The sequence below is a fragment of the Erythranthe guttata genome, chromosome 12 (assembly GCF_056151865.1).
Source record: "Erythranthe guttata isolate IM_541 chromosome 12, IM_541, whole genome shotgun sequence".
NCBI lineage: Eukaryota > Viridiplantae > Streptophyta > Magnoliopsida > Lamiales > Phrymaceae > Erythranthe > Erythranthe guttata.
The window spans coordinates 11223207-11295295 of NC_142544.1; the positions used below are offsets into that span (position 1 = coordinate 11223207).

At 35.4% G+C, this 72089-nt stretch overlaps 5 protein-coding genes across 16 annotated transcripts; 2 read left to right on the top strand and 3 right to left on the bottom strand.

Moving 5' to 3' along the window:
• Positions 1 to 3192: 3192 nt before the first annotated feature.
• LOC105955741 (transcription factor DIVARICATA) lies at positions 3193 to 4844 on the top strand. Its single transcript, XM_088826529.1, has 2 exons — positions 3193 to 3608; positions 4190 to 4844. The coding sequence occupies exons 1-2, from the start codon at positions 3199 to 3201 to the stop codon at positions 4626 to 4628; spliced, it is 849 nt and encodes a 282-aa protein (XP_088682655.1). The 5' UTR covers positions 3193 to 3198; the 3' UTR covers positions 4629 to 4844.
• An 18296-nt stretch (positions 4845 to 23140) lies between these two features.
• Positions 23141 to 30560, bottom strand: LOC105970478 (RING/U-box superfamily protein). Its single transcript, XM_012995304.2, has 12 exons — positions 29844 to 30560; positions 28938 to 29054; positions 28592 to 28784; positions 27960 to 28126; positions 27712 to 27886; positions 27284 to 27345; positions 26184 to 26265; positions 24968 to 25025; positions 24695 to 24795; positions 23947 to 24030; positions 23800 to 23870; positions 23141 to 23533 (listed from the first exon to the last, which is right to left on the bottom strand). Exons 1-12 carry the CDS (start codon positions 30200 to 30202, stop codon positions 23407 to 23409), a joined length of 1596 nt encoding a protein of 531 aa, XP_012850758.2. The 5' UTR covers positions 30203 to 30560; the 3' UTR covers positions 23141 to 23406.
• Positions 30561 to 35966: 5406 nt separating this feature from the next.
• On the top strand, positions 35967 to 42083 carry LOC105955737 (putative metal-nicotianamine transporter YSL7). The gene is made up of 7 exons (XM_088826501.1): positions 35967 to 36598; positions 36685 to 36848; positions 36935 to 37032; positions 37133 to 37267; positions 37561 to 37750; positions 37868 to 39021; positions 41988 to 42083. Exons 1-6 carry the CDS (start codon positions 36256 to 36258, stop codon positions 38957 to 38959), a joined length of 2022 nt encoding a protein of 673 aa, XP_088682627.1. The 5' UTR covers positions 35967 to 36255; the 3' UTR covers positions 38960 to 39021; positions 41988 to 42083.
• On the bottom strand, positions 39478 to 41309 carry LOC148766450 (uncharacterized). 11 transcript variants are annotated; one of them, XR_016034773.1, is made up of 6 exons: positions 41029 to 41309; positions 40285 to 40517; positions 40133 to 40194; positions 39979 to 40037; positions 39861 to 39883; positions 39478 to 39757 (listed from the first exon to the last, which is right to left on the bottom strand). XR_016034773.1 is itself a non-coding variant. In XM_088826503.1 (5 exons), exons 2-5 carry the CDS (start codon positions 40476 to 40478, stop codon positions 39705 to 39707), a joined length of 372 nt encoding a protein of 123 aa, XP_088682629.1. In that variant the 5' UTR covers positions 40479 to 40517; positions 41075 to 41309; the 3' UTR covers positions 39478 to 39704. The 11 variants fall into 11 exon arrangements, 2 of the variants coding, with proteins under 2 accessions (XP_088682629.1, XP_088682628.1); XR_016034774.1 differs by having other exon boundaries at positions 39478 to 39761; XR_016034768.1 differs by having other exon boundaries at positions 39861 to 39899.
• Positions 42084 to 45919: 3836 nt separating the features above from the next.
• UNG (uracil dna glycosylase) lies at positions 45920 to 52146 on the bottom strand. Of its 2 annotated transcripts, none has more exons than XM_088826578.1 (7): positions 51790 to 52146; positions 50926 to 51143; positions 50635 to 50793; positions 49939 to 49969; positions 48783 to 48918; positions 47321 to 47404; positions 45920 to 46481 (listed from the first exon to the last, which is right to left on the bottom strand). In XM_088826578.1, exons 1-7 carry the CDS (start codon positions 52019 to 52021, stop codon positions 46415 to 46417), a joined length of 927 nt encoding a protein of 308 aa, XP_088682704.1. In that variant the 5' UTR covers positions 52022 to 52146; the 3' UTR covers positions 45920 to 46414. The 2 variants fall into 2 exon arrangements, with proteins under 2 accessions (XP_088682704.1, XP_088682703.1); XM_088826577.1 differs by having other exon boundaries at positions 50926 to 51146; positions 51790 to 52101.
• Between the last annotated feature and the right edge of the window lie 19943 nt (positions 52147 to 72089).

Consider the following 72089-nt stretch of genomic DNA (forward strand, 5'->3'; position numbering starts at 1 on the left):
GCCAAACCTGATAACAGTTTGTTATCCTCAATAACTTTTTGAAAAAAAGTCCAAACCTCATAAATTATTTTCCTAGTTGTCAGCGAACCAACTGAAGAAATGTCCTCATCACCATTCTCCATCTCAAATAGTCCCATTGTCTCCAAATATGCAAGCAAAAATAAAACTGAACCAAACAAAGTTCAAAACATTGCAATAAAGTAGTATAGCGCTTAACCATTCATTGTTACTGATCGCAAATCACATTAAATAGACAAGATGCAAAAACTATTTCAAACTATATCGATGTATACCATAAACTTGTGCAAAGATCGAAACATTACATTAAAATCCTCAGAATTCCAGGTTTTCAACTTAATCCAACATCTTAAACTCAAGAAACATAAAGAATTACAAGTGTAAATAACCACAAAGTAAATAAAAAAATCCACAAAGCTACAACAGTAGCAGCAGTTCTAGCTTCTTCTTATGATCTCCATACATACACTTGTAATTTGGATATTCTTGTGTTTCCCCTCTACGATTCATTCCCCTCATATCAGGTGATGAGAATCTTGAATGCATGCAACGATAAAAAAATAAACTCTTGGAATAAAAATTAGTAAATAATAAAATTAAATGAGAGAGAGGGAGAGAGAGAGAGAGAGAGAGAGAGAGAGGGGGGGAGAGAGAGAGAGAGAGAGAGAGAGAGAGAGAGAGAGAGAGAGAGAGAGAGAGAGAGAGAGAGAGAGAGAGAGAGAGAGAGAGAGAGAGAGAGAGAGAGAGAGAGAGAGAGATGTCGTTTGTTGACGATGGTGGTGTTGGACGACAACGTGTGGCAAGCAACGATGGAGGCAGAGGAGGCTAGTAGAGTGAGTGAGCGGACTAGGCAAACGGCTAGCAAAGTGAGCGAGCGATGAGAAGAATAGGTGCTGCTGATGGCAAGCTGCAGCGGAGACGACGGAGGATGAGAAATGGCGATGGTATGGGATTAGGCTTGGCAATTTGGGAACTCCAATTTGTTTTTATTTGGACATATTAAAGAAATTCAAATGAAATGTCTGAGTTTTTAAATTTTGACATATTATTGTTAGGATTTAATTGGTCTTAATTGGATCTAATATTGATCCACTTTATATTTAGTTGAACTTTCAAAATATTCAATGTGGATCCGCATGGATCCAATTTTCAAAAGTATTCCGGATCCATATGGACAGAATCAAATCTGATTAGATCCATACAATTGGATCAAAAATGCTAGCCTAATTTATATGATCATATATCATGATTGAAAGTGTTTAACTTCTTCTTATGTTGATTTTTATTGGAGAAATTAGCAAATTCTAGTTATGATTGAAAATGTTTAATTATTGAATTTCGATAAATTTGTAGAGAATTTCCATAAATGTATAGTGGATTTAAATTTGGTAAACCTACTAGAATGTTTTAAAAAATTTTAAAAAAAATCATTTATTTTAATAAATAAACAAATAAAGAAATAAAAAGGAAATAAACACAATAAACAATTTATTATTAATTGAAATAAAAAAAGAAAATTTAAAATAAACATTAAGAAAAAAATGTTTTTATAAAAGAATCCAAAAATAATATAGGGCATATTTACAGTCTTTTAATTATTTTTCCATCATAATACAATAGGGGAATTTTGATATTCTACATTTAAAGGGATTACTCCTAATATATACTTTTGAAATTGGGTTTAAACCTATAATAGCAAATTCTGTCTTTCTCTATTGTAAATTGTAAATAAATCTGCAAGTAAAATGAAGTGTTTACAAAAATGAAATGTCTTTCTCAATGTTCTAAACATTTTCTTTGCTCTAAACACCACAAATACTTATTCTAATAAATTTAAAAATTTAAAGCCATAACTGCATATTGTTTTCACGTTCACTAATAAATATTTTCTTTCCCCCTCTCTCTCTCAAATGACTTTTCCTTTTGTGAAGTCCTCTAACTCAAAGTGACACATGTTAAACTCGACGCACCCTATTAAGAATTTTACATGAACATTTATGAAGTGTACCTCAAATTTGAAGCTTAGGCCTAATTACTAGATATGTGGTCTATCTGTTGATAAAGAACAAATGAGAGCATTTAATTTAATTGTAAGAATCTTCTCAAATGTAGAAATTATATTAATTGCATTGATTTGGAGAGGATAACTTGATTGATATATGTATTTTCCGTTGTTCAATTATAGATATTGAGTATAACATTTATATAGTCATGCTGAATAACTTTGCATGGCTTTTCTGTATTTGAGCATATTTTTCTTTAATTTAATCTTGCATGTTACATTTGTTGGCCATAAACTTATACAAAATTTTAACCCTATGCCAACAAATAATGAAAAATTAATGTTACTTTCCTTAATTTTTCAGTTAAGATCTATACGATATACAAATTATCGTAGTATCATTTATAGGATATAATTGGTTCATACTAGCTTGGGCTCATCACACACGACCAATCATGTGGAACGTGTAGTATAGATTTGACCGTGGACATAATTTTATCCAACATTATACACCAATTATTTGGAGAAATATATATTGACATGTCTTTGAATGTATTATATATATACATTTCTTGTAGAGATAAAAACTTAATGGTTTGTCGAACCCACTAATAAAGCCTGTTGAATGACCATCTCAACCAAAAACTTAAGCTATTAGTGAAATGAATCATTCAATTACGCAGGTGAATAACATTTGAAGCCTTGCACTTGAAATATTTGAAATGAGCGGCGGTGCTTTCGAACTTAAAACGTTTCATTTGTCCTGGATTTAATATCATCTTGAATGACCACCTCAACCAGAAGTTTAAACTATTAGTTAAATGTATCATTTAATATAAATATCTCTAATAATTGATTATATAAGATAATAATGAAATGTCATTTATACTATAACTTCCACTACGTAAAATGTTAATCTTGCATATGTCATAAGAAGTATAATTCCATAAAATGTAAAAATTAAGGGAAAAAATAAGTTATTGAGTTAGATTCACCATTTGTAATCCTGCCAAATCAAATATCTATGAGGATCATTCTAGATTTTAGTAATAAAAGATGGTATACCTCAGCAATTGACTTTATTTTTCCACTTTTATGAAGCATGTAAATTGGTCTTAAAAGCTGGTTTTCCTTGTTATAAATACGAGTCTGTATTGAATCGAAAAACAAAACACAAAATGGAATGGCCTGCAGATTTTCAGTATTCTCCTTTGGAGGAGTCACCACTGCATGGGATCGAAATCGACAAGGGTGCTGGGTGGACTTTTGAAGAGAACAAAATGTTTGAGAATGCTTTGGCTGAAATTGATCCTTCTTCTCCAGCTTTCTTTGAAAACGTCGGATCAAGGGTTCCTTGGAAAACCATTGAAGATATCAAAAACCATTACCAAGCATTGATAGAAGACGTTGGTCTGATTGAATCGGGCAAGTTTCCGATTCCAGATTACGAGCAAAATAATGTTTATCATCACCTCGAAGGCAAAAAATATGATCAAATAGAGTCCATTAATAAAGACGAGGGATCTCCATCTACAAAAAATGGCCAACAACGCCGAAGAGGCGTTCCATGGACTGAAGAAGAACATCAGTACGTATATATTTTTCCTCAATCATTCAAATTCTTTACTTTTTCTTTTAATCAAGATTTATGGAAAATTCCATTTAAATAAATATTTGATCGACACCAATTTATCTATAATTGCTTATTTAATTTGAGTCATATGATAGTACGGAAGTGTTGAGTCATTTATTAAAATTTTAACCCATTAAGATCGATAAAGCAAGCCTAGGTAGATGAGATGCATGTCCTTATAAAAAATTTATGCATAACTAAAATTATGCATAATCTTTAATTTATGATACTAGTAAAATTGAAACAATTAGAAATTAATAACATGAACACAATGCATATATTAGTCCATAGACCCATTTGTTAAAAAAAAAAACAACTTTTGCATTCTTTTTTAAATATTATATATTTTTTTCATTTATTTTTGGTAAAGAAATATAATAATTTGTTTAACTGCCTTTACTCTATTTGATTTCACCTTTCATTTTTTCTTCATGTAGTTAATTCACCTTCAAATCATAATTCTGATTTTGGTATAAAAAAATGTATTTTAGAATGTCTTCACAATAATGGAACACCGTTTTATCTTGCACGCATAGATTATTTCTCATGGGATTGAACAAGTATGGGAAAGGAGATTGGAGGAGCATCTCAAGGTATTATGTGATCACAAAAACCCCAACACAAGTTGCGAGTCATGCACAAAAGTACTTTAGACGACAGACGAGCTCCACTCCAGTTGACAGGCGTCGTCCTAGCATTCATGATATTCAGACTGTTAATCCCACCACCTTCACAACATTGCCCCTAAGCAATACTCTCACTAACGTCGTCGATGAACCAATCCCGTTCTCTTCTTGTGGCGTCATCCCAATGCTCCATCATAATTTGAATGGTGGTACTAATTTTGAGCTAAATTCTATCTTTTTACCATTGAACTCAACATTTCCATCGACTGATGACATCTTCAACCAGAGTTCCGGTTCTCATCATGCACCATACTTTATTTCGCCGACGAGGAACCAACAATGGGGTTAACTGGAAACATACTAAACTAAATTATGTCTGGATTTTGTTGGATCTTGATTAATTTTATTATTCTATATAAGTAAAGTAGTTTTGTGCTTCTATGTTGTATGTGAAAACTTTTACCTAATGTATGGTAAATTTATTTTTAAAAGTAAGTAACACATGCATCGCACGTGATTCTTACGATTTTTGTCAATGAATAAATTTAATGATTTAATTGCATTAGCTACACCTTGAAAATACGTAATTGTTAAATGGTCTTCATGAAATAAAAGTAAGAAATACGTACCACATATATTTAAAATTCAGGCGTGCATGCATCTCAAATTGCGCGTCTTACTTGTTACTTCTGCATTTATTTTAATTCTTATTTTTTGTTATAAAATTGAAAATTACCCCAAGCTTGTTATATTAGTTAGAGCCCAAGTGGCCATCTCCACTTGCACCTAAGAAGTCCTAATTTCTAAAAGCTTCTCTTTGCCCTAATTTCACCGTAATTGATTTCACCATCAAAATGGTTGGGGAAATTTAATCCCCAGGAGCACGCCATCGATGATTCAAACGCTTTAGTATTTTCAACGCATGTTTTGCTAATAAATGCGGGATTAATGATTGTGAAATAAAAACTAATCTAGAACATACAACGATATGCACATATGATCCTAAATTTCCTTTTCCCTAATACTTCGTTTGTGGAAGATTCCGAATTCACTTCATTCTGAAGTAGTTCAAACCATGAATGATGAACTAGTCTAGAACAGTAAAACCAACTTCAGACGCCCATAGTTTTGTTTTCAGGACTTGGATTAACGATACGTTTGGCCGCGATTGAACATCTCGAATGATGCAGACCAGAACCCGGAATGTAAAACCAAATAGAAACGATGATAGATGACTAGAAATCACTCAACAGGCGATATCAGACTAACTCAAAACTACTAGTTAATTAATCGCTCGACGTGACCAAGCAACTCACGTGTAAAGAGTACTCACTTAGTCTCAATGCAATAGACTTGCAAAAAGGAAATTAAACTTAAACACTCGTCCCGTTTTATGCATTGAAAGAAGGGTTTATATAGAAGTTTTGGAACATCATTGTAAAATATAGAAAATTGCAACTTGAAAAATTATCAACTTCCTATCTATACTATCTATAAAAGTGGGAATAATAAGGTAGGTTTCTTCCCTTTTATGTGAGGACCAAAATGCCCTTTTCAATGGAATATATTATATACATAGGATAAATGAGTAATAATTAATAATAATACAAGGGATTATTTGAGATAACCCCCTCATATACAATGTATCATTAGACTAAATCCTTTTTTTTTCCTCCTTTTTGAGATAAATCCAATTGTATTTTATTAAACAAATTATATTATTAATAACCTGTTATACCCTTTCTCAATTTTTTTAACCTAGTCAAACCCCGAAACACGTCCCTTCACTTATTCCTCTTCTCCCTTCCTTCTCTCCACAATCACGCACGCCCCACAACCTCGCTTCGTCTTCTTCCTTCCTTCTCTCCACAACCACGCCATAATCTTGCTCCACAACCTCGTCGTCTTACCGGATGACCACACCATCTCCGCCCTTCTCCTCCTCGGCAGCCGCCCCTCTCTTTTCCCACCACCATCGCCGCCCCTCGTTACATACTACCAGATCTGTCCATCTTGATAATCGTCTTCTCACTCGCTGACGAGATCCGCTTACCCACGAAGTTGATATGTTTTCCCAAAACGCAGAAAGATTTGTCTCATTCCCTCTATATTTTGTCGGCAAATAGATAAGTTCACCGCGGTTCTCTTTCTCGTCGGCGGTTGTTGATTATAAGGTATGCGAAAATACTTCGTCGCTTTAGGTTTTTTGATTTTTCATACCATGATTTCATATTTTTTTTATATAAATTCTTCTGATTTCAAACATGTTTTGGTTTTGAAATTTGATAATGTCTTATTTCAAACATGTTATGGTTTTGAAATTTGATAATTTTTAGTAAGAAATACAATACGAATTAATAAGGTGACAATACGAATTAATAAGGTGTAGCACTAAATATTGTCGAAAATTCCATAATTTCCAAAAATATTTTCAAATTTTGGATATTTTTTTTCTGAAAATTTAGAATTATAATTTATTTATTGTATTTTTTAGCTACAATTGGCTATTGTTTGGATGCTATTTTGCTGCTGTTTTTTGCTGCTGTTTTTGCTGCTGTTTTTTTGCTGCTGTTTTCTTTTGGCTTTGCTGCTGTTTGGCTCCTAATTTGCAGCTGATTTTGCTGCTGTTTTGCTGTTGTTTTCGTGTTGCTTTGCTGCTGTTTTAAGATGTTGGCTTGCTGCTATTTATTTGCTATCATTTTTTCTTTATATCCATAAATAAATTCTATATGATGGATAACAAAATAGAAGTGACAACTAGTTGAATTGTTGAATGAACTATTATATATATGAGATTTTCAATATACTTTTGAGGCTCCTTCATATTTTCGGTCACTATTTAAATATTATACTGTTGTTGTAATTCTTTAGTGGATTAACTTATTTCGTAGTGGATTATGTTAATATTTTAGTGGATTTCGATAATTTTTGTAGTGGGTTTTGGCGAGATTATAGTGGATTTTAAATTCTTGCTTTGGAGACCGAATTTTAGTGAATGAATTAAATTGACACGTTGTTATCTTATTTTTCTTGGGTTTAGGTTCTTGCACAAGCGGGTGATGGCAGCAAGTGAGACGATGTTGGGTGATGATAAGTTTGTAGTGTTTATCACCGGGTCACTCTAACCTAATGAAAACCACGAGCAACACTATCATAAATTCGGAAGCTTGTAGTGAATTTTGAAAAGTTTGTTGTTGATGCATAAGTGTTTTTCTACGATATTTTTTTAGTGGATTAACCATATATTACGTTAATTTTGTAGTGGATTACTTTAAACTATAAAGTGGATTTTGATAACTTTGTAGTAGATTTTGATAATTTTCTAATGGATTATGTTAATTCGTAGTGGATTATGTAAATTTATATTCAATTTCATACTGATTTCTACGTTAATCGAATAGTGGTTTTCGATGAATTTATAGTGGTTTTCAATGAGTATTTAGTGGATTTCAATCTATATATTACGTTAATTTTGTAGTGAATTACTTTAACCTATAAAGTGGATTTTGATAACTTTGTAGTGGATTTTGATAATTTTGTAATGAATTACGTTAATTCGTAGTGGATTATGTAAATTTATATTCGATTTCGATACGTTTGTAGTGCACTATATTTATTATGAAAGTTGATTACGATAATTTCATACTGATTTCTACGTTAATCAAATAGTGGTTTTCGCTGAATTTATAGTGGTTTTCAATGAGTATGTAGTGGATTTCAATCCATATATTACGTTAATTTTGTAGTGGATTACTTTAACCTATAAAGTGGATTTTGATAACTTTGTAGTGGATTTTGATAATTTTGTAATAGATTACGTTAATTCGTAGTGGATTATGTAACTTTTTATTCGATTTCGATACGTTTGTAGTGCATTATATTAATAATAAAGTTGATTACGATAATTTCATATTGATTTCTACGTTAATCGAATAGTTGTTCTCGATTAATTTATAGTGGTTTTCAATGAGTATGTAGTGGATTTCATTTTTTTGTTAAACTTGCGGTAAAAAAAAATCAATTAAAAAAAATGAAAATTGAAAAAGAAAAATATTTTTTAAATTCAAATTACAAAAAAATTGTAAAAGATGAATTTATAGTGGTTTTCAATAAGTATGTAGTGGATTTCAATTTTTTGTTAAACTTGCGGTAAAAACCCAATTAAAAAAATGAAAATTGAAAAAAAAGAATTATATTTTTTAAATGGAAATTACAAAAATATTGTATAAAGAATCAAAAGAAAAACCGAAACACGTGATTTGCATTGTGAAAGAGATTAGGGGGAGTTGGCGAGAGATTTAAGGGGAGTTACTTTAGGGGAGTTATTTTAGCAATAATAATTTAATTATATTTTTATGAATATAATAAGGGTAAATGAGGTATTAATCTTAATAAGGGGTTATCCCTAATAATAAATAAAAATATGGATTTATGCCTCTGAAAAAACTGTATGAGGGGGTTATCTCATATAACCCCATAATACAAAGCTATAGGTCATTTAATATATAACAACAGAATTTATAATTGAAGTTTACAAATTAAGAAATTTTACAGTTGTAACACCTTTTGATATCTATATGTAACCTAAAGAATCCAATAATTATTTAATTCTGTTCTTAAGTTTTATATTTTTCATGCTCTAAATTTCACTGAAAGAATAGTTGTAGAACAATAATATAATATCAAAAAGAAATTGTTTCAAATTCATGCAAAAACGAAGATTACTAATAAAATATTCTAGGGAATTTCAACTTAGCACAAATTGAAATTACAATAAAACTATTAATTTTTCATTAATCTAATCTACCCAAAATAACATGCCTTTATTACTTAATTTGTCCATGGATTAAAATAATTGCTATACGCTAGGTTTCGTTATATTTAATAAATCCAATTTAACTTATCTCTAATCATCTAAAAAAATTCCAATTTATAAGGCCATCAATTTAGTTCATGAGTTTTTTTTTTTTTTTTTTTGAGATAAAACATTGGACTATATTAATCTTCAGCTTCAAAGTTTACAATATTTTGAATCACCAAAGGGAGATTCGGCAAAAGATTTGGACCCTTAAGTGAAAGTCGAGCTACTTCATGTGCAACTTGATTCCCTTTTCTATTAATATGCCTAGCAGAGAACCCATCAAACCAGCCCTTAGCAACAAGAATATCTGCAATGATAGCCCCATGCATTGATCGATCTTCTGTGGCGCCATTAATCGATGATATTACAGTACTTGAGTCACCTTCAACAATAATTTTCCGCCAACCTTTCTCTCGTGCAAAGATCATCGCATAATATGCAGCCTTAGCTTCCGCCGACGTTGGATCAAGACTTTGCAACAGGAAATGTGACGACCAACCTACGCATTCTCCCGTATGAGACCTCGCCATTATTCCGATACCCACACTTCCAAGCGCAACGTTAACTGATGCATCAAAATTCAGCTTAATCACTTCCGGCTCAGGGCATCTCCATTTGGGAATCGGATTGGATCTAGTCACATTAAGGACTCTTGCAACAGGATTATTCAACATCTCAACGTAATGCCGAACGAAAGTAACAACTTCCATTGCTTCCACTACCACTACTTCATGAAGTTTTTTATTTCGAAACGACCATAACGCCCAACAAATCAAGATGCAATTGCGGAATTGACCGTCATCCGTCGACCTCCTCATATAAAGAATCCATTCCTTCACCGTTGTACCTACCCAATTATGCACCTTCATCGGGATGTTACTTAACGCCCAAACTTGTCTCGAGAAGGAGCAAAAAGCCAAGCAATGGGATAAATCTTCACCAACTGTAGTACACGTCGCACACAAGTCATCCGACATAATTTTTCGTTTCCTTAAGTTATCTTTTGTAGGAAGCAGGTTATTGCATGCACGCCATGCAAAAATCTTGATTTTAGTAGGGAGCTGCATTTCCCAAAGCCACTTCCAGCTACAACCATCGTTTCCGGAAGAGCTACTAGATGCTGGATTTCGGTTCGTCTCCTCTTCTCGATATGCAATATGGTATGCACTACGAACCGAAAATCGTCCATTTTTGTTATAATGCCAAACTAATACATCTTCATTTTCGTCCCTCCCAAGTGGAATAGACAAAATTTTCTTCCAGTCCTCTTCAACAAAGTGCTCTTTAAGGAGCTGAGTATTCCATTGATTCTCTAAAACCAAATCACAAACCCGCATGTTCAATGGGAGAACACCTCTATGTGTAATTGGTTTGAACGTGAATTCTCTCGGCAACCACTTGTCCCTCCAAACGGAAATAGATTTTCCGTTACCCACTCGCCATCGTAGACCAGAATCAATGATATATTTCGAGGCTAGAATACTTCTCCATGTATAGGACGGATTAGACCCAAGTTTGGCCTCAAGTACATTCGAATTTGGATAATACCGAGCCTTCAATATTCTGCTTATTAGGCTCGATGGTGTCTCTAATAATCTCCACAATTGTTTAGACAAAAGAGCCATGTTAAAAGCTTCGAGGTCTCGAAATCCCAAACCCCCGGACTGCTTGCTTTTACATAATTCTCTCCATTTTACCCAATGAAGGCCCCGCCCCTTTGTATCTTTCCACCAAAATTGGGCCATAAGTTGTTCGATCTCCTTATGAAAATACGAGGGGAGTTTAAAACACCCCATTGCATAAGAAGGAATCGTCAGAGCCACAGCTTTAAGCAGAATTTCTTTTCCCCCTTTGGACAACCACTTCTCTTTCCATCCTTTTAATCTTTGGCAAATATTGTCCCGAATATTTAAAAAAACTGACCTTTTGGATTTGCCGATAACTGACGGAAGACCCAAATAACGCTCATGACGATCCACAATAGTCATGGAGAGAACCGATTGAACCGCCTCAATGGATTCACTCTTCGTTTTTTTACTAAAGACGATACTTGATTTTTGATAGTTAATCATTTGGCCCGAAGCACTCTCATAATCAGAAAGAATATTTTTAATGCTCAAGGCAGAATGTGCGTTAGCATTACAAAAAATAATAGTATCATCTGCGAACATAAGATGCGATATTTTTGGTGCTCCATTGCACACCGATAACCCCACAATATTCTCCTTTGATTCCTCTTGATTAAGCAAAGAGCATAGAGCTTCAGCGCAAAAAAGAAATAAATACGGTGATAATGGGTCACCTTGACGAAGCCCTCTCTCCGGATTAACCAGTCCAAACGAGCCCCCATTAAGAATAAATGAATAAGAACCACGCTAAAGTAAGATTTAGTTCATGAGTTACTCCTGTTACAAACCACGCTAAAGTAAGATTTTCAAGGGCAAATATGCAATTTGACAAAGATAATATAAATAAACAACAATGGGTCTTTAAGGGCCCGTTTGATTACCTCTTATTGGCCTCTTAATGAGTGATTTCCGCTGATTCGGTCAGTATAATGCTATTTAGCGTGTTTGGAGGGGATATCTTAACTGAAAGATTTATTGCTTACCGATTCAGCCGCAATTCTCACGCTTATTCGGTCAGACCTAGTTATGAATATTTTTTTATTTATTTTACCCATAAATAACCTTGTAAATTCCTACCCTACCATCATAAAATATATATCTTTCTACGAGTCTTTCCATCACCACTGCTCACACATCATTGAAATCCATAGCAGACTCTGCAAGACAGTTCTTCAAATTCCCGAGTAAGTTTTCTTTTCCGGTTTTGACAAATTCTTAATCTTTGTTATAGTTTCATCTTCTTTTGTTGAATTTTCTATTATTCCATCTGCAATTTATAATTATACATAAATCAATATATAATTGAGCAGGGATGTGATGTTATGTTTGGTAATATAGAATCAAATCAATCGAATAACCGAGGAGATGGAAAAATAAATAGTAATAACATAACGATGAAAATTTATTGGTTTTTGTATCCCTCTAATTTGTTTTCTTTTTGCCTTTTTAAGCTAGATAATGATTGTATGTTTTAATTTTGTGATTAACGATTGTATCTTTCCGACGGGCGCTTACCAGGGAATTCCTTTTCTTGATTTAACCATTATAGTTTGTCTGTACATGACATGCTTCGTCAGAATGAGACTGCTAGGACAGAGGGGAGAGAGAGATAGGGAGGGCTTTTTTTAAACTTAAAATCATAAAGGTGTAAGCTTATATTGTTCTTGTAAATTGTTGTGGTCTAAACTGTAATATTACTGAAATATTCAATTGTTCTTATCAATTTCCTAATAGATTAGACACCATTAATTCCTTAATGAGCAGACACCATTCTTTCATGTGATGAGTTTGTACTTAGGACCCTTCATAATCAACTTTTTCTAAATTTACATATGAAGCAATATGGCAGAGCAAATATAACTTTTAAGAATAATTACCACCAAATTATGTGATATTCTTTTTTGTGAGACACTTTTATATTACGTTAATTGTGATTTTTTTTAATTGTTTATGCATTATATAAACTGTGTGTATATACATACACCTGCAATGTTCAAATTTAATTGTTGATGTTAGCATCACCATTTAAATATAAACTGTGATATAAACTCTACGATATAAACTGTATGATACAAATATAAATATAAATTGTATGATATAAATATAAAATGTAAACTGTACGTGAATATATACATGTATTATGTATATGCATTTAATATTTTACTTTAATCCCTTATCTACAATCTTCTTTTTGGTAGATGCTGTTGGCACGAGATTTCTATTTGTGAAGATTGAAGAAATCCGCCATACGTGGAAATTAAAGATTGGCAAAGATTTGTTTTCCATGTTTATTTTGGAATTAATTAGAGTCCTATTTTTGTAATATTGTTATTAGGACTTAGATTTATTTCCATGTATTATATTCTAGTTAGGTATCTTTTGTACTTATCTAGAATAGAAGTAGAAATCGACTAGGATTCTATTACCTAGTTAATCGATTTCTTAGGGCCCAAGTTAGGTTTAGGGTGGTGGATTTCGTGCCTATATAAGGCCCTCAACCTCATATGAGTCCGATGGAGCTTTAATAAGAAAAATCCCAGCATAAAGGCTTTGAAGGGTGCAGCCCGTGCTGCAGCCCTGTCTGCACGGCAGGTGTGGCAACAGAACAGGTTTCTTCTACCAGGCCATAAAGAAGATCGGCGTTTCGGGAGAAGTGCTTAAAAGATCTCGGGAGAGGTCGATCCGCCGTTTGAAGGGAGTTCAACATTGGAGGAAGTCCAAGAGTGCGGAGGAGGAATTGCTTTGATTATCAACAAGTTCGAGTCGTGTGCAAGAACGGCGTATCACATAAAGAGGGAGTCTTTAGTGTTTTATTAAGTCCTATTAATGTACACATAAATCTGAACTAGTTTTGCAAGTCCTCGTGGATGTAGGGTACGTTTGTATCCGAACCACATTAAATTGTTGTGTTCTTTATTCTGCTTTTCGTAGATTTATTACTGTGACAACACAACAATTCTGTTACGTCACCTAATGTCGTAACATGTAGTCTGTCTCAACAGATGAGTGGACTTTGATAGGCATTCAAATTCAACAATTGGCATCAGAGCGGGTCACTAGATATACTTAGTGTCTGATTTTGGGTTTTGATTTGTTTGCTTTGCTTATTGGATGACGTGTGCTCACAAGGAAGGTTGAGACGGAAGTCTGTCACGGCATTCACCCAATTCCGCTGCGTTGTAACGTGCCCAGTGATGGGACACTCTGATAGAAGACCAAGACGGGTGAAGAAAAGTGGCATCTCTGTTGCAGGGGGAGTAAATCTCATCTGCAGGGGGAGTTCTTGTTAAACATGGATTCTAACCAATCTATGCCAAAGGGGGAGATTGTTGGCACGAGATTTCTATTTGTGAAGATTGAAGAAATCCGCCATACGTGGAAATTAAAGATTGGCAAAGATTTGTTTTCCATGTTTATTTTGGAATTAATTAGAGTCCTATTTTTGTAATATTGTTATTAGGACTTAGATTTATTTCCATGTATTATATTCTAGTTAGGTATCTTTTGTACTTATCTAGAATAGAAGTAGAAATCGACTAGGATTCTATTACCTAGTTAATCGATTTCTTAGGGCCCAAGTTAGGTTTAGGGTGGTGGATTTCGTGCCTATATAAGGCCCTCAACCTCATATGAGTCCGATGGAGCTTTAATAAGAAAAATCCCAGCATAAAGGCTTTGAAGGGTGCAGCCCGTGCTGCAGCCCTGTCTGCACGGCAGGTGTGGCAACAGAACAGGTTTCTTCTACCAGGCCATAAAGAAGATCGGCGTTTCGGGAGAAGTGCTTAAAAGATCTCGGGAGAGGTCGATCCGCCGTTTGAAGGGAGTTCAACATTGGAGGAAGTCCAAGAGTGCGGAGGAGGAATTGCTTTGATTATCAACAAGTTCGAGTCGTGTGCAAGAACGGCGTATCACATAAAGAGGGAGTCTTTAGTGTTTTATTAAGTCCTATTAATGTACACATAAATCTGAACTAGTTTTGCAAGTCCTCGTGGATGTAGGGTACGTTTGTATCCGAACCACATTAAATTGTTGTGTTCTTTATTCTGCTTTTCGTAGATTTATTACTGTGACAACACAACAATTCTGTTACGTCACCTAATGTCGTAACATGTAGTCTGTCTCAACAGATGAGTGGACTTTGATAGGCATTCAAATTCAACAGATGCATCAGAGAAAGATAATAAATTTCTTTGACAAATAAATATTCATGAATATAGGAATGGAGGAATCGGATGAAAATAATAGGGTCAGATGGAATAACAGTGAAGTAGATAAATGTTTTCTCGAAGCGTGTATCCAAGAAGTTGCTCTAAATGGTAGAGAAGGAGGTAGTCTGAAGTCAGAATCTTGGACCACAATTATGAATACTTTGAAGAAAAATCATAACTTTGTTGTTTGTCAAAGACAAATGAAGAATCGATATGACTACTTAAAACAAAATCATATTAAAATTAAAATCATATTAAAATTAAAATCATATTAAAATCGATCAAATCCAATTTTAAAATCATATTAAAATTAAACCCAATTCCAATCTCAGCAATTCAATAAATTATTCACATGCAATCGAAAGCAATAAACACGTAAGAAATTAATTGCGCAACCGTAGCTCTGATACCACTGTTAGGGATCAGGCACGTGTACGCAGCGGAAAACAAAAATTTTATTTTATTTATATAAACAAGCACGTGCACAATAATTACAATTAATTGCATACCTTTTCACTTCCAATCACCGACAAACATGCTCGCATATATTATTAATTTAAATAACATAAATTAAATCATCATAGCATGCTCACGAAATTAAATCAAATAATAAACATGATCAACGAATAATTCAAATAAACACATAATCGAACATATAGATTCATGCAATTCAATAATCAATTAACATACATTAATCTCAATTAATATAAATTAATTAATGTATATATATTAATTAGGGAAAACGATATTTTACCTTGAAGCATGAAGATGCGGCGGCGACTAGCTGCGGTGCGGCGGCTGGTGGCGGAGGTAGGGTTTCGGCTGCATGGTGGACGACTGATGGAGGGAGAGAGGCTAGGGTTTCAAGCTTGTTATGTGTGATTTTTTTTTTGTGTGTTTTTTGTTGTGTCTTTCACAAGACATATAAATCCTATTTATATGCTCCTTGTGAAAACCCTAACAGGCCTTAAGTTGGGCTAGGCCCAACAGCTTAAGTCCACTCTCTTTCTCGGCTCGTTTCTAACAAACGAATGCTCGCATAAATATCACAATAATATCACGATTCTAATAGATCTATTTATAGTAATTAAGTAACTGTAAGGACTATATCTATGCTTATGCAAGGGACAAAGATATGGAGTGCCAAAGGGGGTATTTATCATTAATACGAAATAAATTATTTATGAGTAGCGTGAGAAAAACACAACAATTAGTTGGCTCTTTAGTCACCTACTCTAACATATATATTACTTCCAAGTAGGCCCAGAGGCCCGTGAACCAACTTGGAAGTGGGGGGCTTAATGATGTGCCTAATTAGAATTAGGCCCAAAAGCCTAATTAGGATTATGCCCAGACGGCCTTAATTAATTTTATTGTTTATGAAAACTCAATTAGCATACTTTTTATCTTTACATGACAACACATTGTCCCACTTCGATTTTCTACAAAATTTCTACCTATTCATTCACCTATAAATATGTGTTTCATTTCACATAACAAGGTACACACTAGTTTGGCAATTAATTTTTATTGTTTGCTTATATTATTATAACTTCTGACTTGAGCGCCAGAGGATAATCGTCGGGCCAAACCCGGTGTGTTATCTAGTGTTTTCAATTATTTTGTAGGATTAAAGGGAAGATTCATTGACTACCACGAGACGCGTGGCAGTGACCTTCGACATTCTCTATCATTGCGGGCTCAAAAACTGTTGCGTTGTCCAATTCTTATTTGAGCAGCATCATTCTGGCATCGTCTGTGGGAATGCAAACTCGATCACGTGACACGAAATGAAGTGGTCAAGGTAGTCTCAATCCGCCTCATCAAGGAGCCGGTGGGATCCCGGATCCGCCTCGAAGGAAGAGAATGGCGGGAGCGACCAACCTTGTGGAATCTTCAGCGCCAATCATTCAGATGACGGCAGAAGAATTGCAAGCCATGTTGGATGAGACCGCGGCCAAAGCAGCGGCTTGGGCGGCAGCGGACGTGATAGCTCAATACATCAACGCTCAAGGCGTTAGTGATTTTGAAGGGACGACTCTATCAATAAACCGTACGGATCCCGCTCATGTCCATGTGACCCCGCCAATCGTGGAGCTACACGACTCTGAGGAAAGAGTCTCACTCAGCGACCGAAGCCTTTCTTCAGAATGAGCTCCCCGAAGATACGCTCAGCCTAAGTCGCTTCAGCATAGCTCAGCCTAGGACCAGGCCCCTCGAAGGAAAGCATGTGGTCGATCACCACGCCTTCTGAGACAATAGGCTCCTTCAAGGAAGAGAGCGGCGCGAAGCCGCCGAGAGAGACGTGGGTCTTCTCGGCCGAGTGTCCCACGCCATGAGCCCCGAGACAATAGACACCGCGGACGTTCCTTGCGACGTGGCAAATCCCCTCGAGACGAACATGGAAGTAGATATTATCAACCTGAAGAGATGAGAAGGCATCACGAGAACTTTAATTATCGTAATTCAAGAAGCCCACAGCGAGAAACTTCGAGATCAACAGCCGTTCGCTTTGGAACGTTCCTTGCCTGAATAAGCCCCTTTATTTCGGTCATTATGGAAGAAGTTTTACCGCTCAGATTTAGGATCCCCAATCTACCCCAATTCGATGGAACCGGAGATCCCTGGAGTCACTTAAACAATTTATTCGCTAAGATTGACCTTTATGGCCTCAGCGACGCCACCTACTGTAAAATTTTCCAAACTACATTGACTGATCAAGCACAAACTTGGTTCAACGGTCTGCCTGGAGGACCCCTGGATGATCTGAACCAACTATGAGAACGGTTCCTTAGCCAATATTCCATCAACAAGAGATACGCCAAAACTGGATCATACCTCTTCAAAGTCAAACAACGCGAAGGAGAATCCCTAAGAGATAATGTACAACGGTTCGTCAAAGCTGCCAACGAGGTGCCGAATGTTAACCAGGACCTCCTAGCCGACATACTGCATCATAATTCGAAGCATGTTCGCTTACAAGAATCCATTGCAGGCCGACCCTCACAAACCCTGGCCGAAATTCTGAACCGAGCCGAGAAATATATCCGGGTAGAAGAGGCCGTGGAGATGGGGCTCCCTGTGAAGAGGAAACGCGAAGAAGAACGCCATGAGACAATAAGGAAAGAAGAAGGACGCTCGAACCACGCCCCTACATACCCAAAGTTCACTCCCCTAAAAGCAAAACTCATGGAAGTGTGGATGGTGGTGGAACAGAAAGGTATAATCCAACCCCTCCGAGAGATGAAAGAAAAGTCGAAAAGGTGAAATTAGATAAATATTGCGAATACCATCCAGATCGGGGCCACACTACCGACGAATGCTTCCAACATAAGCAAGAAATCGAGATACTGAATAAGAACGGACACCTTTGCGAATTCGCGGATACCCCACGACACTCGAAATTGAAAATTAAACCACATTTCCAACAGAAAGGAGAACGTCACAATCCTCGGAAAGATCGTGAGGATGATAATCTTCCGACTCAAGGAATAATCGCAGTCATTTCAGGAGGACCCTCGATTGGTGACACCCCAGCGCGAGTCGTGCATCAATGCGGGCAGCAGGAGGATTGTACTCTACGTCAGAACGTCCAGGGGGACATGTAAACCATGTTAACCACCCAAACTCGGAGATCGCATTTAGCGACGACAATCTCGAGGGGCCACGTGGTGAGCACAACGATGCGTTGTTCATTTCTACATCCAATTTACATGGGTTGGCTGGTGGTTGATAACCAACTTGGTGGGTCGGTTGATGGTTTGGTTGATGGGTCATCCATCTTTTTTTTTAATTATTAGTTGTTACAACTTACAACACTATTTTTTTTCACTATTAAACATGACTAGTTCAACAATATTTGAAGTTAAATTCAAAATTTTACGAGCCATATGTATTGCAATTAAACATTAAAAGTTCAACAAAAAATAATAGTTCAAATATTTCGGCCATATGTCTTCAAAGTAAAATGGTTCAAACTAAAATAAAGAAAATAAAATACGAGACGGCATATTGAAAATTTATGTGTTTCTCAACTAGTTAGAATTGAATAAGAATTCAAATGTACTCCAAGCCTCTGTTTTCCTCCCAAGCTCAAAATAATAAGACATGCATAAATGATTAACTAAACAAATTAAATTTCTATGGCCATGACTCCAATATTGTTCGACAGTACACAAAACTTGGTTTCCTGATGTTACATTAGTCCAAATCTCTAATTTTCTTTCCTATTTTATCATTTTTTTAGATGAAAACAATCAGAACTAATATATTTTAAAGGTAAAGAGGGGCACAGAGGGAAAGTTAAACCTGGGAGCAACTTCGCAATAATTTTACTTGTCTGAATTTGAAGCTTGGGATAAACGGGTCGCACTTCCTTGTATATTTTGTGCTGCAAAAACATCTAACTGCATAAATAAAAAATTGCAAAAGTAAAATATAATTGATTTACCAGAATAAAGAAAAACATAAAAGCATTAAAGTTTACCTTGTTCAAGTTCCTCCAGTAATGAGTAAAGATCCAATTCCTTTTGGGAAGGATCCTTGTAATAGCTAAATCCATCCGCCTTGAGCCAATCACCTGTGCAAACTAATGCCTCCACCATTTTAGGAGTTAAACAACTCCTAAAAGTATCTACAGCCCTTGAACCTAAACTAAATGCACAATCGGAAGCCACACTAGAAACCGGCATTGCAAAAATGTCTTTAGCAATTTTTACTAAAATCGAGAACCTAGCCGACTATGCTTTCCAGTATAGCAAAATTTTGAACTTGTTCTTCTTGGTCTCTATGTGGGGTTCATGCAAGTATCTATCAACCTCATCACTTAAAGCAACCACCTGAGTTTTCCTCAAAGATTGATGGTATAATATATCATCATCATCTACGTCGTCCACGTCACTGTCACCCCCCTCTTCAAGCAAGAGATCATTATCACCACTCCCATCATTGTTATTAGCTTGATCATTTTTTGGCAACATCTGTCCATACTCCTTAAACATATCATGGAGCATTTTTTTACTTCGTCTTCTATATTTTTCACCGTCTCTGTAAGAACTTAATTTTTCTTAAGTTGGAAACTCAAATAAGGCAACTTGTACCTTGGATCAAGAACTACTGCAAGATAAAGAAAATGATTTGTCTTCTCCCACTTTCCCCAATAGGTTTGATATTTCTTCTTCATGCTTGCTACCACTTTATGCAAGACTTCATCATCAGGCTTCTTCGTCTCTTTATCCAACAAAGCTTGGATATTCAACAATTGTTTGAATACTAAATGAGCAGTGGGTGTTTTAGAGGCACTTAGTTTGAGGGTTGTTTCATAAAACACTTTCAAGTACGAGACAAACTCCTTAGCGGTCTCCCAATCCATAGTATCCGGGCATCGAGTATTATTGTGATCCTTAAAGTACTCCTGATATCCAAAATCTAAGAGACTCAGCATATCAAAAACCTTAGAATATTTCAAAGCTTGATCCAACATAAGATATGTGGAGTTCCACCTAGTACACACGTCCATACAGACATTTGGATGCCCTTGTATATCTTCATTCCGAGCAAATTCTCTGAATTTCTCTAATCTTTGAGGTGATGATCTTATCACTTAATATTTTCATGCCATCTTGTACAATCAAATTTAAAATATGGCAGCAACATTTCATATGTAAGTGAGTTCCAGCCAATAAGAGTCGCTTGTTTCTAGTAAGTCTTCCCTTAAAAATATCAATAGCCTTGCCATTTGCGGAAGCATTATCAACCGCAATGACAAAACTTTCTCAATCCCCCAATACCCCAACAAACATTGTTCCAAATCTTTGGAAATGGTATCACCTTTATGATTGGCAATTTGACAAAAAGAGATGATCCGTTTGTGCATATTCCATTCATCATCTAGAAAATGAGTTGTGATCACTACATAATTAATATTTTGAATAGAGGTCCATGTATCAGTAGTGAGAGACACTTTTGCACAATTGCACAAAATACTTTTCAACTTTGCCTTCTCCTCCATAAAACAATTCATGACACCTCTAGCAATGGCCGTGTGACAAGGCATAAGAAATTGATGATTTAAAGCTTGACAAAAAGCTCTAAACCCGACTCCTTCTACCATATTAAATGGATGATCGTCTATAATTATCATCTCAATTAACTTTTTTCTAGCATAATCCTTGTCATAGTGCAAAGGAGAAAGCTCGCCTTTATGGTTATTTATCAACAGGGGTTGCTTCGGATCATTTGTATCCTTCCTAACCGGAGATTTCAAGCAACCATAATGCACATGGTGCATCATGTTAGATGTGCCATAGTTCTTTAACCCGCACCGATACTCTTTGATCTTGCAATGGTTGCAAACAGCTGTAATGGGCGAGAAATACGTGCAATCTTCGTTTATTTTATAGTGAAAATGTTCCCACACTTCAGACTTCTTCTTTCCAGGCTTGAAAGTAATTTGTTGTGACGTTTGATTAACATTGATTTGAGATTTTGGTCGAACATGAGATTGACGGGTTGAAATAGGCTTCTTCATTCTGCAGTTGCAAAAGAATTAAAAACAAATCAGAAATAATAAATCTTTAAATTAATTATATCACTATCAACGATACAGTAAACCCTAAACACGTATAAATAGATAATATATTTTTAAAGAAGATTATATTATTATAGTGATATACAGCTATATTGTATGCATTTTTAATTTGATTTTTATAAAATTTAATTTGGAGAATACTAAACCCAATTATTAACGTTAATCAATTATCAAATAAATGCACAAAGAAGAAAATAAAGTAAAACTATTACCTGACTCAGTCGTCGGTGATAGTGAGAGAATCAGGTAGGTGGTGAGTACTAAGTACTGGTGAGTGGTGACGGCTGGGATTATGAAAAGGGCGGGGAGTGGTGACAAAAAGTTTTCGTGAGTTATTGTTATTTATTAGCTAACCACAAATTAGATTATGTTGGATTTATTGTTTTTAGGGTTTTGGTCAATATTAGACAATTTAATAAATGTGATATAAAATAAAAATTTGAAATTAAAAATATTAAATATTTTAAATAAAATTAATAAATAATAAATTAATAAATAAATTTGGTTGGCCGATATTACCCAACTAACCAACTATTTAGCATATTAGAAACCATTATCGACTCAACTATACATAGGTTGGTTTACATTATCGACCCAACTTAAATGGGCCAGTTGATGGTTGATTAACCGTCGACAATTATGGGTCGAAAATGGGTTGGCTGATGGTTAAAACCGATCCGTGCACAGCCCTACGAGAAAGAGTAGGGCACGAAGAAAAGTACCACTCAGTTCTTTACTGTCTTCTCCTTCTCCACCAATTCCAATTTCTAGTTTCTTCTCAGGTGCGCTGAAGGTCGAATGGCGGTCCTCATTCTCCGAATTGGTGAGTTCTTCGCTCTTTGATTTTCCCCAATTTGGGTCTTTATTTTTTTTTTCCGAATTTAGTTCTTCACCATTTGAGGGCAAGGAAAAACAATATCCAATCTATTTTCTATATCAGATGAATGCCCATAATCTTGCTAATTAGATTAAAGTAAACTAATCGTATGAATCTCCGAATCACTTCTTCCCCATTATAGTTGTTTCAACCTGTTACTTCGTTTAGTTTTTTTTTTTTTTATTTAAATGGTAGTGAATAAATTAAGTTTAATTAATAAATTAATTATGTAAAACTGTTTGTGGTGTTTGATTGGTTAATTAATTACGTAATTAAATATTACTGTCTCTTTTTATGTTTTTGTGATTAATAAAAGAAAAACAAAAAAGGGCAAAACCGAACCCGACCCTAAATAACTGAGAGTTCGGATAATATGTTTTTTGCAAAAAACCCGAATAACACGAGCCAAATAACCCGAATAACCCGACCCGAATGCCCACCCCTAGCAATAGTAGTGGATTTCAAATTACTCCAAATTGAAGTTATTTCAAATCTCTTCCTCAAATCAAATCCTCCCTCCAAATCCCTCTATCAAAATGGACCCTATAATAAAACTTTCCTCAAATCAAATCCTCCCTCCAAATCCCTCTATCAAAATGGACCCTATAATAAAACTTTCTGACTTCAGGTTAATTGATCTTGGCTTTTCTACTTTTCTATTCTAACAGAAAAAAATTGTTATTGTATTCTCAATCTCATAAGCCATGAATAATTAACCATACTTTCACCCGGAAAAAAAAAAAAAAAAAACAAACCGATATCCTTCCGTATATGTATCAGATAGATAGCTGTGTGATCATTGTACCACTACGAACGGGGACTCTTGTTCCTTTACTTATCAAAAAATAAAAAGAAAATTAGAGTTACCGACACTAAAGACTTCTGACCTTTTCTACTTCTAAATCTAGCTAAACAACAATTAACCAAATAATGATATGCATTACAGATTACAAAAACAGGCTTATCAGCTGCTACTCTGAACTGGTTGCGGTACACATCTCCGCTCAGAATCATGGGAAATTGAGATTTTTCGCAAGGAACGGTATTGTAACCGAACATTTTCTCCACTCTCAATAATCTTAAGTAAATACCTGCACGCAACGCATTGACATATCAGCATACAATTTTAACGAATCACCAAAATTTCATGCAATATGGCACTGATCACTGCCAGTCAATCGAAAACACAAACCCTTGCGCTTCTATGTTAAAACATAACGAATATCATTTTTTCCCTCTTTTTAAAAGGAGGAAAGTGACTCGAACCCGTTATCAAATAGGTCTTAGGTGCACTTACCAACAGGTCCTGTCTTGTCAAATAAATATCATTTACTAGCGTTATATTTATGTAACTCACCATCCATTCAGACACTGTGACGTAATCACCGCTTCCTTGTCAACAAACTTATCAGGTGTCCGTCTGTTACCCTGCATGGTATGTTTCGTTCAACAGTGTCTACAAATGAGACAAAAAATCGTGCCAATCAGATGAGGGATAAATTACCTTTATAACAACCTTCTCATTAACTGTGAAAGGATATTGTACACCTCTATTCAACCCATTTTCTGGAGTAATATCACCATTTTCCTGGAGAGTTGAAAAACTAACATTAAAAAAATTGTAAGAACAATTCACAAGGATATTTTCAGAAGAATCTAGAATAACACAAGGAAACCTACTAAGATCTAAAGATGGATATGATCAGACCCCGATCTCTATGCGACCACAAAGTCGTCATACTTTATTGGACTTTTACCAATGAGAAGAGTTGAAATCTAAAACATTTCAGGACAAAATGCACTTTGCCTCTTGTAGTTTTCCAGATTCGCACTTTCTCCCTCAATAATTCAAAAAAGAGACGACTCCTTTTCAAAATATTACGCTGGTTGTATTTTGCTCAAAAAGTCAATTTTTGGTGGGCACCATGCAACAAAATATCATTTTAAAGGGGCAACATGCAACAAAAATAATATTTTAAAGGGGCAATGTGCAATAAAAATAACATGTTCAAGGGTCAACGTGCAACCAAAACACCAAATTCCGATGAATAACCATTGGAATTTGGCTATCGGGGTACCGTGCAACATAAATAACATTTTGAAGGGGGACACTCACTTTTTTTTATATTTGAGGGGTGAAAGTGCGAAAATTGGACCTTCATAGAGGGTGAAGGGTAATTTGTCCAACATTAAATATGAAATAGATCAATTTAGACTAAGTTATTACATGCTGGCGAGAAATTAAATTTTACCCTGTGCTCACTTGCCTCCTTCCTGCGTTTCCTGAGAGTTGCATTATGAAATAGTCTGCGATCATCCTCTTGCTTCACTGCAAGAGCTGCAGCTCTTAAAGCTGTGTGTGTAGCAGAAACAGATCACAACCACAAGCAACAAAATGTACGAACATGGTAAGGATAGCGAAGGTTAATGGGTGTGTGTGTGTGTGTGTGTGTGTGTGTGTGTGTGTGTGTGTGTGTGAGTGAGAGAGAGAGAGAGAGAGAGAGAGAGAGATAGAGAGACGTTACCGTGATTAGGGATCAACGACCCAGCCTCAATTTCAGAATTGCAGAGTATGCATTTGCACTGTAATGGCATAAATAACTAGACAGTCAAAATAAATTCACAATTACAGACCTAATAATTAAGGAGCTGTTTTCAGAAGAAAATAAATGGAAACAAAATGATTTACTAATTATTAGTTCAAAGGCCAGGCCTCAAATTTTATAGTCTGGTTGTGCGCTGTTCTAGCTCGACTAGCATTAAAATAAGTTGTAGAGATACTAAGATTACTTGTGGTGCTTTTGAGAATAGTAAACAGCAAAAGAATTGCGGTTCAGTGCATACAACCATGATTTCAGATTAAATACAAGATTTCAGGTAATGAAAGGAACTAGCTAGACAGTCTCAAAAACGAGGAGATGGCTTCCTTTTTCAAACGTGTTAATATTTCATTTGTGGAAAATAATGATGAAAAGGATTGTGGGAACTCACTTTCTTTACAAATTTTGGGTAGTTAGAGAAAGGGGATATGAAAACCGTTCTCGTCTCACGGCAATAACAAAAAGATAAATAAATGCTAAAATTGAAGAAGAACAATAACAGTTGGTTTTACACTAACGGCAGATAACCCTTTTTTATGTGCAGAGAGGGCCTATTCCAGTTACTGCAGCAAAACCACCTCTCAAGTAACATATGTGTGATATTATATCCTTTTGCAGTTGTACATATTTATGATGCCCATTACAACTGTAGAGGAGAATTTAAGGACATTGTGATGAACGTGTAGAAGACATTATGGAAGATCTAAAGTTTGTTACATTTTCTTTTTTTTTTTTTCTTTTGGGGCCAAAATAATGTGAAGTGATGTTTTAAAATTTTCCCCAGCAAATATCGTAACAGTAGTATACACCTTTTTCCCATGAATAAAGACTGGATTAACTTCAAGAGCAAGATTGCCCGGAGAGCTCAGGTTACTCACATCGGGGGACAAAATACAATTACATGAAGGAGGATAATATGCAATGAAAACTAAAAAGAATATTTGATTTTACATAGATGCCCCTGGATTAGTTGCATGTCCGCAAGGCCGCTTAGCTACAAACTGTTGAGTAAAGCTATACATGCAGTTCAATAATATTTCAGCCAGGACGCAAGTCAAAAACTACTTTTTAGTGATATTATAAACAAGGCTTCCCATTTATGCTTGTTCAGTTAGGTAATGAATGTAAGTTCTGAACTCACCGTTTCAATGACCTTCCTCAGCATTAGACCACCAAATGAATGCCCACAGGAAACTAGCATAGCATCGTCAAGGAATGCGCCACTAAAGAATCCTCAATTTCCAAAAGAGAATTTAGAATACAAGAAAATATCATTCACAAATCATGTCTATGATTCATTGATAGATTTGACAAAGAAAACCTGTCTAAATAAATAGCTCCAGATTATTGATATAAACTAAATTGTGGAACAACAAAATGGAGTGCACAGATGCAAGGTGGAAGGAAATTAGTGCCTTACTCAAGTACGGAGTATAAATGCATATTTTATCATGTATTGTAATTTAATAATATAAAATCAGATATTACTAAGCATAAATTAAAATATTTAAAGATAAAACCACATTTAGTTTGCAAATATACAAACAAAACACTCAAAACTAATCAAAATCTGAAAAATATCAACATAACTAATCTTCATCAGGGGTACTGGGGAGTAAAGATAACATAATGCAGTGGAAAATAGTTGTTTTTTGTTGTGACATCGATGTATGGGTCGAAAAAAGTTTGCAAATCTATATAGGGTTGTAGTACTTGTAATATATTTTAGCTATTGTTTTTGCAAAGACTAGATTTGTTTATAAAGAGAGGTGCATAAAGTAAAAGTGCAGGATATCATATCTGCTGGTTGTGTCATATGGTCTAATCATGATTGCCATGTCAGCAGCTCCGTCCCTAAAAGAAAGATTATCATAATACTCTTAAACAAATGGACTTGATGCTTGTTTTCTTGATAGTGTCACTTTTAGAATACATAGTGTTTATTAAAAAAAAATAGATACTGACCCGTATAGCATAAATTCAATATCATTTGATTTCACAATTTCGGCTCTATTTTATACATCATTCTATAATTTCAACCTTATCCATTCACAGTAGAAAGGAATAAAAGATACTGTTCAAATTTACCGAAAGAAAAGGGGACGAGCTGAACCAGTTACTAATGAGTTAAAGAGAAAATTATGAACATGTCAAGGATGAGATTTTTATCAATTCAAATATCATCCACCTGAGACACACATAAAGCAATTGACAAAGCACCGAAGAGCCAGTCTAACTTACGATAAGGAATCGGAGAGCACAGTTCTCAATGATGGTTCCATATTCAAATTATCTGCAGGTACCTGTCGATGCATATCCAGATTGAGAACTCACTAACTACTATAATCAAATTATATCATCTTCTAGAAAAATGAGCAAGAGATATTAAAACTATTGGCATTTTGAAAGAAATCCAACCAAAACAAAAGGATTCCATCTCAAAACAACACGGAAAAACAAAGGAAAAGAATGTCATAAAAAAGGACTTCAAAATTGAATCTAGTTACTCTTGCAGTCAAAATATTCTTTTCAAAATTGAATATAAGTATCAGCTTGTAAGGGGAAAAAACATTAATATTGGATTTTCTGGGAGCAGAATATGACTGAATCGGGTAAAAGCAAAAATTAATTACTCAAGGAAAAAAAAAACATGAAGGAGAAGTGCTTACATAAGTATTATCATTATGGTTACACAAGACATCTTCCTCAGCGGAAAGGTCATCCATAAACTGACTTACAGATATAGGCCCATAGCTCTGAGGAATTACATGCCCAGCTGCCGCAATCGGAGTAGAATCTAGTATTGCATTGCCTTGTGGCATTAGCCGAAATATCAACGATGTCCTGGATGATGAAAGTCAGCCACTAGCTGAGGAAAAAACCACATTACACGAATTCAAAAAGAAAATGTTGATACCTTCCACCATTTGTAGGGATCATAAGATTGTCAGATATAGTCCGGTATGAAGAAGCAGGTCGCAGTCCTGCAGTGGCATGGCTGAGAGCCTTTCCAGTAACAAGTAAGAGTTCCCCGGGCGCCATGCAGCTATCTGCTTGGTACCAACGCCCACTGTTATCACAAACCTATAACCAAATAGACCATTACAACTCTCTGAGACTTTAACCTTGTACAGCTTGATACAACTGAGGCCTCGTTTGGTTGCCAAGATAGGATTAGCCAAGATATGATTAAATAATCTAATGAAAAGCCAATTGTTTTATTGGACCCCGAAAGGTCCAACAAAAAATCTCCCTAAAAGGCTAACATGATATTTCCGGGTCGACCTCCAGGGAGTTATTGGGTTTACCAAACATCAAACCAAATCCAATTATTTAGTTAATCATGACTAATCTTCCCAACCAAACGGGACCCTTAGAGATTTGAAATAACAGTCTTCTTCACAAAGACAATAAAATATCCCGAATTAATAGATTTTACATATTGGTTCAATAGAAGATCTTGGTAAATAAAAATATCATAAGAGCATTTATATTGAAAAACTAAATAGTATTGGATTAATATCATCATAATCATATTAATATGTATACCATAACACCAGGGGCATCTGAGGAAATCAGCATTAACAGACCCTTCTCCACTTCACAACTGACTGCAATCTTCCCTCCCCCAGTTGCAACTTTTCCTTGCTGCAATGAAATCTGGGAGAACGTTGCAACAAGAACTGACGAAGACGCCTCATTAGCAGGCAATGGGCTATCGTCAAGCAAGTGATTGAAAACACTGCAGAAAAATGAATGTTTCGACACAATATGTAAGTATTTACACAAGTTAATGTGTGTCAAGTGTTACTAATCAAGGAAGAGCAGTTCCGGTAGTTGTACAGGGATATGTAATATAAAAAGAAATAAAAAATAAACACGGGCACATTCTTACTCGCTTCGCAAACGAAGATGTCTTGCTATCGCACATAAAGCAGCACGAGCTGCCTTTCCCATGCATCTAAAAATGTCAGCCATGCACGGAGGAGATGAATCCACATCTTCAAGAGGCCTGTGTAAAAATTGGTAAAGTTAGATAGTCGAAATATGCAATACGGAAGAAATCCCTTCAGACCTAAACACAATATTAAGAAACCTTCAAACAGAAAATTCAATTAAAGATGAAAATCCATATCTTAAATCTCTAGACAAAAAATGTAAAATGTTGAGTAAGGATTGGTAACTGCTAAGCTCTGACACCTTACTGCCAGCACCTTATCCTTGAATGAAATGCAATGACTTTTCTGCCCTTCTTGAGTACATAGGTATGAAGTATGTCAAAAAAATATTCGAAAAAGTGCACAAGGCGTCCAGGTGCTTTCACCTTTCATTTCTTCAATAACTTTTCTGGTACAACGAACATAAATATAAAAATCGTAATTATGGGCAGAAAGAAAGAGCCATGAAAAAAGAGATTATTTCAAAAACTTTATGACGTGAATCAAACACCAGACAAATAATGTTAGACTACCAAACTAAAAGCAAAAGGCGTTCATTGAACATGCACTACAATCAATCTAATTCCCTTAGTTTTGCCCAATTAGATTTATGTTTACCAAGTATGGATCAGCACCACTAAGTCATTGCATTAATCCAGTAGCTGAAGATGAGCCCATGAACAACATTCGGAACATAACGGACTAATATTAGCAAAATTCCATAGTTTCACAATAATTTTGACAGAATCATAAAAATCCTCAAAAAATATAGCTGCTTTCAAAAGATTGTGAAAGTAAGTGAGGATAATAACTGAATATAAACAAATAAGAACAGAAGAAGAGGAAAAGATAGTGAAAATGACCTTCCAGCCCTGTAGGTATAAACACCTCGACCACCCTTCCTGGTGCGAAAGTAGAGACGTGAGGAATCGATTGCGCATCGAAGAAGGGCGGAGTCTTCAGGGGAAAGCTCAATGATGGCGGCGTTGTGGCGGTCTAGGGAGGTGGACAAGGCGTCAAGGGCCCGTAAGTAGGCGGGCATTGGGGGTCCATCGTAGGGCAAAATATCGGAAAGTCGAATTCTACATGGAGAGTCCGAAGAGAGAGGACAAGGCGAAGGCAAACGGTAACTGTGATTGTGAATGTGGGATGATCTATTACTGCAAATAGCCTCAGAATTGGGCGCGGGAGGATTGCTCTGATTCTGGTGCTGATGCGTCATCACCAGCCAGCGATCATTATTTCTCTTCTTCTTCTTTCTTATTCTTCTTATTGCAGAAAATTATGCACAGCCCCATAAGGACTAAAAGATACTAACAAACTCGTGCTAAAATCTCTAGAGTAGATTCGGGCGTCTAGTCTTCTTCACTTGCTCGATTCGCTCAAATCGAACCTAGGGTCGCCGGTGGTGGTGGACTTCACCGGCGAGAGATGATTGGGAATTCGGTTTTTCCGGCAGCGGTGGTGGTGGCCGAAGCAGCACGATGTGGTGACACGACGCTTTTGGGTTGGTAAGAACGAAATTAGGGCTTCAATAATGTTTTTTGAAATTTTCGATTATTCAGAAATGTGATTTGGGCAGCGTCAAATGAAAATCTGATTTAAGGCCCTTAACCTTTCAATAATTCGCAATTTAGTCCCCGCATTTTATGATATCGTTAAATAAAGGGGTAATTTTCTAAACGCCATTCAACACTAATTCTCTTTCAAATTAGGGCATCAAAATTTTGCCATTTTGCTAAAAGTTCGCTTTTTTTTAGGACGAAACGACCCACCTTCTTCTCCTCCACTACATGCATCCTCTTTGCAACCCTTCAGATCTGCTCCACCCTCGCTCACCGTTGCTATTATTGTCGAAACTCTTCTGCACACAATCATATACACACGCACACACCCACATGGTGACACACACACGTACATACACCATTTTTTGTTACACCTTTTCCCCTTCACTAGAAGAAATCAAAGCGGAAAAATGTGAAAACTGAAATATAATTTGGTGATGGTGGTGGTGATGGTCTGTTTGATGATGGTGATGTATGCACTAGAGATTTAACTTTTTTGTTCAATTAATTTTAACTAAGCCATCGGTGTATTGAAATTTTACGTTCTTCGTGTACTATTATGTAATGCATATATTCCTGTAGTGATAATATTATGAGGTGTTTGTCATGCTCATAAGTTGTTTTTGCCTATAAGTTGTTAAAAACAACTTATAAGATGTTTCAGATTTTATAAGTTCATCAAAAGTATTTGGTAATTTTTTCAATAAATAATATGTTGGGGAGCTTATAAGACATTTATAATCAAGTACTGTTACCCATTTTTTTACGGTCTTAGAATTAGTAAAAATAACTTATAAGCTAATTATTCAAATAATTTAAAGTTTAATTTAAAACTAAGACGTAACAACTTATTAGCTCTTAAAACAACTCATCAAATGTAAGAGTTTATCAGATATTTAAAATCAGGTTAGCCAAACACCCTCTTGGTCTAAGCTCTTGCTTATTCATGTAACTAAGCTCCGCATCTATTCATGAAGTGATAATTCTTAGTCTAAACTCTTGCTCATGTATATAACTAATCTCTGCGAATAAAGTGTCTAAGTTGTATGTCTATTTATGTAGTGATATACTTAATCTATGTATATACTTTAAAGTTCTTAGTGTGGGTTACATGTATAACTGATGTTCAGTGCTTGAACGGTAAAATCGTAAGTCACGGTTTATAAAACTCAATTAGAGGTCTTTAGGGACTTTAAATGGTATCAAAATCCAAATAGAAGATTCCATGCGAAAGGAGAAATATTCATTGACCTTTAACCATACCAAATATTTTTCAAGGACTTTTAATTTCGCTAATGTTCCCCTAAATAAATAAAATGTAATTAAAAGAGAGGAATATTTGAAAATTTCAACCCCAAATAATATTTTATGTATTTCTGATCATTTAAGCCCTAAAGTTTGAGTCTTTTGTTGCTACATCTCTTTTTTTAGTTAAACTTCAGTCCCCATAAGAATTTTAAAACTCTTTATACCCCCTTTAGAGTTAAAGTTATACGTCATTCCCTTCACTTGACGAAATATTTGGAATGTGCCTAGGTTTAAATCAGAATTACATATGTCTCTACCTTCTGATCCGGGCACATTTGCCCCATAAAAGCTCCGCAAGGAAAAACCCAATTTATTTCAGGTTCAAACCCCCTTGAAGCTGCCACTAGCCTATCACCCTTTCTCAACAAGAATGTGCGGCTGGCATATGAAACTATAGCTAGCTTTGCGGCTAAATCCTGGAAGGTCACATCACTCCCACGAGGGGGTATAGTTGCAGAGAGGCAGTGGGACCCATCGCATTACCTAAAGGGTATGTATAAAGCAGTCTTAATGTACAAGAATGCATTTTAAATCTAACATATATTGTCATTCTTACACATATAATATCTTCTTAAGAAGACACCCAACTGACTTGATCGTCGAAATGCTAATGTCGGGAGACTCCCCTCGTCAGCGGCGCCTTTGTTGGACGGGTTTAGGTCGCTCATGGTTGTGAGTGGCGGGGCTGGCGGCGACGGTCGGCGAGGAGCTTGGCGCAGGTATGGCGACGGGGAAGAGTTTCAAAGGAGGGCGGTGGGTTTTTTTTTTTTTTTTATTTTACGTTTCTTTTAATTTTTTGTTTTATTATTTGGTCTTGCATGAACAAACAAAAGCCAATTTAATTTATGGGTATATTTGTCATTTCATCTTAATAAAATAGAATCTTTTGGAATATTTCTTAAATTTGGTCTTGCACGATTGAAACTAGTATTGCATATAGCCGCGACCATTATAATATCGGATTGGGTGATATTGATATACCCATCGGCGGCAAATAGAATAGGGACAAACCCTGGCCGAGAAAATCCTTTGACATACATCCAGATGGGCAAAAGTACTACTGTGCCCTTATATAAAATTTTCACCCAACTGCATTCAACATTTTCGCCAACTCCATTTAGGACTTTTGAACTTGCATTTATCATTTTCGCTGATTTTTTTTATTTATTTATTTGTAAAACATGTTTGTTGTGTTTGTTTTATATATATATATATATATATATATATATATATATATATATATATATATATATATATATATATATATATATATATTCTTTCTCTGAACATTTTTTCTCATTTTTTAATATTTTTGTATTAATTTTAATCTTTTTTAAACTCCATATGTTTATTGTACTGAAAATGACTACATGTAACTGTAGTAAACTATAATCATTAGTGGGAATGTTCATTCTTTTTGCCCTAAATTTAGTCGATCAATTATGTATACACACGAATATCACCGCTTATAGAAAAAAAAAATCATAAACACGAACAATAAAAGTTCACAATTTAAATATTTATATCATAAATCAACTCATAACCAACAAATACAAATCAAAACACACAATTACATACATATGTTACTACATGTTACTCTATTTTACTAGTAATGTATAGTAATGTATAGTAATGTGTAGCAATGTATACAGTCTGTAGTCGACTGTAACCAAAAAATACATATGGAAAAACACAAATACATGCATATGTTGTTGCATGTCACTATATGATACTATTAATGTGTAGTAATGTATACAATCTGTAGAACACTGTAACTTGAAGCAGATGTCAAAATCGTCTACAATTTCAACCAAATTTTTTGAAACTTTCAAGGAGAGGATTAATGGCTTCCATTAAGCTGCAATTGCAAAATCAAAAAAAAAAATATTTTAGTGCAAATTAACAAAAAATGAAGAAACATTAAAACACTCAAAAATCGACAAACATAGACAGAGAGAGAGAGAGAGAGAGAGAGAGAGAGAGAGAGAGAGAGAGAGAGAGAGAGAGAGAGAGAGAGAGAGAGAGAGAGAGGGGGGCATAGCTGCGAAATGCTATAAAATTTAGATTCAACCGTCAATGACTCCTCACTCCTAGTGCTTCCTACCAAAACCTTAGTCGCCGCTAACCATCCAAGGTTCCGCACTCGCAATGAAAAAAAATAGAGAAAAAAACCTGACAATAAAAAATTGAATAAAATTACCATCGAAATGTAGATCTCGACGAGATGAATCAAACAGTGGGTAGCCCGTCAAATTTTGACTGTCGGAACACAAACTATCCCTCCGACAAGACCCAGTGACGTCGAAATACGCGCCCCACTATAAAACGATTTAGAAACATATCCATAGCTCCAAACAGTATGAAATCAACACAAAAAAAACAAGATATCAACGAGGGGAATCCAACGGTAGTTAAACCATCAAATTCTGACAACTGGAGAGAAAGTTATGACTCCATGAAGCAACATCACCAGTTGGAAACCTATGGGGACGGAACTTTGAATCTGAGAGTGAGAGGGGAAGAGAGAAACGAAATTATAGCTATCATGAAAGGCAAGCGAACAACGTGTTGTTTTAAAACTGATATTAAAAGGGAATTTTAGGTACTTCAAAATGGCGAGGGGGTTATCCCAAATTAAGATAAAAAGGAGGAAGTATGCACTAGGATGTAATATCCTTGGTGGTTAGTTAGAAACATTTTCAAAATGAGGAGGTCCATCAAATAATCCCTATTCGATTATATATGTTTAAGGCCATTCCGTAATATTAATTTGAGCTTAAGTTTGGAAGTATTTGTATTTCACTATAATTACCAATGTTTTGAAAATCCAACTAGACATTGAACCGGACAAGTAATTGGGTCATGGTTGGACCGGTTCAATTAAGGTTCGATCTGATTTTTTGCATTTTATATTATTTAATGATTTATTTAACGTGAAAGTGTTAATAATATAAATGTGCACTTAAATAATATATTCTCTTCATTAACCATCATTTTTAAGCATTTAATGATTTATATATAACTCGCTCATAAAAAAAAAAGATTTATATATAACTCATTAATCATTTAGAATAAAAATTAAAATATAAAGGAAATAGAATTAACATTTACAACATAAAAGGATACATTATAGAAAGGGGCGTGCTAAATCTCACACTAAAATTTACTAAATCTCACACATAAATTAAAAAAAATTCTCTCTCAACTCATATTATCTTTAACTTCTCTCTAAAATGATTTTTCCAAGTCACTCAAAATTCATTATTTTTTTACGTGAATAATCATAAAAAATGAGCTCAGTTTTATTTAGTATTTATTCAGTTTTATAAAACCTTTTTAATTATTCAAATTCATATCAATTCGATTTTTTTTCCTCAAGTTCCAACTTTATTTTAGTTTGAAAATGTGAAGATTTTTGTCAAATTCGAATTTGGAATGCTATAAACATTTTTACTGTGTGATTTTGTGAAAAACTAGGGAAAAAGAAGGGTGGGGAATGAGAAGAAAAGATTTTAAAGAGAGAAATATTTTTTAGTTTTGTGCGTGATTTGGTAAAATTAGTGTGGGATTTAGCATTTCAATTATAGAAATACAAATATCAAAATATTTTATAAGAAATAAAAATTTAAATAAAACAAATATATGCGCATAAATTGTGTACCAAAAAATACACAATTGAGTTTTAAACCTTTAAAAGTTGGACAACTATATTTTCAAACTTCTAGTTTCGTAATAATTGATTATACTGTGCTGGTTATATAGTTGTCAAATTATAATTAAGTTGATAGCTGATATTAGTAATGCAGTTATTCTATGAAAAATAAAGTAGAAATGAACAAAAACGAATCTGACATTTTGAGTTCAATTTTTGGTCAAGAATCTGTTAATGAAGAATTAGGAATATTTGTAGTCTAGCATTAAAATGGCAAAGTGGTCAATATTACTACTAGTTACTAAAAAAAAGAAAGAACAAGAATGAATTGGTTATAGAGTATTAATTTTCGCGGCAAGTTGAATGGTAACCCCCTTATTCCTCATGCATCGGGATTCTTTCACCCTCCAACCAACCCTTGTCTCTCTCTCTAACCTCAATTTCTCTCTCTCTCTCACCTCAACTTCTCTCTCCACGTTGTTCACTCTTCTCTCTCTCTCAACACACACACACACACACACACACACACACACACTAAAGATGATTCAGAACTCTTTGTTATACATAGCTTGTTCATTCTCTCGTAAATAACTCGACTCTTACCAGGATTCTGAGATCCTTCTCATTTCTCTTCATATATATATAAAGATATATATATATATATATATATATACATACACACACATATATAAATCAACCTAGAGAGTGAGTCAGGGGAAGAGCATATATCTGTATATATACAGAAGAAGAATGAGGAAAGAAGAGAAGCACGAGGATGATGAGGATGTGGCATCATTGGAGAAGGCGTTTGAGGAGACGGCAGTACCTTCTTGGCAGAATCAAATAACCATTAGAGCAATGGTGACTAGCGTTCTATTGAGCGCTGTGTTTAATGTGATTGTTTGTAAACTCAATCTCTCAACTGGTGTTATCCCCTCTTTAAATGTCGCAGCGGGGCTCCTAGGATTCGCCATGGTTAAGGGTTATACTGTTTTGATCCAAAAATGTGGCTATTTGAAGCAACCTTTTACCAGACAAGAGAATACCGTCATTCAGACTTGTGTTGTTGCCTCTTCTGGCATTGCTTTTAGCAGTATGTTCCATTCGATGAATATTCATATTTCCATACACAATATTTTTATGATGATGTTGTTTAATTTTGGGTGTATGTATTTTTAGGTGGGACAGCTAGTTACCTTCTAGGAATGAGTCCAATAACGGCAGCTCAGGCTGAAACAGGAAACACCCCAATAAATGTTAAGCAACTCTCTATTGGATGGATGATGACCTTTCTTTTTACCGTTAGCTTTGTTGGTCTATTCTCAATAGTGCCCCTACGGAAGGTATTAACATCAAATTTCATCATCTTTCTACTATATTTATTTATTTCTTCTAAAAATACTAACTAGTCGTCTCTAATCATTTTTAGGTGATGATATTGAGGTACAAATTGACATATCCAAGTGGGACTGCAACAGCATACCTTATCAACAGCTTTCATACTCCTAAAGGAGCTAGGCTAGCTAAGTATGTACTCCATGTTTATTAATCAGTGACGCATATATATATATATATATATTAATTTTACGTGGGTTTTAATTATATTATTACCCTTGTTTGGATGAAGGAAACAAGTTTGGGTACTTTTCAAGTCCTTTGTTGGTAGTTTCTTATGGGCGTGCTTCCAGTGGTTCTTCAGTGCTGCTGATGGTTGTGGTTTTAGCAGCTTCCCTACATTCGGCCTCGCAGCCTACAAGCAAAGGTTAAATTAAAAAAAAAAATCTTTAGTTTCTTGGTAACAATTTATGCTAATTATATCTTAAAAAATAAAAGATATAAAATATTTAGTGGAAACTTGGGAGTTGGGACATCATTTTTTTTCACAACTAGAATTTGTTTTCCCTTCACCATATTTCCTTACAATGAGAATTTGATAATTCACTTTATAAATCTCCCGACAATGTGACTTTGAGATTTCTGAGAATCTATCTGGTGTGAATGGCATCATATTATTACAAAACTTGACAGTTGTTTTTTTTTTCATGTCACACACAGGTTCTATTTTGATTTCTCAGCTACATATGTTGGGGTGGGGATGATATGTCCATACATGGTAAATGTCTCCCTACTTATTGGGGCCATATTATCATGGGGTGTTCTGTGGCCTGTGATCGAGTCCAAGAAAGGCGATTGGTATAGCGCAAAACTACCTGCAAGCAGTCTTCACGGAATCCAAGGATACAGGGTAACTTAACTGATTATAACATACATACAAACAACTATATTTTAAGTTATTTAATTAAGAATGGATTCTTAATTAATCAATGGCTTGACAAATTTCCTTTTACTATGGAGTTGACAGGTTTTTCTTGCTATTGCAATGATGCTTGGTGATGGTCTATTTCATGTTGTGTACATGGTTATAGTGACATTAAAGAGCTTTATGCAACAAAAGTCACAGAAGGAATTGATAGATGAGAGCACAGAAATAGGAAACTATGATGAGAAGAAACGAATGGAGTATTTCCTAAAAGACCAAATTCCAAATACAGTAGCTATAGCTGGTTATGTTGTGTTGGCAGGGATATCTATTGCTGTAATCCCACAGATATTTCATCAGCTAAAATGGTACCAAGTCTTAGTAGCATATGCAATTGCTCCAATTCTAGCTTTTTGCAATGCCTATGGATGCGGCCTAACGGACTGGTCTTTGGCATCAAACTATGGTAAAATAGCAATCCTCGTTTTCAGCTCGTGGGTCGGTTTAGATGAAGGCGGTGTACTTGCTGGACTTGCATCTTGTGGTGTGATGATGAGCATTGTTTCAACAGCTTCTGATTTGATGCAAGACTTTAAGACGGGATATTTGACACTGTCATCGGCTCGTTCCATGTTTTTCAGCCAAGTCTTTGGTACAGCTATAGGTTGTGTTTTGTCACCTTTGGTCTTTTGGGTTTTCTTCAAGGCTTACAGTGTGGGAGACCCTGAAGGCTCTTACCCTGCACCTTACGCGTTGATGTACCGTGGGATTGCTCTCTTGGGTGTTGAAGGCTTCTCTTCACTCCCCAAGAATTGCTTGAAACTTGTTATCATATTTTTCTTCGCTTCCGTGGTTATGAATCTAGTTACGGAGGTAATGAAGAAGTATGAAACCAAGTATAGAATATACAGATTCATACCCAGCCCCATGTGCATGGCAATTCCATTCTATTTAGGAGCATATTTTGCTATTGACATGTGCATTGGAAGTTTGATTCTGTTCGTATGGCAGAGGAAGAACAAAAAAAGTGCTAAGGATTTTGGACCAGCAGTAGCATCAGGGCTCATATGTGGTGATTCTCTATGGGGAATTCCGGCTGCTGTATTTGCATTGGCAGGGGTACAAGCTCCAATCTGCATGAAGTTTTTATCAGCCTCAGCAAACAACAAAGTGGATGCTCTTCTAGCTGGCTAATTCATCCATCTCTTTCCTTGACAACTACTAATAAATACTTTATCGGAATTGGGTGTGTGTGTGTGCACTACAAGAAAAAGGTGTTTTAACAACACTTGATGTGTGTTGTGAAAGGGTTAAGACAACATGCAGCAGAACGTTGTTGACCGACATGTTGTTAAATCCTCGGTACATTTGACAACGTACATACAACGCTGTAAAACAAGTAAATGCCCGTTGTATAAAATCGAAAACAATGCATCATGCATGTTGTCATAGGTAATTAACAACATGCACATGCGGGTAGTTATAAGTTTTATGACAGCAAGTCAAAGCATGTTGTCATACACAACAACAACATTTAAATGCATCATGTTGAAAGATATATAACGATGCTCATCGCATGTTGTTATAGTGTGATTACAAATATTTTATTAATTCATTAATAATATGCTATTCATGTTGTTGTGCACATTGTATTCATTTTCGGCCTGCTGAACAAATGCAATATTGTTCACAACTTTCACCATCCATTTACATTTTTAAAATCAATTATTTTCCATTGACAAAACCGAAATGTCAAATAAACAAAGTAATTCAACACTAAATCGTCAAATTCACAATACCATCCATGGTCTAATCGAATTAAAGTCGATCTACTCAAAGTACAGTACGATAGATAAGACTAAACTAATTTATTTACATTTAACTTGTAGTATTCTTGTAACGTAGTCTAAACTCACATTCTATTCAAGTCAAAGTTCATCTAATCTTCGATTTCCCTTGTCTTCAGTTTCTTTCGCGACAATGGATCCAAATCTATCTAACACCAATGACAAAAAAGGATAGCAATTAAAATGAAATAATATATGTATGTACCAAAATAACACCTTTCAAAAGTTAAGTTGTCAATGAATAGTACCTTCACTTATCATTTTCACAAAACTTCTTTGCCACACAACTGTACTTAGTAGAACATGCAAACAAGAAAGTTTAAATATATTTAAAATGACAAGAAATGAGATCATTTTCATACTCACCATGTATAAGATTTGGGCAGACCTTTTAATCCCCCGAGGTGAACCTATCACCCATGCCGCTGCGAAAAGTAAAATACGGTAAATTATCCTCATATATTAAAATTTCAGAATGCAAGTAACTTTAATCAAGAAGGTGATGAACAATAAATATTACCCAAGTCATTTATAATTGGCTTGTAGCAGAAACAAATAGCAAACGAACACGGGATAAAACACCTGATTGCATTTTAGGATTGCAAGAAACGTTATTTTAAGAAATAATAAGATCATATGAAAATGGGAAAATAAGTCTCGCAACTAACTAACCGCTGATGGTGTGGCAAGAATGACGTCAGCAACATGTATTCTGTTAATATTGTAGCACTCATCATCACCGTTAGCTCGAGGCAGTTTATTCCTAATGATCCAAGCAGTTTTTTAGTCCTGTTCAAATGCACCGTGCAAGTACAATGTTGCTTGCTCGATTTCTTTTGCCTTTGGCCAACCACAAGAATTACCATTGATATTGGAAGAGTATTGGTCAATTCATCCTGCTCTTTCTGGTAAAAAATATATCCAATTACATAAATTCACAAGAAAATAACAAATAAAGCAAGGGCATATATTTAGTTTAGCAAATTATTTATGTTCTAGCAAACTTATTTCGAATATCTTAAAACGAATACAACCCATTCACAGTACTCTGCACACCCTTAACTCAAACATAAATTTTAGACACCTCTCTATCAAAAGAGTACCCACAAAACACGGAAAGAGAAATATTTGTTCCGATTGTTTGCAACATGGATTTTTCAGTACCAATTAATTACATCTAATGGCATTAGATTTTTTATTGAACAAACTTGTTGGAAAATATGTAAATTTGAAAATTAACTCACTACATTTAGTGGAATAACCACTGAAAATTGTAGCATTAACAGCAGGGATACTCCCCAAATTAAAACTTGGACCTTTACACATATAATTTGAAAATTGAAGAATCAGAAGAAAAAAGTATTCCGCCAAAACATCACTGTAAAATTAAATTGATCAAGAAGTGAATAATTGTACCTGATTCAAAATAGATGGGCGATTGAGCAAGAAGCGAGATTGGTACCACGTATTTTATGATTCCTTGACAGAGATTTCCTGGTATTGCAGCAAAAATTTCTTCAAATCTGGAGTTCAATGAATTTTTTTTTGTTGATATTTGGCATTTTAGGAACAACAAGGCAGAGAATCGTCACGACGAGAGGGAATCGTCGTAGCGAGAGTTTTAGGTTTTCTGTCTAGCGCGAGGAGATGGAAAGAGGAACAGGGCAAGAAGAAAAGGAAAATAAAATTAGGGGATATTAAAAAGAAAAAGAAAAAAGGTAATACTAATGGAGGAAACTACCGTCACTTTATTAAATTGTTGTTATAATTCTTTTGTATTTTTTACTCTTTTTTTTTTCCTGACATCTTATGTTTACTTTTTTATACTGTTATATTAAAAATATAAATATATTTTCTGTTTAATATATATATATATATATATATATATATATATATATATATATATATATATATATATATAAACTTTATTTTAATACTTAGATGTTTAATAATTAGAACTATGAGGTTATATAACATACATAATTAGCTTCTTAAATAATGTTAGTATTAGTAAATTAATTCATAATTTATTACTTGTAAATCTAATTAAAAAATACGTTGAAGTTATGGCACTACAAAATGTTTTGAAGTAATCTAATTCAACAACATGCGCCGTATCTTGTTACAGTTATATTAATCCACAAGGCGCGGAAACACGTTGTTGTCTACAATTTCAAGACGGAGATTTTACGACATGCATTCCCGTCTTGTAGTAAACTACTTTAACAAGGTGCAAAATGCGATTGTTGTTAAAAATATTTTTTCAGTACTAACAACAACATTCATTAAACGCATGTTGTTAAATACATAATATAACAACTTTCCTTGGCTGCACCTTGTTAAATTTATGTTGTTAAAAACCATTTTTCTTGTAGTGGTGTGTGTATATATATATATATATACTACATGTATCACGTGCACCTTTATGTATAATGGGAAATAATTGAAGATTCAATATTATTCGATTTGAACGTGCAGCGTCAATTACAACAAGATTCGGACAAAAAGAAAAGGCAACGAATATTTGCAATCCCAGATCTTCTAAGGGCGAGACCTTACTTGATGGAAGGTCATAATATAAATAAACTTACTAAGAGCAAGATTGGAAAATTACGAATATAACCCCAATATTGATTTTGATTTTATTCATTCAAGTTAGACCTAATCACTATTATTGCAAGACAGAGAGAGAGAGAGAGAGAGAGAGAGAGAGAGAGAGAGAGAGAGAGAGAGAGAGAGAGGGATTGAAAAACGAGAGGGGGAATGCTCTAGCGGGAGAAGAGAAGAATACAAGGCGAGAAGAACTGCCGCCGAAGGGCCACAGTGCGCGTCGCCGATGAAGTGCACCACAACCGCTTGACTGCCGTCACCATACCATTGTCACTCAACCTTCGTGCAACCGCCAGTGCTTGAAGGGAAAGAGTAGAAGAAGAAGATGGAGGTAGAAGGAGGAAGAAGGAGAAGGAGGAGAAGAAGAAGAGCATGAAGAGAAAGAAGATGAAGAGAGAAAGATGAGGAAGAGGAAGGAGGAGGAGGAGGACTGGAGGAGGAGGAGAAGAAGAGTACGAAGAGAGGAAGAAGAACAACAAAAAGAAGAAAAAGAAGAAGATAAAGAACAAGAAGAAAATTCGACTTGTACATGTTGAAATCTAGATGTTGATTTTTTGGCGGAAAATCGACATCTAGATGTCGAATTTTGTTACAAAAATCGGCATGTGTGTGTCGAATTTTTACTGCTTGAATTTTTTTCTTTTTGAAAACTTAAAAATTTGAACTCCTAGCTATAAAAATGCATTCATTCATAGTTTGTTTTCTACTTTTTCTATAGAATCTCCATTATTAATGTCTCGTGACTCCATAATGGTATCATTTGCATGTTTTACTAAGATTTGAGGGTTTGGGGTGTTGAGGATTTTTAGAGAAGATGACGAAATTTTTTGGAATAATTTATGTGAAATTGGTTTGTGAAGAAGATAAAGTGGGTTTTGTTGGTGTGGTCTTGCACAAAGGAAGTTGTGGAGTTTTATAATTGTGGGCTTCATATTTTAGTAAGAGTATAATAGTTTTTTAGTAATTCATTTGTGAAAAATTAGATTTGGTCTCCTCTTAAATAATTTGTGAGATTGCCCCCAAAAAAGAGAAAAAAATCCGGACTACCTTGATACACATTTTCCCACGCCAAATTGAACAATATAAAGAAAACTGGTGAGTTATTCAAAAAACTAGTAACATCACCCACGCATATACAAATTATACGAAAATTTATGTAGGTGCGCATTCATATGAAAAATATAAGGGGTCTTTATAAATAAGCCCATTAATTGGTACTTACTCATAAAGAGATCCAGACAAAAATCTCATTTACAAATAAATCCACACATGGTCCAGAGACTAAAATAGTCCATCATACTTTAACATGCTCCAATTTCATCATTAATTTAATTTAACCTCAATTTGACCCCAAATTTCACAAGTTATTCAATTTTGACCCAAAACTTGTTTTTTTCAAAAAAATAATTTTGCCGCCGAATTCTGGCGTTGACTTTTCGATTTTTTTTTCAGCGGTTCCCGGCGTTTACTTTTTTGATTTTTTTTCGCTAACATTTTTTTCGTTTAAACAACAATATTGTTGTGATTGACAGTAATATTAACTATATTTGTGTTAAGCACAGTAAAATTAACTATACTACAGTTTAACAGAATAATATTGCTATATTAATCTCTAGCACAGTAATATTAACACAACAAAACTCAATATTATTGTGTAATAAAGTAATATTATTATGTTGACCGTTCAACAATGTAAACATAATAAAAAGCCAAAAGAATTAATAGTACTGTGAGTGACAATAATATTACTATAACAACAATAACATTACCGTCAACCACATTAGTATTACATTAATATACAGTAATATTATTACGTTCAATAATATTACCGTCAACCACATTAGTATTACATTAATATACAGTAATATTATTACGTTACTTCGTGAATAACTCAAACAAACAAAAAAATCCAAACAAAACAATAATATTGATGTGGTTGACAACAATATTACTATAACAACAGTAATATTACCGTCAACCACAGTAATATTATTGTGTTTACAGTAATATTACAATAATAGAAAGTAATATTATTACGTTGCTCCGTGAATAACTCAAACAAAACAAAAAACTCAAAAAAAAATAATAATAATGATGTTGTTGACTATAATATTATTGTGTTTACAGTTATTTTACTGTCAACGACAATAATATAATTATGTTGACTTGTCAACAAATCAATTGATTTATACAATTGGAATCAATAAACAAAAAATCAAAAAAAAATAATAATTAAAAACTGGAGTCGATTAACCTTAATTGACTATCAGAGCATAGTCGATTAGCTTTATCGACTATTGGACATATACGTACTCGAGGTTCTAGCCTGCGTGAATTTCTCTACACCGCCGTCCTCTGCCCGTTCGATCCAGCAGAAAACCCTAAATCTGCCTCCCTATCGTTACCACCCCGCCGCCACACCACACTATTCAACCAATCCCTAAGAAAAAGTTAAATAAATAAAATAAATAATTCATACAAAAAGCACAATAAGCATTTAAGTGTCCAAAAAAAAAAGGAACAATTCAAGGTATTTGTCAACCCTTGTTGTTCACTTCATAAATAATTTCTAAACACGTGACAAAACCAACATTAAAACAATAATAAAAGTAAAACATCAAAAAAAAAAAAATATAATAAAATAAAACCAAAAAAATACCTTCATCAACATCAATTGCAACAATGATTTTCTCATGCCTCATACCCGTAGCCGTCGACCCACTGCGTTCTCGACGATTGGTGGAAACCACCGCCGCCAACTACAGATTCGTCACCACCCCTCCCACGGCGGCGGGAGGCGGCGGCAAACACTTTTCCACCACCGCCACCGTCGGTCGCCGTCAAATATTCTTCTAGAGTCGTTGTCTGATCTCGTTCTCCGACGACGTCTTGCTTTTCCTCCGAATTTCACTCGAGAAGAGAAGAGAGAAGATGAGAAAAGGAGAAGAGAACAAATGAAATGTGTTAGGGTTGTGTTAGGGTTCTGAAACCTGAAAATGAGATTTAATATCAATAAGGATGATTTGGGAATTATTAAAATAGCATTTGGGTGGAATATTAATTAAGAGGATTTTCTCTAATTATTTTGGGAGGGGTGTTTTTCCTTAACTACATTTCATAGATGGCGGGTTTCTTGTTAATTCTCCCAAATTTTTTTTTGTATGAAAATTAGCATGATGATTAGGATAATGATTTGTACGAAGATTAGTATTAGTAATAGAATTAGGATAATGATTTAGATTGAATTTATTACAAAGAGATAATCACTACTATTATTTTTTTGTCATTTTGAACTGACCTCCGTATTTAATGCATTAGTGAAGTACTAGTTTGTGTCAAAATTGTAAAGCATTTTTATGGGTTTCAACTTTATGTATGTAATTTGGTGTTTTTGTGTCAAAAATTTAAAGTATTATCATCTTTATAAAAATTATGTATAAAATAGAGTAAGGAATATATACATTGGATAGGCAAATATATAGCAGTCAAAAAAATTGGACTAGGGTCGGCTTGAGCCCACCCTAGCCCTTAGCTCCAATCGCCCCTGTACTTGGTAATTCCCGAACCCGTGAGGACGATATTCAGAATTCCCTATTCAATGAAACATGACGCCGTGCAATATATAAAACTTTGAATGTTAGGGCAGCCATTGTAACTACAACTATGGTTCACAGCGAAGAATATGACGAGGTTCAAGGTTCTGAAAGGAATTACATGAAAAAAAATAGCGTGTAATAGATGTACTACCACAACTTCAACCATTAATTTCACAACTTTTGTTCGAGAATATGTAGTAGCGTAAACGATACTTACATAACAGGATTCAACATCATCTGAACTAAAACAAAAGCAGCGGAACCACAACAGCAATCTTCATTTCAAGACAGACATATACATGCATGCTTTGCTGGTCAAGTGTGTTGAAGAAAATCACTCTAAGTCTTTAGATGATATAATTTGAGGCCCGACTCTGAACATAGCTTGGATAAATTAGAACAGACGACACTGACTGTGGCATATAGTTGATAACCTTTGCATATATTATATATAACACATCATATTTTCCGTCTTGCTAGTTCATAATATCTATATATAACATCCGAAAGGCCAAGGGTCATGCTATGTTTTGTGATCGAGACAGAAAAGACGACTTCAAATTGAGGCTCCGTAAAATGGGTTTCTGATGCATGCATTATAACTGCCAATCTATTGGATGTAATCCCATTTTCTCCAAGATTTGGTTTGTACGAGAAAAGTGCCTGTCGAATGAGATGAAAAAAATTGCAATTTATTTGTTACCCAAAAAAACTAGTACGCAAGAAATACTGTGCATGTTGAAAGAAAAAGCAACCAATACCAGCATAAATCATGGGACATCGAACATAAACAGAATAATTATCAAACTTCTGAAAACAATGAAAAACACACCAACTTACTGGAAGCTTGACATAGGATGCTAAACAGGAGATAATGGAAGTATGCAAATGATATATATTCATAGTCAAACTATCTGTTTAAATTGCTTCTTCATAAGAAAGCTGGTTTAAATTATTGATTCCTGAAATTAAGGTAGTAGAGTCAAAGGAATCTAATATAAGTACAAATTACAAATGTAAAAGTTTGACCAACGTACGGATATTAGAATCTTCATCGTTTAATATAATGTGTCCACCATATTTACTAATTCTAAAAAAATCAGTTCTTCCACTATTGAAGTATACAGAACTACCAACACAAGCAAAATACCTTGTGAAACTCCAAATTGAGCAGACTACTCGCGAAAAAGATAAATATCAAGTCCATTTTCTACAACATCAAATGCCACACATTTGACAAGATAAAGTTGAGTCTCCGTTTATTTCGAATTAAATGAATGACTGCTACACATAGATTCTTATAACGAGACAGACGTAGTTTACCATAATTACTAATTCTACTACGCATTTCAGATACCATGGTTCAAACCTAGACATCTGATCAAGCTAGTAGATTGTTTTATCTGTAATACCAATCCAACAAAACAGCAAAATTCAGTATATACAATGGAGTAATTTACCTTACTCGAAAGTAAACTAATATATGCAATTAAGAAATGTACCTGCATCCAAAGAAGCCTCTGTGTGCAGATAAACCAGAAGGATGTGCTGATTTGAGAACATAATGCTTTGATTCGTCAATCAACCTGTATGAAAAAAGAAAAATCATTGGAAAAATGAAATATATTTGTTTCCTATATATTTCCGTATACTGGTAAATCTATGGACTAGGATGCGATTTGCTTTATTAAAACTCAATTTTCGGCCCAATTATAGATTTTCGTACACCTTCTTAAAGAAGAGCAAATCAACAGCAGAATTGATATGCGACTACATGCATAAATCATTATTCTTTGAACATATCGAAAGAAAAAAAATCCATTAAGAATACGTGGTTGAAGCTTTTTTTAGGATTAGTAGGATTTGTGCCAGAAATCGTCAAAATTACATACATTGATGTCAAACTAGGCTGAGGGTTAGGAATGACTTGATCTTGACATTCTAGAAATAAATCATTTTATGAGATAATGGAAGGGTAGTGGTAGTTGCAGGAAGGTGTCGAAGTTCCTTCAAGTCTTATAAACATTTATAAAGAACTTCAACAAGATTTCGGATATTCAATTCCATCTAACGAGAATATAGAAAGATAGGTAATAATTGCATCCCTTAGATGGTATACTTATTCTCAGTCTTTTTATCACCCACAAGGCTTGCCTGCGGAGACTGGGTAAATGTAGTTCACCGGATCTGACTATCATATCCAATATTACTGCGGTCAACTAAAACCAATGACGCACAGATGATCCCGAGTAGACCATATACTATGCACAGAATGCAGAAGAAAAAGGACAAACATTTATATATATATATATATATATATATATATATATATATATATATATATATATATATATATATATATATATATATATATATATATATATATTATAAACAGTAAAAAACAAGCGAAACTAATAACTGAGTAAAATAGCAAAGGTAAGTTCAACAGATTTCAGCCTAGAGAAGTAAAGTTCAGTAGGGGTTCAGACTGCACAAATACTTGCAGCCGAGGTTGCAAGTCAGCCAAGTAAATAATGAGATTCTGAAGATGAACAGAGTACAATAATGAATTAAATAAAAAAGGACAAAAATATATATGTTTATGATCAGTTATCCGAATCAATTACGGACAAATCCGAGGAACAATCAAAGGTCAGTGACGACAGCTAGTACAGAAATTCAAAATTGGGATTTGTTGGCAATGACCAAATTCCGAAGATTTCTATAATAGGAGAATCATTTGAAGGCATAAGATATAACGAAGAATACACTGAAAATCTACCAAGCATTATGAACAATCAAGCATTCAAGCTATCATTTTAGATTCGAGAAGTGAGAGTTCATTATGGTCGCCAAAGTACATAAGTTACACGGACCCACAAATATGTGTTACTAATTGACAATTAAGTTCATTCATCAAACCATGTCGGACTATATGCAACCATGTATAATAACCTAAATTACCTTGATTTGGCTTGAGCGTAATTTCCCCAAAGAAGAAAAACAACTCCTTTTCCTTTCTGTGATATTGCTCCAATCACAGCATCAGTAAACTGCTCCCACCCTTTTTTGGCATGAGAATTAGCCTGATGTTGTCTAACTGCAAATAAGTTAGGAAATAGTGTTTATGTAAGGCCACAAAAGTTCAGCATGCAATCATATATACTCTAATAATAAATTCCATGGTGCCCCTTTTTAAAAAAAGAAGAAGAATTATCATGGAGGTTTCTATAAATTAATATGGCATTTATTCTAGACTATTACAGTTCAATACAAAATGGTACCTGCTAATAAATTTAATTGTTTTTCAGATAAGAAAAGAATAATGAATAATGAAGGAATGAATGAATTAAGATGTTTCTATAAACACTCTCTTTCTCTTGTGAGAGTCTGTTCAATTCTTATAGCAAATGAGTACCGTAAAAGCATTCTGATATAGTACGAATGCATACAGTGTAAATGTTTATTGCAAATCAATATTAGCAACAACTTGAAGAAATTGTTAAAACAAATCCCAAAATTGTTTACACTGAACATTGAGTTTTTGTTTACTTGCATATTCATAAAGTAAGAGTGTAGGACTAAAGAAAATTCCTACGGAATCCCTAAAGTAAACTTAAAGTAAAAAACAAAAAAAAGATATATAGTTTGTTAACAAATTGTAACCCAATAACTATGCATCATCGGTACTCCTCGAAGTAGTGATGTTCAAGCTAGGCAATACTAAAGCACATATTGGTGTAGTTGAGAAGTTTACTGAACTCTACGAATTAAAGCAAAACCCACCCAATGAACTACAATACGGAAGAGCCCATCATTTCAATGGAGTGTACTATTATTTCGATGACAAGAGAGGGTGAATTGACGTTTTCTCCTCTGTCAGTTTCTTAGTAACGAGAAAAATATCTGTACCTAACATGCCTTTATCTAGGGGTATGCATTTTTGGGCTCTCATTCTCCTCCAAGCAACAAAATACATATCCCGATTTCTATAAAATTGACCATCTATGTCAATTTTGCACTAACTGGAATTCGTATTCACTAGAAAAGAAAAGACTACAAGAAATTTAGAAAATTATTCCTTATATTACAATAATATTGGAAAATACAAGGAACATACCTGTAAGAACAGCATTTAACAGGAGAACACCCTACAAATCAACACAGTGGAGTACTTCCTTAAGAAAGAGTAGATTGCAAATGCATTTCCGGTCAACAGTGACAGAAAAAGCAAAATAATAGCCTTGACAGTAAGTGAACTATATCATATTATGCATTGTGCAATTGGTCGAGTGAAGAATATGCAGATTATGCTTGGTCATTGGTGCAATGTCCACAAAATGAACTAATGTGTTCGAGCAAAAAACCTGTTTCATTCTAGATGGTTTCACAAAATCTGCAAATATTTCCAACCAACCACCTAATTTTCATCCATTTTTTCCAAAGCCTATACCCTATTTTCGTAAAGCATTCTTTGTTTTGCATTTAAAAGAATATATTTTTTTTCTTCAAAATGACGACAACTTGTCATCGAAATTGGTCAAACTTTGCATTTCAGTAATAGTAACACATATCCAAGGGAATCTTTTCAAAATATTTTGAGGAAAAGAAAACACACACAAATACAAACACAGTGGACATTTTTCCAGCCCAAATTGCACGATTAAATTCAGTTCATGTGGCATCCGGAAGACAATAACAACTGTCAACATGCACTCCTTCGGGTGACAAATTGTAAGAACTGTGCATAGATTATATTGCAAGTAATATCGATGCTAACAGACTATGAGAATGAGTTTAAGAGAGTATTTATTACCTGTACAGCCCATCTTTCTAAATTCCCATTAGATGGAATTGAACATCCCAAATCTTGTTGAAGTTCTTTATAAATGTTTAACAGACTTGAAGGAACTTTTATACCTTCTGGCACCGAGAAAGAGAGGCCCATCGCTTGACCTGGTCCATGATATGGGTCCTGAGATATTCCAACAGATAATTTACATTGATTCAACGGAATTTCTAAGTTGCTAACCTTCTAACAAAAAAGTTAATATAAATCGAGTTCAATACAAAGAGATTCCATTTCAAATGCAAAGAAAATGTTAACCTGTCCAATAATAACCACCTTCACCCGGTCAAACGGTGTGGTGTTAAGCGCATTAAAGATAAGATGCTGAGGAGGGTATATTGGGGAACTAGAGTTGCATGTCTCACTCTCAACAAATTCACACAACTTCTTCGCATAAGGTTTTTGAAACTCCCCAGGCAGCACTTCCAACCATGTATTCTCCACCAGTAGCTCCTCCAACTTCACATACCCCACTCCTCCTTTATTCATATCATACAAGAACATACAGCCTCAGTTAATCGTAAAGGTATCATATGCATCCAAGGATGCTAAATGACAAACTATAAGCAGTTATCTCGATATAAACACAATTACAGTATTGCATACTGAATATATATAAATGTATAAACACCAAAGAGGTGATAGAAGAGCAAAGATAACGCATCCCAAACATAAATGCCCTAAAAATAACGTTAAAATATGGGTCAACGGAAAGAAATTCCAACATATTATTCTACCCGATTCATATAGCTTCTCTGATTGTTTTGCTTTTACAGCAGATATGGGAAGCAATATGCCAACAGAAGCTCCTCCATCAATAGGTTCTCCAACTTCACAAACTACTCATTTAGTACATAATTTTTTTGAAAAATGATATACCATACCAGCCGAATAAGAAGACATCACATAAACAATGGGCAGAAATGGAAAGACGGTGAAATAATGATAGTATTTTTGTTTGCCCAATTTCAAATAATGACAAAGGTGAACAAAGAAATAAAATGCATTTGTAGGGAAATAACGAAAAGTATGTATTGTGCAGGAGTCATAACTCCCTGAAAATGGTAAATAAGAATATCATGCGGATAAATTTTCTTAAAAAATAAGCAATTTTTAACATACCTGCTGCGGCCGTTGATCGGGAGACTTTATCGGAGCAGAGTTTGAGGTTTCGCCTAGAAAAGGCGAGGGCTCGGTTGAACTCCGAAGAATTGGCTGACAAGGAAGTGGAAGCGGCGTCGTTCGGCGAGGAAAGGGTGCGGGTGCTTAGTGGTGGAGGCGAAGAGACTCTCTTAGTCCGTTTCGCCGCTGGTTGCTGGAGGAATTCCATTAGGGTTTTCGAACGAGCTGCCATATTCTCGCGGGAACAACTGTGGCCGCGGCTTTATTAATTATGTGGATACTTTCCAGTTTTCGATGTTCTTAAACAAATTCTACTTGAAAGTTTTTTGTATTCGACTCGGTTCTTCTTTTAGGCGTATTACAAAGTTTATTGCTACTTATTTATAACCAAGTCAATTCCAAAAATTCTTTGTCAAAAAATACATAGGACAAGTGTGTAAGAGATTAAAATACCATTAAATTTAATGAAAATTTGACAAAACCCCCTCATCACATAAGTGTAATTACATTGAAAGAAATAATGTTAAATAGATTATTAATTATCATATTCATTATTATTAAATATTTTTAAATTAAATTATTAACAAATATAATGTAATAAAAAAATTGAAAGGACTTGAGCCATTTAAATCTTACAATTCGATTATAATATTTGAATAAAATGTAAATGTAGAAAAATGATTAAATCATATTACCTACGGTTTAATTCTTACGATTTTTACAAATTAAACCAATTATTAAAAGAGAAATCACATCATAATATTTTGATTATACTCGTCATATATAGTTATATTTCTAAAGTAAAAATTAATTAGAATGAGATACAATCTATTTTTATTAAAATAAACATTATCTATATTTTTAAATAATTATATTATGATAAAATAATCAATAATTTTAATAATTTATTGTCAACAATTGAGGTTAATCGATTTAAATTAATTGAAATGAGTTATAATCTATTTTTTAAATAAACATCTTATTTTATTTTTCTTTCGAATTTTTCACACTATCGATTTTAATAACATAAGTGAGTTTGTATTAAGTCAATGCGTTTGTTTATATATTGAATTGATTCAATACTTTATATTTTTTAATAGTGGAGATTACATTGATATAGTAATTAATAATAGATGTTTTGAAGTATTGAACCGTGATTCTATATATTTTTTTAAAGTTTCTTATATTGTATTTGTTAATAGTTTAATTAAAATTAATATGAAAATTAATAATTTATTTCACATATTTATCATTTTACACTAGCGTTTTATATTATATATATTTATTGTCTACATTTAAACAAATATATTGGTTGCCTCCGTGGTTAGAGTTGCCCAATTCTGCCGCCTCATGCACAGTTTTTGGATAAAAAAAACCGGAAATTCGGGTTGGCCCTATGGGTCCTCGGGTCCCGGGTCCAAATTATCGGGACCCGAAACCGACCCGTACTTGGTCGGGTCTGGGTCCATGGTCAACGGGGCGGGTCCGCTCCGGGTCAAACCCGGCCTGTGGCCGTGTCTAGGCGCCGCCCTAGCCCCCACCCAGCGCCGCCTCAGCCTCCACCCCTATTTCCTCTCTCTTCACCGTCGCCGAACGATATCTATGCGGTAGTAGAAAAAAGTAATTTTTTTTTTTGTCATTTCAATCATCTTTCAATGGTTTAAGGTTTATGGGGAAGGTTCCTATTTGATAACGATATTTTGAAAAGGGGTTGTCTAGGGTCCGAGAGAGTTGTACTTCTCGGACCGTAAGATATTTAATCTAGTGCGTACAAAATTACTAATTTTTAATCTAATCCTTTGATTTTTTTTTATTTTTAATCTCATCCTTTGATTTTTTGTACTACCTAGTACGATCTAGTACAGTACTAGGATTTAATTAATGTACGAACCCAGTAAAAAACACATTATACACCTTCGTACAGACATCGTACTTTACATAAATTACATAATTAATCTTATAAACTCAAAGCAAAATAAACTAATGGCTTTCTATTCTATTTTTCAGACAAAAATTCAAATAAAATAAAAGGATTATAACATTCATTTTCCGTTAATTCTATTTGAATTACTCATTTAAAAAAGAAATTGACGAGCTATAGTAATTGTACCTATTAAAGCGATTAAAAGAATTATTAAAATCAGTTCAAATGGAAGAAAAAAATATGTTGATAAATGAATTCCAATTTGTTGGCTATTACTTATCAAAAAATGTCTATTAAACAAATATTACAAGAATCATAATCAATTAACAAAATTACACGTCAAAATAAAATCAAAACTCCCCAAATTCTTCATATAAGAACGCAACCACTTTTCTCCATCTCAGCCAATCTTATGCAGATAGCGGTGCTGCCGGTCGGCGGCGGCGACTCTTTTGACGAAGGAGTACACTCTGTTCGGGTAGTGGAGCTTTAGCCTCAAACCGGGCCCGTTCAACATAAAAGAGCACGTGATTATTATTTATTACGGTGATGGGTAATTGTGGGGTTTCGGTTGGCGGTGGCAACGGTTACTCCTTTGGTGCTATTACTATAATGAAGTGAGCTCTTCTAATTTTCTTGATCACGCAGGTATTTTTCAAACCTTCATTCTGAAAAAAAATGTTTTTATTTTCTGAAGTTATCATTTCTATTGTTGGTTCCGATGGGTAGGAATGTGTGTATTGTATTTATCAAGGTCATACAGTTTATGTTTTCAATACTTGACAATAGATGTTCTACCAATTTCGAGAGCGAATTGTTGATTGTGTAAGATGAGGAACACAAAGAAATTTATTTAAAATTAAGGTTTATTTTTTTTAGCTTGTGACTATTGCTAAAGCACCAGTGATTTTGTGTATCATTACCCTATGCTTTGGTTATGATTTATTTCATTTAAAATGAGATGTTATTATTTTTATGGTATAACCAGAGAAGTGCCATTGTCAATCCTCGAGGTGTTCCGTCATATGGGCCGCATGTAGTTATAAGGTGTGGGCAGAGGACAATGAATTTAACTTTTATGAGCTAGGTTACAGACGTTGTCAATTGGTAGGGTTGCTTTGAATAATTTTTGTGGGAGTCTGTATTCGTCTTTATAATTGGGACTTGGGAGTTGTTAGGTTTATTATGTCATCATTATTTTATATCTGGAAATGTAAGTGCGTGGGGTTATGTTGGGTATTGTATCACCGCAAGACCGGCGAAAGTCACTCTCGATTCCACCGAGGACCACCACTAGATCTGCATTCTCGGCCAATTTTAGCATAAATTAATTTGTAACTGTACTAGACTCGTTGGCTGGTGGCGGGGCAAATCCATCGGTAGCCACTCTTCGACCACCCCCATCACCCCCTCGTCGCCGACTCCTCAGCCAGATGCTTGTGCACCAAACACCGATGTTGAAAGCCCTAGGCGACCACCATGAGTCCACCTATTGGGCCACCCCCTTCTGATTCTACATCAGTTTATTTGACCGTTAGAGTCTTGCTTCTCTTATTGTCCACTTCAGTAGCCTTTATTCTCCAGGGGAAAAAATAATAGTTTTTTGGTATATTTTCTTATTGTACATTACAATAAACTTTGTTTGAATTTATTATAATTTACATCTCAATTTTGTATTAGATTGTAGTGTTTAGCATATCGTTTCTTTCGCGGTTGATCAATATATATATTTTACTCTGAGAATAATTATGTGAAAAGACAAATGTATTTGTTTTATAAGCAACTGACGAACAAATAAGGGCACATTATAATTTCAATGCCAAAGTGATATCTTCACACAGTAAGTACAACATGCGTCAAATTTTTGTTCCATATTCAAAATAGTGTATTTCTTAAGTTTACTATCAATTTATGAAGAAGAAAAGTGACCAGATAAAATATGATGCAACAAACACCACCACAATGAAATTGGTATCAGTTCAGCTGTGGATACATTACAAAATAATACATATACCTCAAAACCGAAAGACAAAAATTCATGGGAGGATTCTTAAAAACATCAAAATCCTTACAATATAGTTTCATTTTTTTATCCTTCAAAAATAAAAGGTCTCTATCTCAGAGCCACACGAAACTAGATTTCTGCCAAACAATCAATTAACAAGTTAGAAGAACAACATCGCATAACTACAAATATTAATTGAAAAAAAAAGATAAGGTTCGAGTGACGGTGATTACTGTGGTATCTTAGAAAAATAAGTCATAAAAACTGAAACATCGTCCTGCAATTGGTATGACCGGAGATCTTCGTGTTAGAGTAGGTGACCAACAAGCCAACATGTGCATGTGGTCTTTCGTATTTATTATTGTAATAAACGAACCAACCTTTATTCGTATTAACGATAAAACACCTTGGCATTCTATATCTTTGTCCCTTTGTCACAAGCATAGATATAGTCCTTACATTTATTACAAGTACTAGTAATTGATCGTTAGGATCGTGAGATATTTACTTAAGTATTATAACTGTTAAACGTGTTCCTAGTCGAAGGGTTACGCCACCAATGAGGATATCGGCCTTTCCCATTAAGAGACTAGCACTTAGTGTATGTGTACTGCGCCTCATCAGTAAACGGTATTGTGATATCGGCATGCATAAGTGGGTGCTCGTAAGTTGACGAGTTCACTGAACTCCCTCACCCTAGAAATCTCTAAGTGGTTCCCAATAATCGAGTAGAGATATCTATGGTATAGTTGTACACCATTAGTCCTTATGACCTAGACATTACCGTGACTTCACTAGAGGACTAGCTGTATCGTGACCTGTTCCTGAGTTCCACCAAGGACCATCCCAAGGGCCAGTGTTCGTGCAGTCCGAAATCTAGTGGGAGGTCTGTGCATTGTAGTTGGGGATTCGATCGCTAGAATAGTCTTGGATGTCCTGTGTGTTCTGATAGTTTTATAATCATTCTAAGTCTCTGGCCAGAGCTGACTAAGTGATGATTAGAGAATTCGATTCTCTAAGTCATGCACATAACGATTACAATACTTAGAACGATCGCACGGTCATTGAACAAATAAAGAGGTCTCGATGAAGCAATGCCTCTAGTTCAATCGGGACATATGAATCGAAGGGATCGTACTGTACGTTAACTATATCTCAAGGTTCTTGCAGACACTTCATTTGTATCTAGGGAAACCTGACGCGTAGTTGCTAGACGCCAATCTTGATTCGTTGGGTGATTAAGGTGAAACGAGCTACATCTTAATCGTAACTCTAAGGGACGAGTTTTGACCACAAAGGGTTGTGGGCCCACGGCTATCTTACACCTGAACCATCGAGGGTCACACTACTCGTGCACATGAGATCTTTGAATAAACGGTCAGAGATAAAATGGTTTATCTCTGCATGATTGGAAGTCAATATGATTGGGTCCAATATTCGTAATTTGGAATTATGAATGAGAATAAGAAAAGAAAAGAATAGGCAAACGTATTAGTGAACTTTCTAAATCGGGATGTTTCCAAATTTAGAAAGTGCACTGAATTAGGGTTTCCATTTTTGGAAAGTTGGAAATCGAGAGTTGGCACTCGTAATGACGAGGACATTATAATGATTCCGAAAATGTAATCGTTACAATTTTCCGATCATTGAAATGAGAGAGACGAGCAAGTAAAAGAACTAACGAACTTAAGCTGTTGGGCCCGGTCCAACTTAAGCCCGCTAGGGTTTTATGCAAGACACTATAAATACTTGATTTATAGGTCTTGCACAAATACACAACACAAAACCCTAACCCTAGCCGCTCCCTCTCTCTCTCGCTCGGCCATCTCCCTGCGGCCACCGCGCCGTCGTCGCCGGAAATTGCCGGAATCGGCCATCCGTTGGTCGATCCCTTTCGGTATTCCTTTCATTCTTTCTTTTCTTCCGTTTTTCTAACTATTGCGTGTCTAGTGCCACGTGTTTAGTAGATCAAAGTGTACGAGGTGAAATCCGAGAGGAGGAAGATCGAAGATCGAAGAATCGAGGAGCAGCACACGAGCCGAAGCCGCACGCATCCCCACGCGCCGCCCGAAGACCGCGCGTGAGTCACAGCGCCGCCGTGGCTCGTATTGCCGCTGCTGCTATTCCGCCACTGCTGCCCCCTTCGGATTGTACGGATTGGTTTCCGTAGCAATCCCGCTTTGCTTGGTGCGCCTACCTCACGCTTCAAGAGGTAAACCTTCGAATCAATTGTCGATAGATTCGTTTACGTTTAAATGGATATGTATGTTCGTTCTTGTATGATTTTATGTGATTACATGAAATCGTTTTATTTATTGCGAGCATGTTATTTGATTTAAACGCGAGCATGCTAGTTGATTTAATTTTGATTAAGTAATTAAGCATGTATGTTGTTTTTAATTTCGCTGGAAGCGCAAAGGTACGCAATTAATTAATTTCAATTATCGGGCATGTGTTTATGTGTTTTAAATTGTTTAAATCGCATAAAGTTTTTGTTTTCCGCTGCGTACACGTGTCCGATTCCCAACAGTGGTATCATAGCTCGTTGCACAATTAATTGCGTTCGTTTTAATATGCTATGATTTTATGCATGTTCGATTTATTAAAGTAGCGATTGTTGTATTATGTAATTGGGAGTTTTCGTAAGTTTAAAATATTTTTGAATTATTTTTTAGAATTTGTCCAGCATTAAAATTGTTTAAAATTGGAAAATCGGATCTAAAATTATTTTTAAAACGTCATCTTTTAATTGTTCGGATCGAACCGGCCGGTTCGATGGTTGTGCACGATCCAATTGACCGAATCCAAGTGGATTCGGGTTGGTCAGACCGGTTCTCTGTCCGACTGACCCGGCCCACTGATTTTAATTTTCAAAAAAATATTTTCAGTTAATCCCAATTAGATAATCGAGTCAACAATCATCTATGTTAGTAAATATGTGTTAGATTAATTAATTAATTTAAATTGTTAAATTGATTTCAATTAATAGAACACAAATATAATATTGATTATAGTTCAACTTAATTAGTAGTACCTCAACATTATTTGAATGATTTATGCTAGTTGAGGTTCTATAATTATTTTGAAAAACCCGATAATTAATTATTGTAATTAATTATGTAGTTAGGTCATATGTTCCTCTTAGGACAATATGCGTTTCCATATACCTTTAGAGAACATAAATGTAGGAATCTTATAGACCAATCCGAACCTTCTGATGAGATAAAACCTTTTAATCAAAATCCCTCATTCTTAATCTAATTAAGAATCATTTCAAGATATAAATAAAAAACCAATCTGTTGATTTTTTTTTTCCTTCTGCCAACGGTTGAATTATGTGTAGCCCTTTACTGTAGTGCAGTAAGCCGTGTTAGCGGGGAGTGCTATGGTAAAGTTAGCTGTAATTCAATTGACATTGCGATGAAGGTAGCCATAGAAAAGGGTTATGCTAGATTAACGTGGTCGGCTAGATTAACTAGGGACTGCATTAGTTTGGCATAATCAAGTTCTATGAGAATCTTGATTGGTAGGTTAGACTTGACACACGACGATTTTGATATTCGCGAGATTAACTTAGGTCATTATCAAGTGTGAGGAAAATTAATTTAGGGGTCATATTATGGATATGATTTATTTTGATCTACCTTTGGGCAAATATAATCGGGCTAGATTAACTACGGGTTATATTTGTCTATTGGACCTAAAGCCCATTAAGAAAAATCAGTTTTCTTGTTTGTCTACTAGAGGGAAGTGGAACTCGATAAAATTAGTGGGAGACAATTAAATAACATAAGTCCAAACATTTAATTGTAAGCAATCATTTAACGCGAATCTCTAATAATCCTCTTCTCTATATCTCTCATATAATCATGTCTAAGAATCCCATAATGTCAATCCTCGACAATAAACTCAATGGCCCTAATTACCTAGATTGGTTGCGTAGTCTTAAGCTTGTGTTAACCGTTGATGGGCGTCTCTATGTTCTGAACGAGAGACTTCCCGCCACTATACCTGCCACAGCGACTGATGCTGAAAAGGAAACTTATGAAGCTTGGAAGAAAGATGACACCCGTGCTAGGTATTATATGATAGCCGCCATGGAGCCCGCGCTTGCGAGGAAATATGAGTCTCACATGCATGCTTTCGATATAGAGGATCATCTCGATAGCATGTATAGTGAGAATATTAGGGCATCGAGGTACGCTGCTACAAAGGAGTTAATCACGACGAGACTGCGCGAACGAACTTCGGTCCACGAGCACTGTCTCAAAATGATCAATCTCCTTGAAAAGATAGTGAATCTCGATGTCACCCTCCTCGCCGAGCTCTCGTTAGATTTGATCCTGTTGTCTCTTTCTAGTTCCTATGAATCGTTCATAGTAACTTCAACATGAACAAACTAGATCCTCCCTTGGATGAGTTAATGAACATGATGATCAGTTTCGAGTCTACCATTAAGAAAGAGAAGTCTGTTCTCATTGCTGCATCTTCTGGGAAGAAGAGTTCTTCCCAAAAGAAGAGAAAGGAAAGAGTTCCCTTCCCAAACAGCAAGTTCGAAATGGGTGAAGGTAGTGGGGGCCTTAAGGCGAAAATCAGCAAAACGTAAGGAGATAGATCAAAACCCCGCACAACCTCGGCCTGCTAGATTAGGTCATGTCTCTTTAAGAAGGATGAACGATTTTACTAGTGAAGGATTGTTCTCTTTGGAGGACGTGAAATCACTAAAACTTGTGAATCTTGCCTTAAAGGGAAAATGACCAAGTCACCCTACAAAGGGAAAATGGAACGAGCCGAGGGTCTTTTGGATTTGATCCATACAGACGTATGTGGTCCACTAAGTGTTAGTGCGAAGGGTGGATACAACTACTTCGCTACCTTTACCGACGATTATTCTAGGTATGGGTATGTATACTTGATGAAGTACAAGTCTGAAACATTTGAAAGGTTCAAAGATTTTAGACACGAAGTAGAAAAGCAACTCGGACGAAGTATTAAGAAGCTGCGATCCGGTCGTGGTGGAGAGTACTTGAGCATCGAGTTCATTGACTATCTGAAAGAGAATGGAATACAATCTCAATGGACTCCACCTGGAACTCCTCAACTTAATGGAGTCTCCGAACGTCGGAATCGAACTTTATTGGATATGGTTCGATCAATGATGGGGCTCACAAACTTGCCGGCGTACTTGTGGGGTCATGCACTTCGTACTGCCGCGTATTTGCTGAATAGAGTTAACACCAAAGCAGTTAAATCCACACCTTATGAACTTTGGCATTCCCACAAACCCAACTACAAACATATTAGGATATGGGGTTGTCCCGCTTACGTGAAGCGATTAATGGGAGATAAGTTGGACAATAAGTCCGACTTATGCTATTTTGTGGGGTATCCCGAAGACTCGATGGGATACGAGTTCTATTATGTCAAGGAAGCAAAGACGTTTGTTTCAAGAAATGCCACCTTTTTGGAAAGGGAGTTTCTATCCTATAGAAAAGGCAGTTTCTATCCGATAGAAAAGGCAGCATGATAGAACTTGAAGTAGTTCAAGAACCACAAAGTGAAGTTCAAGCGCAAGAACAAGTAATCGAACCAATACAACAATCCACTAATATACCTCCTAAACCTACGGTACGTAGATCCAAAAGAGTTCGGAAAATGCCGGATAGGTTATTCCTCCTCGAGAATGATGAAGATCATGATGATCTTGGACAAGATCCAAGAACATACAATGAGGCCGTATCGGATGCGGACATGGGACATTGGCTAACTGCCATGAAATCCGAGATGGACTCCATGTACTCCAACAAGGTATGGACCTTGGTAGATCCACCTAAGGTAATTGTTCCTATAGGCTGCAAGTGGATCTATAGGAAGAAAATTGGAGTGGATGGAAAGGTATCGACCTATAAAGCTAGATTGGTAGCGAAAGGATACACTCAAAGGCAAGGTGTTGACTATGAGGATACTTTTTCGCCAGTTGCGATGCTGAAGTCCATTAGGATTTTGCTGGCCATAGCTGCGTGGTACGACTACGATATATGGCAAATGGATGTGAAGACCGCCTTCCTTAATTGAGATATTGAGGAAGAAATTTACATGGCGCAGCCGGAAGGCTTCATATTTTCTAGAAATGAGCAAAAGGTTTGCAAGCTCCAGTGATCCATGTATGGATTGAAACAAGGATCCCATAGTTGGAACATTAGGTTCGACTCAACTATCAAAGATTTTGATTTGGAGAAGAACCCGGAGGAACCTTGTGTATACAAGAAGGTTAGTGGGATAGCAGTGATATTTTTAGTGCTTTTACGTTGATGACATTCTACTCATTGGGAATGACGTAGGAATGTTGCAGCAAACGAAAGCATGGTTGTCCACACGTTTCTCAATGAAGGATTTGGGAGAAAAATCTTGTGTAATAGGAATACGCATCTATAGAGATAGAGCAAGGAAGATGCTTGGATTATCCCAAAGCCTGTACATAGACACCGTTATGAAACGGTTTAGCATGGAAGAATCGAAGAAAGGATTCTTGCCAATGTCCCATGGGGTTCGTCTCTCGAAATCTATGTGTCCGCAAACACCTAGTGAAATCGAGGAGATGAAAAGGACGCCCTATGCTTCTGCCATAGGAAGCATAATGTATGGCATGCTGTGTACGAGACCCGATATTGCGTATGCTGTGAGTGTCACAAGCAGATATCAGTCTAACCCCGGCCCGGCTCACTGAAAGGCCGTGAAAGATATCCTCAAGTACTTACGAAGGACTAAGGATATATCTTTGGTTTATGGGGTGCCGAGTTGAAATTAGAGGGTTTTACCGACTCTAGTTTTCAATCGGATGTGGACGACTCAAAATCGAACTCGGGATTTATATTCATGCTTAATGGTGGTGCCGTGTGTTGGAAGAGTTCCAAGCAAAGCACGACGGCCGATTCCACTACTGAAGCGGAATACGTTGCAGCGTTTGAAGCTGCAAAAGATGGGACTTGGATAAGGAATTTCATCCAAGAGTTGGGTGTCATTCCTAATGCTAGTGATCCAGTACCGTTGCACTGTGATAACACCGGAGCCTTGGCGTAAGCTAAGGAGCCATGATCTCATCAGAAGTCGAAGCATATTCTGAGGAAGTATCATGTGATACGAGAGATCATTGATAGAGGTGAAGTTAAATTAGAACGAGTCACCTCGGAAGAGAACATTGTAGACCCCTTCACGAAGCCTTTACCAGATCGGTCCACGAGAAACATCGAGAGTCGATGGGATTACGATTCATGGGTAGTTGGCGTTAGGTCAAGTGGGAGATTGTTAGAGTAGGTGACAAACAAGCCAACATGTGGCTATGGTCTTTCGTATTTATTATTGTAATAAACGAACCTTTATTTGTATTAATGATAAAACACATTGGCATTCTATATCTTTGTCCCTTTGTCACAAGCATATATATAGTCCTTACATTTATTACAAGTACTAGTAATTGATCGTTAGGATCGTGAGATATTTACTTAAGTATTATAACTGTTAAACGTGTTCCTAGTCGAAGGGTTACGCCACCAATGAGGATATCGGCCTTTCCCATTAAGAGACTAGCACTTAGTGTATGTGTAGTGTATCTCATCAGTAAACGGTATTGTGATATTAGCATGCATAAGTGGGTGCTCGTAAGTTGACGAGTTCACTGAACTCCCTCACCCTAGAAATCTTTAAGTGGTTCCCAGTAATCGAGTAGAGATATCTATGGTATAGTTGTACACCATTAGTCCTTATGACCTAGACATCACCGTGACTTCACTAGAGGACCAGCTGTATCGTGACGTGTCCCTGAGTTCCACCGAGGACCATCCCAAGGGCTAGTGTTCGTGCAGTCCGAAATCTAGTGGGAGGTCTGTGCATTGTAGTCGGGGATTCGATCGCTAGAATAGTCTTGGATGTCCTGTGTGTTCTGAAAGGTTGTAATTATTCTAAGTCTCTAGCCAGAGCTGACTAAGTGATGATTAGAGAATTGGATTCTCTAAGTCATGCACGTAACGATTACAACACTTAGAACGATCGAACCGTCATTGAACATATAAATAGGTCTCGACAAACCAATGCCTCTAGTTCAATCGGGACATATGAATCGAAGGGACCGTACTGTACGTTAACTATATCTGAAGGTTCTTGCAGGCACTTCATTTGTATCTAGGGAATCATGACGCGTAGTTGCTAGACGCCAATCTTGATTCGTTGGGTGATTAAGGTGAAACGAGCTTCATCTTAATCGTAACTCTAAGGGACGAGTTTTGACCACAAAGAGTTGTGGGCCCACGGCTAGCTTACACCTGAACCATCGAGGGTCACACTGCTCGTGCACATGAGATCTTTGAGTAAACGGTCAAAGGTAAAATTTGGTTTATCTGTACATAATTGGAAGTCAATATGATTGGGTCCAACATTCGTAATTTGGAATTATGAATGAGAATAAGAAAAGGAAAAGAATAGGCGAACATCGTAGTGGACTTTCTAAATCGGGAAGTTTCCAAATTTAGAAAGTGCACTGAATTAGGGTTTCCACTTTTGAAAAGATGGAAATCGAGAGTTGGCACTCGTAATGACGAGGACATTATAATGATACCGAGAATGTAATTCTTACAATTTTCCGATCATCGAATTGAGAGAGATGAGCAAGTAAAAGAACAAACGAACTTAAGCTGTTGGGCCCGGTCCAACTTAAGCCCGTTAGGGTTTTATGAAAGACACTATAAATACTTGATTTATAGGTCTTACACACAAGATAATACACGAACTAAACCTAGCCACTCTCACCTCTCTCGGCCAATCTCAACCCACGGCCACCACCGCCGCCGTCGCCACCATCTCGCCGGAATCGGCCATCCGTTGGCCGATCCTTTTGGTATTTATTTCCTTCTTTCTGTTCTTCCGTTTTTCTAACTGTTACGTGTCTAGTGCCACGTATTTAGTCGATCGAAGTATACGAGGTGAAATCCAAGAGGAGGAAGATCGAAGAATCGAAGATGCGAGAAGGCAATTCTGAAGAACTGCTCTCGGATTTTCTGCGCTGTCTAGCGAGAAAATTCGCCATAAATCAACCAGTGATCGGATGGACGTGAAATTTTGACAGCAGCTTCATGACTCATAAATCTACAATATTACAGAAGGAATTGGTCATTAAGTAAATAAGAATGGAGATATTGAATTCGGAGAAAGGCTGTAATTTCAGATCAGCAAACAGGTTGGATCAATAGGATGGGAAGAGCAGCTAGCCATCTTCTCTGCGCGTGAATCACACGCGCCGCCGTAGCTCGGATCATCGCCGCCGCTACATTGCCGTTGCTGCCCCGGATTGCACGGATTAGTTTCCGTGGCAATCTAGCTTTGCTTAGTGCGCCTACCTCATGCTTCAAGAGGTAATGTTTCGAATCTATTGTCATTCGATTCGGTTACATTTAAATTAATATATGCATGTTCGTTTTAATACGAAACTTGTATGATTTTATGTGACTACATGAAATTGATTTTATTATTGCGAGCATGATTATTTGATTTAAACGCGAGCATGCTAATTGATTTAATTTCGATTAAGTAATTAAGCATGTATGTTGTTTTAATTTCGCTGGAAGCGCAAATGTACGCAATGTATGTTGTTTTTAATTTCGCTGGTAGCGCAAAGGTACGCAATTAATTGGTTTTCAATTATCGGGCATGTGTTTATGTGTTTTAAAGTTGTTTAAATCGCATAAAATTTTTGTTTTCCGCTGCGTACACGTGCCCGAAACCCAACATTAACGTGGTCGGCTAGATTAACTAGGGACTGCATTAGTTTGGCATAATCAAGTTCTATGAGCATCTTTGATTGGTAGGTGAGACTTGACACATGACGATTTTGATATTCGCGAGATTAACTTAGGTCATTATCAAGTGTGAGGAAAATTAATTTAGGGTCATATTGTGGATATGATTGATTATGATCTACCTTTGGGCAAATATAATCGGGGGGCTACATTAACTACGGGTTATATTTGTCTATTGGACCTAAAGCCCATTAAGAAAAATCAGTTTTCTCATTTGTCTACTAGAGGGAAGTGGAACTCGATAAAATTAGTGGGAGAACAATTAAATAACATAAGGCCAAACATTTAATTGTAAGCAATCATTTAACGCGAATCTCTAATAATCTTCTTCTCTATACCTCTCAGATAATCATGTCTAAGAATCCCATAATGTCAATCCTCGACAATAAACTCAATGGCCCTAATTACCTAGATTGGTTGCGTAGTCTTAAGCTTGTGCTAACCGTTGAAGGGCGTCTCTACGTTCTGAACGAGAAACTTCCCGCCACTATACCTGCCACAGCGACTGATGCTGAAAAGGAAACTTATGAAGTTTGGAAGAAAGATGACACTCATGCTAGGTGTTATATGATAGCCGCCATGGAGCCCGCGCTTGCGAGGAAATATGAGTCTCACTTACATGCTTTCGATATAAAGGCTCATCTCGATAGCATGTATAGTGAGAATATTAGGGCATCGAGGTACGCTGCTACAAAGGAGTTGATCACGGCGAGACTGCGCGAATGGACTTCGGTCCACGAGCACTGTCTCAAAATGATCAATCTCCTTGAAAAGCTAGTGAATCTCGATGTCACCCTCCCGGCCGAGCTCTCGTTGGATTTGATCCTGTTATCTCTTCCTAGTTCCTATGAATCGTTCATGGTGAACTTCAACATGAACAAACTAGATCCTCCCTTGGATGAGTTAATGAACATGTTGGTCGGTTTCGAGTCCACCATTAAGAAAGAGAAGTCTGTTCTCATTGCTGCTACTTCTGGAAAGAAGAGTTCTTCCCAAAAGAAGAGAAAGGAAAAGGGTTCCATTCCCAAACAGCAAGTTCGAAGTGGGTGAAGGTAGTGGGGGCCCCAAGGCAAAGGTCAGCAAGCAAGTTGATGATGCTTGCCATCATTGTGGAAAGAAAGGACATTGGCGCCGCAACTGCAAGGCTTACCTAAAGCAGAAAAGTTCTGAAAAGGGTACGTATTTCATTGACGTAAATTTATCTGTCAACTCTTCCTCTTGGGTATTGGATACTGGCTGTGGCTCACATTTGTGCAATGATTTGCAGCTAATGACAAGAAGTCGAAAGCTTAGAGCGGGTGAGACCTACCTAAGGATGGGGAATGGAGCAAGAGTTGCTGCTGAAGCCATTGGCACGATTTACTTAAATGTTTTGGATTCTAGTTTTCCTATTGTTTTGAACGATTGTTTATTTGTTCCGTCCCTCATTAGAAACCTTGTTTCTATTCCTTTATTAGATATTGAAGGTTTTACTTTTGTTTTTGGAAATTCGATTTGCATTATACAAAAGAATGAGAATTTGATTTGCAAAGGACGACTATTAAACAACTTGTATGAACTAAATCCAAATAAAATACCTATTAATGTTATATCGGCAAAACGTAAGGAGATAGATCAAAACCCCGCACAACTTTGGCACACTAGATTAGGTCATGTTTCTTTAAGAAGGATGAACGATTTTGTTAGTGAAGGATTGTTCTATTTAGAGGACGTGAAATCACTACAAACTTGTGAATCTTGTCTTAAAGGTAAAATGACCTAGGCACCCTACAAAGGGAAACTGGAACGAGCCGAGGGTCTTTTGGATTTGATCCATACAGACGTACGTGGTCCATGAAGTGTTAGTGCGAAGGGTGGATACAACTACTTCGCTACCTTTACCGACGATTATTCTAGGTATGGGTATGTGTACTTGATGAAGTACAAGTCCGAAACATTTGAAATGTTCAAAGATTTTAGACACGAAGTAGAGAAGCAACTCAGACGAAGTATTAAGAAGCTGCGATCCGATCGTGGTGGAGAGTACTTGAGCATCGAGTTCATTGACTATCTAAAAGAGAATGGAATACAATCTCAATGGACTCCACCTGGAACTCCTCAACTTAATGGAGTCTCCGAACGTCGGAATCGAACTTTATTGGATATGGTTCGATCAATGATGGGGTTCACGAACTTACCGGCATACTTGTGGGGTCATGCACTTCTTAATGCCGCGTATTTGCTGAATAGAGTTAAGACTAAAGAAGTTAAATTCACACCTTATGAACTTTGGCATTCCCGGAAACCCAACTACAAACATATTAGGATATGGGGTTTTCCTGCTTATGTGAAGCGATTAGTGGGAGACAAGTTGGATAGTAAATCCGACTTATGCTATTTTGTGGGCTATCCACAAAGAACGAAAATATCGATGATGATTTTTTTTAAGAGGAAAAATCATTTACGAATTAAGGAGATTGATGTAATTAATTAGGCCTACAGTTTAAGAAAACAAATTAGATTCGATTGTAGTATTTTTTTTTTCATTTAAGATGAATTAAGTTTTAAATTATTAATTTTCTAATTAAATTTTTCAGTTTAATTAAAAGGTGTTTTATGTAATTTTACTTATAACATAGTATCGTACTATTTTTTACTGGATACGTACTAATCCTGATTGGCGCATTTGTATTGGTTGGTTATGGTCCGAGAAGTACAACTCTCTCGGACCCTAGACAACCCCTTGTGAAAAAGACTATTAATTCTTCTAAATTAATTTTTTTCTTGTTGAGATTGATACAATGACCCTCATCGTCCTTGTTGGTGATGGTGTACTGATCTTGCACTTTTTCCTATATATAGTTGTGGCTTACGTTTCAAATAGTGGATTTTCGAATAGTGAATTTATGTTTTTTTTAGTTGTGTTAGTAGTGGATTATGTATGTTTTTAGTGGATTTCGATAAGTTTGTTGCTGATTTCGTTAATTTATCGTAATTGGTCTTGCACTTTTTTCCTGGACATAGTAGTGGTTTACGTTTCTAATAGTGGTTTATGTTTTAAATAATAAGAAGAAGATCATTACGGACTATGCTCTAGGGTTCATTGGAGAGAAAATGGTGTCCTCTATAGTGGGTTTATAGCTTCTTTTTGTAGAATTTTGATGTTTTCTTGTTAGAATTCATAGTGGTTTTCGATGTTTATATAGTTGTGTATACACAGTGGTTTTCATGTTTATATAGCTATTTTATACAGAGTGGTTTTCATGTTTATATAGTTGTTTATGCATAGTGGTTTTCATAATGTCAGGCTTTGTCTTTGATAAATTTATAGTTATTTTCCACAAATTTATAGTGGATTTCGTCTAGTTCGTAGTGAGTTTCAATAAATATATAGAGATTTTCAACAAATTTATAGCGGATTTTGAAGTTTATAGTGAATTCCACTTTGATAAACCTGCTGGATGTTTTTTTTAAATATTAAAAAAAATAATTGAAGGAAAAGGAAAAATTAATAATTTTTTTCGGTTTTTTATTTTAAATTATTTTTTTCTTATTTATATTTTCCATGTTTTTCATTTTGATTTGTTTTTTAAATGGTTTTATCGTTTTTTTTCCTTTTTAATGGTTTTTTTCTTCTTAATTCTGATTTTTTAAATGATTTCTTTTTATTTTTTCTCCATTTTTTTTGAATAACAGATGTTTTGTTTAATTATTTTTTTATCAATTTTTTTTAATTCGATTATTTCTTTTAATATTTAATAATAAATACAGCAGGTTTATCAAAGTGAGATACACTATAAACTTATTGAAATCCACTATAAATTTGTTGAAACTCACTATAAATTTATCGAAGACAAAGCCTGACATTATGAAAACCACTTTGTATAAACAACTATATAAACATGAAAACCACTCTGTATACACAACTATATAAACATGAAAACCACTATGTATAAACAACTATATAAACATGAAAACCACTATGTATAAACAACTATATAAACATAAAAACCACTTTGTATACACAACTATATAAACATCGAAAATCACTATAAATTCTAACAAGAAAACATCAAATTTCTGCGAAAAAGAAGTTATACAACCACTATAAAGCACACCTTATTCTCTCCAATGAACCCTAGAGCATAATCCGTGTAATCATCTTCTTTTCGTTATTCCATTGCGTCCTGAAAATTTGAGCCATAAAATAATATTTATATCCTCGTATAAATTACAAAAAATGCAATAACATCTGTAGAAAAAAGAAAAAAAAAAACAATTGCACAATCCCTACACCTACCAATACAAAATAACTTGGGCATTGCCTTTACATAATATAAACATTGTTTTCACAGTGGACAAAGTCAATTCCAATATTAAACAACGTACATATGGACACCACATTTCATTCCTTAATTCTATTATTATTTTTAATATTTTAATTTTTTTTGAGTCACAAGATGATTACCACAGTAAACAAGTTTTAACTAAGCAATGAATTTTCAAAAAACAAAAAAAGAACGCACTTGTCGAATAAAAAGCAAGACGAAAACATGATATACGTGTAAACAACACATATTGTTGGGTGCTAAATACCTAACACGCAAGTGCACGTATCGCAAACAAGTAGTAAAAGTGGACTCGTGAGAGTCGGATGTCGATCCCACAGGGAATACTCAAATTATCTAATCCTAAGTACCAAATTCTAACAATTATGATTTTTATCCAGCCTACGCAAGGTTGTCAAATTTAATCAACTAAATAAAATAAACTAATTATGAAAGCAAATAAACAAGAGAAAATATCAATAAAACGGACCTAGGATTTTATCTTCCCCCTATGCAAGAATTGCTCACCCAAAATCCCTCAATTATGAAATATATGATTCATGATTATTAACCCGAGACACTAATTTACTCATAACCCGCTGTCGCGTGTATTATGAGTCTATTATTCATAAACGATTCACTATATGTCTATGCAAACCAATTATAAATAAAGCATTAACTAACAAGTCTCGTAAATGGCTACCTAAGGTGATATCTGTATGTCTACGACACCACATGCAATTGACACACTCATCCGGTGAAAACTACTCGAAGGCTCTTCTACTTACCGTCTAATTATCAAAATAGCTCTGTCGAGTCAATCCCAATAATCACAGATAAAGCACATAAATTGATCAAGTTCATGCACTAACAATCATAACAAGTAGAAGAAATAATCATAAAATCATAATTGCATAATCTCAAGAAAAGGGGTTCACCATCCCCACATAGGGTTCCAACAAAATCCTAGATTAAAAGCTTAGCTACTCGTAATTCTTATGATAAATAAAATAGAATTAATAAAAGAAATAAGAAAAACTATGTTTGAGTCTTCGTTGATCTTCGTTCTTCGCTCCTCTCGCTTCAAGGTTGTCTCCAAAAGTCCTCTAATTCGTGCTTGGTTTGCCCTTATATAGATGTCCCAACTTGGTAGATGATTTTAGGTTTCCTTGTGTGATTAAAAGTCCAAAATTGTGTCCAGCGTGTGTTGGCACGGCCGCGCGAAAATCAGTGCAATTCTCGCACGGCCGCACGAGAATCGCCGAACCTTCTGCCCAAATTCAGCATTTGGCACGGCCGTGCCAAAAATAGGCTAATTTTGGCACGGCCGTGCGGGCCTGTTTTCAGCCAATTTCAGCATATTTTTGATTATTTCACTTTTGGCCCATATTTTCTCCAAATTTGCAGTTTTGACCTCAAACTTTTCCAATTCTTCAATTTATACCTAAAATACAATAAATAAACTTTTTAACCACCAATTATCGTTAAATCACACCAAAAGCTCAAATAAAAAGGTACGATAAAGTATAAAAATATATACTTAACACACCCCCAAACTTGATCTTTTGTTTGTCCTCAAGCAAAAACTAGCAACTTTCACAGCAACACTCTCAACAAATGCCTCTAATCACATAGATTAATGGTCAACTTTCATTTTTTCAGAAGTTGCAATTATCATGACAATTCTCAAAAAATTACAAGCTCGTAATTCAAAGATACGTATTCACTCACCATTGCTAAAAACCACAAACCATGCTATCGCTTCAAGTATCCCATATTTACAAATTAAAAATGGAGAAAATTTATACTTACATAATAATATTCAACTCCAAAGACTCACCAAATTTCTCTACTCGGCTAGTATCAAATAATTGAGCTATTGGGATCATCGGGACTTTTTGGCTTTCAAATGTTGGGCTTTTTGGTTCGAGGTAGGAAATATGGGTATATGTGGCTATGCGTCTTGAATTGAGGTGATTACGCCAAATTTTGAAAGATAGGCGTTTCAAACAATGAATTCACCTCTAAGGACTTTAATAAACTCGATTCTTAAGAGTTCAAAAGTCTCCACTTTTGCTTTTAAGACAATGGATAGAGCTTTCAAACAAAAATTCAACAACTAGTCCTTTCATCTCCCTTCTAGTCTCTTCTTCTTCTTTCTCCTTTTTCTTCTCTTTTTTTTTTTTTTTTTTTTTTTTTTTTTTTTTTGGTAGAGG

Coding starts and splice junctions, on each gene's coding strand:
- LOC105955741 (XM_088826529.1), top strand. CDS start 3,199: ATGGAATGGCCTGCAGATTTTCAGTATTCTCCTTTGGAGGAGTCACCA. Junction 3,609..4,189: donor TGGACTGAAGAAGAACATCA/GTACGTATATAT, acceptor TTGCACGCATAG/ATTATTTCTCATGGGATTGA.
- LOC105970478 (XM_012995304.2), bottom strand. CDS start 30,202: ATGACGCATCAGCACCAGAATCAGAGCAATCCTCCCGCGCCCAATTCT. Junction 29,055..29,843: donor TATACCTACAGGGCTGGAAG/GTCATTTTCACT, acceptor ATTTTTACACAG/GCCTCTTGAAGATGTGGATT. Junction 26,266..27,283: donor GTGCTCTCCGATTCCTTATC/GTAAGTTAGACT, acceptor AGGATTCTTTAG/TGGCGCATTCCTTGACGATG.
- LOC105955737 (XM_088826501.1), top strand. CDS start 36,256: ATGAGGAAAGAAGAGAAGCACGAGGATGATGAGGATGTGGCATCATTG. Junction 36,849..36,934: donor CAATAGTGCCCCTACGGAAG/GTATTAACATCA, acceptor AATCATTTTTAG/GTGATGATATTGAGGTACAA. Junction 37,268..37,560: donor CTCGCAGCCTACAAGCAAAG/GTTAAATTAAAA, acceptor TGTCACACACAG/GTTCTATTTTGATTTCTCAG.
- LOC148766450 (XM_088826503.1), bottom strand. CDS start 40,478: ATGGTAATTCTTGTGGTTGGCCAAAGGCAAAAGAAATCGAGCAAGCAA. Junction 40,038..40,132: donor GCCAATTATAAATGACTTGG/GTAATATTTATT, acceptor TACTTTTCGCAG/CGGCATGGGTGATAGGTTCA. Junction 39,762..39,978: donor CTGCCCAAATCTTATACATG/GTGAGTATGAAA, acceptor CATTGGTGTTAG/ATAGATTTGGATCCATTGTC.
- UNG (XM_088826577.1), bottom strand. CDS start 52,021: ATGGCAGCTCGTTCGAAAACCCTAATGGAATTCCTCCAGCAACCAGCG. Junction 50,794..50,925: donor AGGTGGTTATTATTGGACAG/GTTAACATTTTC, acceptor GGAATATCTCAG/GACCCATATCATGGACCAGG. Junction 49,970..50,634: donor TAGAAAGATGGGCTGTACAG/GTAATAAATACT, acceptor GTTGATTTGTAG/GGTGTTCTCCTGTTAAATGC.